Source organism: Equus przewalskii, chromosome 1 (assembly GCF_037783145.1).
Source record: "Equus przewalskii isolate Varuska chromosome 1, EquPr2, whole genome shotgun sequence".
In the NCBI taxonomy this organism is placed as follows: domain Eukaryota; kingdom Metazoa; phylum Chordata; class Mammalia; order Perissodactyla; family Equidae; genus Equus; species Equus przewalskii.
This window is the reverse complement of record NC_091831.1, coordinates 180,155,327-180,227,415: the sequence shown is the minus strand read 5'-3', so window position 1 is coordinate 180,227,415 and position 72,089 is coordinate 180,155,327. Positions and strand designations below refer to the sequence as shown.

The following is a 72,089-nucleotide window of genomic DNA, read 5'->3' as shown; positions in this document are numbered from 1 at the left end:
AATCGACGTCTACTGCCATTTATCTAATGCTCACTATGCCTTCGTTATTAAAGGGAAGCTTGCTCCAGGTGAGCAAAGAGCAGCTGATTCCATTTTGATACCACTGACAGCACTAAGAGACAGCACACACAGACCAAGCCTGGAAACTCAGCTCCACTGACATAAAAGGCAGGAGAGTTTCTAAGAGCTGGGATGGAGGTCAAGGGGTTGTAGGATCTGTCTGCTAATTGACTTTACCCAAAAGAAAAGTAAACTTTCTCCCATGTTCTGACAGGAGGTAGCTTTACAACTTGCAGCAAGATGCCCACTGAAGTCAGGCTCCTACCCGCCCGCAGAGACTGGGAGGTGGAGTGCATCTCCCTCCGTTACATTCCAAAGGGGTGGCCCCAAGGTCCTTGAGAAACACAGTCAGTTCTGGGTTATATAACTGGCAAGAAGCTTTTAAAAAGGTTTCTATCTCAAAGGGGCAGACAGGAATATACAATAACTAGGCTTCTGGAGTAAATGCTGTAAGAAAAGGGATGTCAGGAGCCAAGATTCAGAAAAAGTCTCTACAGTTTAGTCAAGCTCAGGCAGACATTAAGCCTCTCTCGGTCATAGCCAGTAGGTTAAAGGATTTTAATAGTAGTAATAAAAATAATAGTTAGCATTATTGAGAGAAAATTAAGTGCCAGGAATTGTGCTAGAGATGTTACACGTGTTGCCTCATGTAACCTTACCAACACTGTGAAGTAGGGATCGTTATTGTCCCTAATTTAGAACTGACGAAGCTGAGGTTCAAGGGGCTAAGCAATTGCCAAGAGCACTTACCCTTCACGTGGCAGAGGATTTTGTTACTGGTCCCTCTGATTCCACAGACTGTGTCCCACACGTCCTCCTCCATCCGCAACACTGCCTGAGCGTCTGAGTTGCTGTTGAATATGTTTGTTGAGGAACTCATCATTTGAATGAAATATTTTGATTTAGGGACGTTGGTGGAGAAAAAAATGAATAATGTGGTTAATTAGAAAATACATTTTCTTTAACAAAAAACATTAGTGGGCTTTTACTACTGGGAAAATTATTCCTGGATGCAAAGAGCAAATTCCTTCCATACTGTCTTCCCAAGGGAGCACTTGAGAAAGAGTTCTCGTCAGACGTTATCTCATGGCAACAATAAAAATAAATAGGGGTGAAGCACATAAAATAAACCAACACGCGAGAGCAGGAAATCCTATTCATTTTCTGGCGAATAAAAAGAAAAATTCAATTTAAGTAAATAACACTTAAAAGATACTTCCTGGTATTTTCTACTGGTATTGTCTGAGACTTCCATCCGATTCTAGTTACTGGTTTACTGGTTACAGTACCAATTCTAGGTACTGGTTTATTTTTCCTTTATGTTGGTAACATCAAATTTATGCTAAAATTTAACCCATAGATGTGAATATATACACATTATGATCATACAGTTATTTTGTTTTCTGACTAATAAAGCTTATGGCGTTTATGTTTTCTATAGTTATCTTTCCATATAGCCCCTATTTTCTCATTAGAAATATTAAATGTAGAATGCTTTTTTAAATGTCACCTTTCTTGATGCTGCCATTATTATTATTATTATTATTAACATGTTTTTCTTTCCTGAGAAAATGACATTAGAAAATGCCAGCACGTTGTGCACCACGGATCTTCAGCGCAATGAGTGAAACCCTAGAAAGTCAGAGGCACATACAAACGACACATCTTCAAGAAAGATTCTTGAAAACTTGAAAGATTCTCCAAAGAAACACAGAAAACTACATACTTGGACAGTTTTTTAATGTGAACCTTTGATTAGATAAAAGTAGTTGTGAATAAAAATCTATTAATAGGACTTGCTTAAAAGTTTGTGCATTCAGAATTTCACTGTAGTATTAATGCATAAAACCTTCTCCCATTATTGTGGTTCAACAGACTCCTTTAATCATTCCCAATAGTTGGGTCAAGCTGGGCCCAAACCTGATCATCTTTACAGGTAGCTTTCTTCTAGGTTTTTTTTTTTTTTCCTACCTATCCAACCTTGCAGCCATTCTAAGATGCTTGGTGGTCCTTAGAACATTAAAAAGAGAGTGAGCGATTCCTCTGCTAAGGCTAAATAAGGATTTCCTAAGTAGGACACCGATATCTTTCTTCACCCAAAAGATAAATAGACCACAGCAGACAGCAAGAAGCAAGCAGCATTTTAGTGCACTCAGTCCTCTGCCAGCCTGGGCTGCCTGGTATCCGGTCAGGCGTAGAACACGTGGTCATCTTTGGTTTCCTCGTCTTTCATTTCCATTCCCTTACAACTGAAGAGAAACATAGCGCACTTTTCCTGTCACGTCCTCTTCCTCCTGTAGCAGTCCTAAACCACTGAAGTCTTGACACAGTAGTTGAAGACGTACAGATTGAGTTTAATTAATCCCTCTTTGCTGAAATGGAGTAGAGTTAAAACTTTGTTCATACCTTTCGATTGCTTTTATCAAACCTTCAGGGTTTAAAGAGACTCAGGCTGCTGATAGCTTAATAGGAGGGAAACAAAAGCTACAGCAGCTCTCCAGGGAAAACAACCTCAGCGCAGCACCTTCCGTAATCACGTCTGCCACTGTTTTATAACGGAAGTCTCTTCTCCTCAAAGAATGTATGGTACTACTTGTTAATTAGCGTCTATAATTTTTCCTCATTGGAACGATAGGTATGCATTATCTCAACAACCGGTGTTTAGAAAATATTTTTTCAGCCCTATTTTTAGAAGTCATCCAGCCACCGGTTAAAAACAACCAAAAAAAAAAAAAAGTCTGGCATGACTCCATAACAATCAATTCTGGCCAGACCAGAATATATTTAGGACACTATCAAAACTGGCTCTAAAAATGATTGTGGTACAATTGAGAGTGGCAACTAAAATGTCTAGTAATTATTCCCTTCCAAAGGCTGAGGTGAGCATGTTTAGCCAAGAGTGATGTGCAAACCTGTCAGCCATTTTCTCCTCTATGAACAATAAGGACACATCCACTCAGGAGTTCATTTTGGATTTATCTGAATTGACCAAGCACTCATCCAGTGAGTCAACAAGTGTTGAGATGAATTTTGAACGCATTTATGATCTTCAGACTAGCATTTAAAGTCTGATAGAGGGAGCTTTATCCACACCCTTATAGCTTTTACTTTTATTAATAAATTTCTCACACACAAAAAAGAGATTCAAAAATACGTAACTAAGGAATTAGAAATTTCACATATAAATGTAAGTGATATCAATGACCCACCGCTAAGTTAATTGATCTAAAATAATATTGAAAACAGCTTTTACTCATTAACTCCTGATGCAGAGGAGAAACAAAACACTCAGACCTAGAAAGTATTAGACCAAGAATAAATTCAAGATGTTAAAATGTTCAAGTCTTAGCTAATATTAGCAATGAGAATCACTAATCTAAGGCTTTTGTGCCTTAACTATCGCTATTACTTTTTTCATGATTTTATATACTTAACCAACAAACGGCATTTTTCAGTCTCAAAACAATATGTGACAGGGTCCGGCCCCGTGATCGAGTGGTTAGGTTCACACACTCTGCTTCCGCAGCCCAGGGTTTCGCTGGTTCGGATCCTGGGTGCAGACATGGCACTGCTCAGCAAGCCACACTGAGGTGGCATCCCACATGCCACAAGTAGAAGGACCCACAACTAAAAATACACAGCTATGTACTGGGGCACTTTGGGGAGAAAAAGGAAAAATGAAATCTTAAAAAAAAATATATGTGACAACATTAATCCCATTAAATTTAATCCCTTCTGTGATGGAATAGTAATGGCAGATGTGGCTCTCTAGCTCTGATCACTCTCAGAAGTGCCATGTGTACCAAGGAGTGGTACTCAGCACAGGCTACATCAGAATTGCCTGAGAATACGCAGAGACACAGATGATAGATACAGACAGATGAAGATGTATATAAGCTCTAGATATGTATAAGATCTAGATCTATCTATTTCTACCTCCAGATATCTAGATACATAGAATTTCTAGAAATCTAAAGATACAAAAGAAATATAAATTTCCCCATTTGCGGCAAAATCTGCAATTATAAGGAAAATTTATATTAGAAAGGGCACCTGTACCAGAGAGAGCTAGGCAGTTAAGGGGCAGTAAAGAGCTTTTCCTGAGTCTGCAGGGTCTTGATAGCCTTTTAACAACATTTAAAAAATTTCGACATCTTGAATTTATTCTTGGTCTAATAATTTCTAGGTCTGGGTGTTTGGGTTCTCCTCTGCCTCAAAATAATCCTCATGCTAAAGTGGCATATTTGGGGAGACTTACTCTGAACCACGTCACCACTGATTAATAAGACTTTCCATGTAAACCCTATTTATGATTTAAGTGCAATTATTCTTACCATACCGATAAGATTTGCAAATATCACCAACATGAGGCTGAAATTGCCTCTGAATTTCCAGAGCAAGGTAGGTGTTTATGTTGAAACGCCTCAAACTTAAAATTCAATATTAAACTTCCTTGCTGGAGAAAAGTCTTTTGGGCACCCCACCACTGTTGGGTACCCGACTAGGGGCATTTTCTCCCTGGCCACCTGTATCCTCTGGCCCCAGTTTGGGGCCACGTTCTGTTCTCTCTCCCTTGATTGCTTGCTCCCATCTGAGACCTCCAGCCTCCTTTCTTCTCTTTTTACAAGCACTAAACATTTCTTGCTAACCTTTTATGTAGACCCAATTACCTATCTTTAGATTTACTGTCTCTTTTTATATCAAGTTATTGGGACACACAGTCTTCACTGAAAGTGGCCCATGAAGATAATTCCTAAATAAAAATAATTCTTACCCTGAGTGGAGCTCTCCATGCCAGTTATAAAAGTTACATTTTATCCCTTTGTAAATTCCCATGGTACATACTATGCTACTTATTGCACTAAATCAATAAGACCAGTAGACGTAGTGTAACAGGTATTATGATATGAGAAATAAAGCCTTTACATTTTCATGTTACGGATATTGTTTTCTAACATCTTAAACTCAGGTTCACGGAATTGAATTGATTTTACTCTATTTGATGAAATGCAATTTTTTGGTCTCTGCAAGTCGCTTTATTTGTTCTCTTTTTATTATTATTTTCACTTTGTTTCCTATCCTCACTCCTATATTTTTCTTACTCTTATAAATTTAATCTATATTTATCAAACTTTCTTTTCATATGTTGACATACATATAATTACAGAACTGAAAAAAATATGCACTATTCCATGTGTGTATTTAAAAGGAATAAAAGTGGCTTTATCCTAAATCTTATCCTCTTTCTAACTGTTCTCAAATATCCATTTATTTTGAAATGTATGCTTGTTGCTATACGTAGATCTAATACTAAGCGGTGTATTATTTTGTAGCATCTTTTTTTCCTGTGTCAGTGAGAAATTATAGTAAATCAGTGTGTAAACAGCTCCCTAAAAAATTATTTAAAAAACAAGTTAGAATTCTATTCCTGATCCATGAGCATATTTTAGAGGTCGTTTTGCTCTTTGTTATTTCAGTAATAAAATTCTGTAAATAGAGTCTGAATGGTTCTGCTTCTACAGTGGGTTCTGCAAAAGTCCCAGGGCAGACCCAGCAGGCACTGACTTTGCACAACACGAACACAAAATACTCCCCAGAGGCTACACCTGAATAAATACGTAGTACAGCAAGGACTCTTTCCGTGTTTTAAATCTATATTGATAGGTAAAATTAGATAAAAGACTGCCAAGTATTTGTCAAATCCATAGCAGACATCAAATTAATTAAATCTAAGATTGACTAAATTAACAGGTCAATTTGATCAAAATAGTGACTTAGTTGTATAGATAGAGACAATCTCAGTGATGGTTAATTTTATCAAGTCCTATTGTATGCCAAAGACCTTACTACCTACGTCCATCAAGAGCCTCTGAGGGACAGAACATTTCCTTAACAGAACCTGCAGACCTTTGGCGGGGAGACAGAATAGAAGCCTGCCATCTAGTGGCCGGTGCTTCAATAGCAGCTGCGAGACCTAACAGGTTATTCAGAAATTTGCTTTGTTTTTCACGTAGCTGTATACAGCTGGGTTTGAGCTGCTTATTTACAATTTCTTTTTTTAAATCATTACTGCAATTATAGATTCATGACTTATGAGAGTTATATCGTCTTTTTATACATCTTTGGTCATATGGTTCGGCCCCATATCTCAAAAGAATGCGCAGTGTTGTTTCCTCAAACACACTTTCCTTTTGATTATTTTCTTTAAATACATCCCTTCTAAATACACAGCACAGAATCACCATATTTCTCATGTAAGAAAGTCAATTTTTTTCACATTTGAATGTGTTGAAAATTATTTCAAAGGTATCATATTAAAATTGAAATCTTGAATTTCATTTTAGGGGCAAGCTATTCTATTTAAACAAATAAAAAAAGAGTCACACCCTCATTATTTATAGCTCTTATTTTCAAGATAACCAACACATTTGTGAAAAATGCAAATGCATGAAGAGGCTTAGTGGAGGAGCATTGTGGTGAACATATTAATAATAATAACAACAACAGCTAATATTGTGAGCACACCATCTGCCAGGTAAGTGTGACAGTGATTTTCCCATCTCGCTTCAATTAATGCTCAGGAGAACTCTTTGCCATAAGGTACTGTCTTTATCCGCGTTTTCAGATGAGAACACTGAAGGTTAGGTACCTTGTCTACAGCCAAACAGCTAGGAAGCACTAAGGAATTGTCTGACTCTCAGGCCCAATTTGTGACCACAGGTTACAGCGAACATGTAGTTTCAAATGCAGTTTCACTCACTCTTCCATTCTTTCCTTAATTTATTCAACAGTATTTATGAAGCGCTTAGTACGTGCCAAGAGCCCTTCTATATGCAGGGGACACATTAGTAAAATGATATTTAAGCAGATGGAAATTAGGAACAAGCGCTCCTAGTGTCCTAGTGTCTAGGAACCCAAAGTGAGGAGCAATATTAATAATAAACAGTAACAACAGCAACAAGGAGCAGGAAGGCAGGAAGGAGAAAATGACAATTACAAGACTTAAGACAGGAGAGCCAAGAGGAAACCTCTCTGCATACGTTCCTTCAAATGCTCTTGTGATTTACGTACTTGGGACCAGTGACAAGACGGCATATTTTGGCCGGGCGGCCTTGATATTGTTTATTAGAAATTCTCGGAAGTATTCTAAAACTACTGCCTGAATTCCCAAAACGTCCCCTTCTCTGGCCTGGTTCCTCTATGCATAACTGTCACCAGCAGACATCACTTATTTGATGTTTGGGCACTGCGGGGGTTTTTTCTCCATGGAACTCTCTTGGGAGGGAGTTTTCTAGAAGGGAAAGGGTGATGCTAATTCAAGTCAATGCAAATACGGGTGTTTGAACTGATAAGGATTAAGACAATGAGCAGTCAGAGAAGACAGACCTTTTAAGCAAACTGATAACATCTTTCTCTTTCTTTGACTGTTTACTTTATTACCTATTGATTAAAAAAATTGGGTTACAAGATTAGCATATGGAAGAAAAAGACATATTGAAATTACTTTTTATGGGCATTTATTCAACAACTAATTAGATCTTGGATGAAAGTTATTTCTTCCAACTTGCTAAATACATTTCCCTACTGGGGTGAAGAGTTCCAGTTAACAAGTCTATTTATAGCTGGGAGAGCGTGTTCCAAGGGCTGCCTCAGCTTGCCCCACAGTCTCTGTGATTCTGTGGATAAATCACCCCTAGTAAAGCCGGGCAATCTTAAAATGATCTATCCTGACTGAAAATCAATATATCAAGCACATAAAATAGTGGAGGATAATGCACTTGCCAAGTAATAAATTACACATGCATATCAATGCCACAAGTAATGCAATGCCTCATAAAAAATAAGCTTAAAATTCTTAAAATATATGATTAATGAAACTAGCACAGCCTGAAAAAATATATATTATACTGCTTACACTAACCAATATATTATACTCAGAGTTTTTATGCTTCTGAGAAATGGCATTTACATATACAGTATCAAAGGTGCAGATAAATCAGAATTTCTTGCACTGAAGTCCAATTCTTTGGGTAGTGATTCATGTTTCACTTTTAAAAATAGTGATTTACACTAATGTATTTCTCATAAAATATTTAACGCTGTCTACAATTATTGCCAAAACTATGTTCTAACCCTCTCTATCAGGATGCCCACAGAAACGCCTCCCAGAGTAATAATAAATTTGTGAACTTTGATATTTTACAACAAAGTGACCATATTTCAAACACACAAAATTCTCGTGCTGCAAACATGTGCCTGTTCCTCGGCCTACCCATCTGCTGCAGAGATCCACCGCCAAGGGCGCACGCGGCGCAGAGCGCTCACTGGTTTAATGTGATCTCGGATCTGTTCCGCTTGACCGGCTGCCCAGACCACAGTTCTCGCCGCTGTAACCAAGAACACCTTGCGTGGAATTCTCATCAGAGGGTGCTGACACGGTGCAGTTCGCCTGAGGCCCATCCTCCTGAAAAAAGGGCGGTGCTTCAGAAATGCCCCCATCTTCTTGCGTCCCAGGAAACAGTTTACTCAAAGAGTGGCTCTGCCCGTATGGCTTAGCTGAGACTCCTCGGCCCGTTTCCCTGTGGCAGGGCCAGACGCAGCCCCTCCAAATTCCCATTCTTTGTCTCATAAATGAATAGCCGAACTGGTTGTCCCCAATGACCAATATGGACAAAACGCTCATTACTTTGAATTGATCACACTTTAGGCAGGCTGCTCCGCTTTCCCCAGGTCCCTAAGCTTGGGCCCCTCCCGGAGCGTAAGCTAGCGTTGGGAAGCTGAACAACTCCCGCTCAACCGCCCCTCCGGGTCCCTCGGACCACAAGGAAAGACATCCGTGCTCACTGTCCGGTCGTGGGTCGCGCCGCCTCCGCATCCCGCTCCCAGCGCCGGCCCCTTCCAGCCTGGTCCCGTCCTCCGCGTGAAAGAAAAGCCTTTGCTGCCTGACCTTTGGGACACTCACAGCTGGGGTGGGGGGGGGGGGGGCTGCGGGGGCGAGGCGCGTTCTCCCTCCCGCAATAGTCTTTCAGAATAAAGTCCATACCTAAGTCAGAATTTGCTTTTTTACTTGATGGCATCAAAACTATAGAAAATAAACTATTGCCACTGAGGGCTGAATATCTTTCTCTTTAGGCTCTAATTGCTACATTAGGACATTGCTTTTTCTTTTTTTAATAACAGCTTTATTGAGATAAACTTCACATACCATAAACTTTTCCCTTTTAAAGTGTACAATTCGGTGGTTTTTAGTACATTCTGAGAGTTGTACAACTCTCACCACTAGGATATTGCATTTCAACGATGTTGATAAAGTAGGAAGCTAGTGTTTCATTTGTCTTTAAAAATCTTGCGTAAAAATGTTTATGTAACTGTAATTTCTACACTCTTTACCACTTTTCTTTCTTTCTTTTTTTTTTCTTTTGAGGAAGATTAGCCCTGAGCTAATTACTGCCAGTCCTCCTCTTTTTGCTGAGGAAGCCTGACCCTGAGCTAACATTGTGCCCATCTTCCCCTACTTTTTTTATATGTGGGACGCCTACCACAGCATGGTGTGCCAAGCAGTGCCATGTCCACACCCGGGATCCCAACCGGCGAACCCCGGGCCGCAGAGAAGCAGAACGTGCGAACTTAAACGCTGTGCCACCGGGCCAGCCCCTCCACTTTTCTTGAGATTGAAACTTTTACCACAAGTATTTATGAATATAGTGTCAACCCCTCTTCTTTTATTGTTGTTTTCCAACGTATCTTTAAAAGATTTTAGTTCCATCCATCCATGCACCATTCTACAAATCCTAATTAACACATATTATACTTTGGACACTTTACTAAACTTTGCTCACTTATTTAAGGGAAAAACGTAAGGTGCTGTGAGATTCCATCAACAGGGCAACCTGATCTAGTGGGGGAAGGTGGGGATTGTCAGAGAAGGTTCCTGAAGAAAACATTCCACGTGACCTTCAGTTAAGGTGGTGAGGGTGAGAAGAGAGCTGGTGAGTGGTCTGGAGGGACTTCCATGGCGAGGAAACAGCAGGTGTCCATGGGCCAGGATGAGCTTGGCTAGTCTGGGTCGGAGAGAGCTGCAGGCCAGTGGGGCCTGTGCGCAGCCTGCAGAGGCAGTCACACCACGCAGGACTGCAACGGGGCAAGTATTCCTGGTTTTATCCCAAGAACAAACAGAAGCCATTGAAGACTTTTATGCAGAGCAGTGACACGATGAGATCTGCATTTTAAACAGGTCACTGACTTTACTGCTGAGAAGAGATTTGCAGGGGCGAGAGCACTATACGCTGAAGCTTCAGTCCAGTGATTTGGATCACAAACAGTTCTTTATCATAACTATGTAGCACTCTTGTTATTTATGATGTTCATCAGAGGTTAGCAGTATCACAATGTGACAGCCCCAGACTTCGGCTTTGGTGAGCCAAATTTCAAAGGCACTATATTTGCCTGTTGGCAGAAAAGCCTTTCCCAGGGCTCCTGTGCACTGGGCGAATTTGGCAAGTTCCACGGCAGACCATCTGTGCAAAAATTGTCTGCTTTTTCTAGCACATTGAGCTCTGTGGTTCTGTACAGAATAGCCTCAAAGTGCTGCCTCATTATTTCATTTCGGTTTCAAGGAAAGGAAAAAGATTCAAGAGCTTCTTTCAATGGTTTGTGCTGAGTTTATTTTTGCTTTTATTTTTATCCGTATAATTCCTGAAATAGGTGGTGCTATTCACCAACTGATATCTGTTAAGCATACAATTTGTAAACGTCAACTTCTAAGGTTCCCGCATTAGCAAATAAATTTCTAATTCTATGCTAGGCCTTCTCTATTTTGTTCTGTCTCTTTCTACATGTATGAAATATAGCGGATCAGGTATATTTCATAGTTACTTAAAAATAAGGAGCCATTGCAGACTCAGATCCTCAGTGCAGTTTCCTAAAAAACAATGTGGTAAAGATACCGTGAATAAGAACATGGAGCTACAACATTATTCGCAAGATATGTTTCTGAGTCCAAAGAAATAAAAGATAGGAATTTCTGAAAAGGAAGCCAGATTTAAGTACACGATTTTGCTTTGCAAAAAGCAGCATAAGTTGTGAACTCATACTTTTCTAAAACAAAAGTAGAAAATATATTGCATGTGCTCTTTTCAAATCTGAAATTCATAATTTAGCATTTAACCCATAAATACAATTTAGTCTTAGAATTTAGGGTATAACTATATTTCTAGTTATTTCTAGAATAAAACAACTTTATTTAGGGTATAACTCCATATTTCTAGTTATTCTTAGAAAAAAGATATTTGTAAGCAGTCAAAAATGTTCAGACAGTAAGTTTAATGGCTACTTTGTATATATTGTCTAAAATTTCGATGACAGAAATTTGAAATATTAGAAATATTAAATATTACATTACTTCTTTCACCCAGGGCAGGTTAGATCTTGAGGAAAATCAGTTTTTTGGCCAGGCCCTTTGGTAGCCAGACTGTAAGCGGGAAAGTATAGAAGAAAGGAAAGATAGAACTTTCTAGAAAGCTCTGATTGTGGGAGGAGAAAGCTTGGGCTGTCACAGCTGTAACTAAGAAGGGGAGGAGAGAGAGGGGCTGGAAACTTGGTTTTAGAAGGGAGGCTGGTGCACAAGAAAGACTGCTGCAAAGCTGTGGTGTGAAGAGCACTCTGGTGGAAGTCTGGCATCTAGAGAGGATTTTTACGAGGCCCTGCAATGGGAAAGGCAGTAGAACCCTCTTCTCCTTGCTTCGTGAAAGCCTCGCTGAGACCATACAGAATCCGCTCAGACTGGAGCAGTCAGGTGCACGCTTGTTTGGATGTATTGGTGTGTTTCCGTTTGACTGCGTGCTGGGCAAAGGGGATTAAGTCAAGACTGTTAAGATTGACCCCGGGGGAAGCCCAGTTGCTCTTGGGCTAAATCCGGGAAATATGAAAATTAGTGAAGGTAGGTTAAAAAAAAAAAAATAAGCCCCTGGGATTTGATTTGCAAAACATAAATAAATCACTATCAGGTTAAAGTTAGAGAGTGGTTTGGGCAAGACTTGGAGCTCCAACAGACCCTGTGAGAGACCTTGCTCTCCCATTCAGGGTGCAGCCATCTTGACCAGATGATCTAGCCAGTCAGTTTGGGCATCTGCAAAATGGGAATGAGAAAATGATAAAACCAGGTAGGTAAGGATTACTGTGGATAACAGATATGAAATCCTCAGTGCAGTATTTGGAACTTAGTAATTGCTCAATAAATGGTGGCTCTTATTATTTTAAGTAACTTTGCAAAAGAGAATCAAAATTCTTCTCATGCATATGCTGCTTTAAGACTTTGTCTTTTCTAAGAAATATCATTTTCTCAAAAACAAATAGTAGTTTAAAATAGTAGAGTACCTATTCGAGTATTCACACCAGGACATAGGTATCTGTCCATGCCTAGCTACTCTTTTAAGACCCAAGATACTTCATGCTATAAAATATATGTATGTGTGTATATATATATATATACTCATTGTTATGAAGCTACCTGTAAAATGTATTTTGTAATTTATGTTCATATAAAGATCAAAGACTACATACACACACTCACACACAGTTTGAGAAAATAGGCATTTTGGCGTGTCGAAACAGCCATGCTACGTAAATCACTCCTCTCCTCAGGTCCCCTAAACCACCCCATACATCCGTTTCCTCTCTCTCAATAATGCCATCATCTCCTTCTTCACAATGTGCCATGAAGATCCTTAAATTCTTCCCTGTCTTTACAAGTCATTTCTAGTCAGAACACATCCTTCCTTCACTCTCTGAGAACGTTCCATCCAACATCAATCCTCTGTTTTGAAGTAGCTCCCTCCATCTCCTCATCCTGCCCCAGACCCCACCTCCACCACCACTTTTCCTTTCAGTGGAATTTGTTCTGTTTATTATCCCTCTCTGCAGATATTTCATCTCATTGGTAGTGGGAAGACAAATACTTTTGCATCTCTTTCCTAAAATAATTTAAATTAAAAACAATTTCTAGTTTAAAAAATTGTTCTTCTTTCCCTGGTTCACAGGGAAAACTATCCAACAAGTGCTAACTAATCTATGAAGACTGTAATTCCATTAGAGGAATTTAAAAACTATGTTCTCTGTGTTCCCAAAGCATTGTGTGCACATTTTCATTATCCTCTGATTTCTCTCTGCACCCAAAATGCAAGCATTTTTTTTGACAGCCTGTGCTCTGAAATGTTTCTTATCTTCCACCCTCCTCCTTTACTTCGTGTCTAATGTTCCCAGTGTTGTGCTCCATCCCCAGTGCGTGGGGCCTCAAACTTCCTTTCATTTAAGATTAAATGATATTTTTGCAGAAATGGTTCCACATTTCCTAGTTGGAATTGCTCCTGGATGTCTGTGTGTTTTCTTCCATCCCACTGACCAGAACTCCCGGCCAACACCAATCATCTGTTTTGTTCTGGACTTCATAGAAGGAAATTAGACTATTATGGCCATTAACAATGTGGATTTTAATAGTTTTTGGTTTGTGTGTGTGTATGTATATGTGTATTTCTTCTTACTTCCTTTCTAGAATAGAAAGAATCTAGAATTCTTCAAGGCCATTAAAATTTGGAGTAAATATAGACTTCCAAATCCTGTTCTTTTTCTGCTCATTCTATTCTCTCTTCTGAGGTAATATCCATGTCTTTGGTTTCAATTACCTTCAATATGAAGATGTTTTAGTCCATTCGGGCTGCTATAACAAAACACCAGAGACTGGATAGCTTATAAACAGTAGAAACTTATTTCTCATAGTTCTGGAGTCTGGGAAGTCCTAGATCAAGGCACCAGCATGGTCGAGTTCTGATGGGGGCCTCCTCCTGGTTCATAGCTGGCAACTTCTCGCTGTGTCCTCACATGCTGGAAGGGGCTGGGGATCTCTCTGGAGCCTCTTTTATAAGGCAGTAATCCCATTCATGAGGGCTCTGCCCTCATGACTTAAGCATCTCCCAAAGGGCCCACCTCCTAATACCATCATCTTTGGGGGTTAGGATTTCAATATATGAGTTTGGGGGGGACATAAACAGTCAGACCATAGCAACAGATCTGTCTTACCAATTCAGACTTCCCTTATGAACTCTAGACCAGTTAAGAAGTAGACTTCTCTTCTGGGATATTTCTTGATATTTCCCTGGGATATATCTTGAAACTAACTTCTCCAAAACTGAACTCATTTACAGCCTCCAAACCCTTTCCCATACCTGATCTTCTCTCAGTGTTTACTGTCTTAATTAATGGCAGACAATTCTGCAGTGAAGTATACCAGACACTTTGGGGTCATCCTTTGACCCCAGATGCATCCATCACAAGTTCTATTGATTTTACTTCCTAAAAATATCCTGAATATGTCCATTCCTTTCTACCTCCTGTACCAGGATCCTAAAATAAGGGACTCATTCTCTTTCCCTGGGGCTTCTTTCCTAAATTTTGTACCCACTTCCAGTCTGGACTCCTGTTAATAAGTTCTCCAGAATTATCTTGCAGCCAGGATTATCTTTCCAAAGTACAAATCTAACGAATTTACCTCTTTGCTTTAAATCAAAACTCCATAATTTGTCCTAAAAATTTCAGAAACGTCTGGCTGATTCCTCCCTAGGCACGTGATTCTCCCTCTGCCTGGAATGCTCTCGCTCATCCCTAACACAACTGTTTTCGCCTAGTTAATTACTAGGCATCCTTTTTACTTTCACTCTTGTGCCATACACTCTGGAAAGACCTTCCTGACGTCTTTGATGAGGTCCCTCAGATCTCTCTTACACATTCTCTTACTGCCCCATATAGCTCTACTTTATAGCACTTGTTCCAATTGCATTTTTATATTTATTGGAGTGATTTTTTCCCTCATTATTTATTTCTCACTGCCAAGCATACTTCTAGACAAATAGTAGATATTTAAATTGTATTTTTTCAACGAATGAATGAGGAAGGAATCAAGATATCAAATTCCTGTTTCAGGGCTAATGCTTTCTAGAGTGCTGTGTACCTAGTAGGTTCAAACACTGCCTTCAACTAAGTTACAAAAGAAAGAGGGATAAAAATGAAAAGTAAGGAGCATTTCATAATATGATTAACATCTCTCACAAAAGTGCTCACTTTACAAAGTTTAATTACTATGTATTTTGACTGATGGGCATGACTTCAAGAGCTTTTCTAATTAATTGACTCTAATTAAATTAATAAGATAGACATTAAAAATAGTTTTAACTTTTCCTGAAATAGTTAATAGAATTTAAGAGCTCAGGATAGCAAGATTTTGTGTTTCTTACCCAATATGTATATATATATATGTATATATATATATATTTTTTTTAATGTGAAAGTTAACCTTTTAAGATCTAGTCAAACTATCTTCAAGTGTCACCTCATTTACAAAGCCTCCTTATTCCTTCAGGGAAAGTTGGATGCTATTAACTCCATTCTTTTGTCTATGTCATTAAATCGCCTACCTTCAACATCTTAAAGCCGCATGTAATAGTTGCAGCAAGACAGGCTGAATCAGGAAGCGTACTAACTAATCTTTATTAACCAATAAAACTGAAGCATAAAAGTTAGATGTCATTAGAAGCCAAAGAACATAAACATAGTTTCAGCTATTCAGCTGTGGGTTCATTTATTCAATTGATGCTCAAAGGATGTTATCCTCATCTGTTACACAGGCTCTGTTAATATCTGTTAATATCACTGAGCTCCCAATTTTACTCAATCATTCATCGTTGTTTTGTAAATCAGGGGAAGTAGGGTCAGAAGAAATAGAATGGTGTGTATTAATTCATTTTTACATGGAGTTTTGTGGCTTGGACAATTTAATGCATTATGATATTCTATATGGAGAATACACTCAAAGTTCTCAGCCAAGTAGCTGATAAACCTTAACAATCCTGTGAAAAAATATGCACTTATATTCAAACATTCTTTGTTGTTAAAGAGATAGGACTGAATTAAGTTTTATTAATTGACTGCTGGGCATGATTTCAAGATCTTTTCTCAGGTTTATTTAAAACTAATTTTATTACTTTAAACATTCCTGTATCTTGTGGTCATGGATTGTGTTGACTTTGATTGGTGAACTTTGTTTAAAGCAAGACATCACTGGCATTTGCTTTGCCTCACCTAGAATTTGCCTTAAGGCACAGCCTGCTGGTTTTCAATGAAACAGAAGTAACTGCCTCTAAATGAGCTTCAGAGCCACGCTTACACCTTGAATAAATGCTCCTTCTGTTTTTCCCTTTTTTGACACTGCTCACTAACTAATATGGTTCTTGATAAAGAATTTCGTATTAGGAACAATGCAGTTTTACTTGTTTTAATGCAAACATCTCAAGTTTTATTCAATGATTTACTCTAAGTATCAAGTTAAATTATTTACAGACTAGAACCATAAGCACATTTTTCATGTTTTCTAGATAGTTTCTAAAATTCTCTAGAAGAAACTGTGATATTGTCAATGTATTTCCTAATACAAGTTTTACTTTGAGAACAGAAGGGGGTTTCAAAAGCACGGTGTGGAGGAAGACTCTTCCAGAGTTGGCACCCAGCGCGGCCTGGCGCCAGACTCCCCGGGGTCTGAGTGATGAGTTATCAGAGAGCTTTCCTGTCTGAAGCCTTTCCCTGTCTCAAGTGAGTGATTAAGACCCAGAGCTGCGTTCTGCTCTCTAGGATAACCAAAAGAACAATAGAACTATCGTTTGGCTGTCATAGATTCAAAGCAAAGGTATAAAAATAACCACTGAGACTCAGTAAAATTCATAGCAAAATAATCAACATTAGGCGTCAACTGGCAGATTTCTCCCACTGTGTAAGTACTGCTGTGTGGTTTTATCAGGAATATTTAAAGTATTCTTTCTTCTAATATGTGATGGCATTCTATTCTAGAGTAGAATTATTTTTGCATATATAAAACTTGATGCAGGGTCGGTGAGCTGAGCAGTCGAAAGAAAGATTTCTTGGACTCTCAAGATCTGGCAGTAGTGCTCTTTTATTTAGAGAATAGTGTGGAATAGCATGGGGATAGGACCCATGGGCAGTCAGAGCTCCTGCTGCTGTTGCATGGGGACAGGACCTATGGGCAGTCAGAGCTTCTGCTGCTGCTGCATGGGGACAGGACCCATGGGCAGGCAGAGCTCCTGCTGCTGCCCTGAGTTGAGGGTTAGGGCTGATTTTATAAGGCATGGGTACGTGACTTATTTTTACTGGAAAAAGAAAAGATGATGTAAAAAGTCATTAAATGATTTCAGTGCAGATAGGGTTTGGTTATTGTACGGTCATATAACTTTAGATACGAATCTGGCCATATAGATCGGCATGTAGGTGAGGATGCCCTGGGCTTCTCTCCCCGGGGCAGCCCTAATTCATACCATAAAAAAATCCACTGGGTCATATAGTTTGGCATGTAGGCCAGGTCACCTTGGGCTTCTCTAGCTGGGGCAGCCTTAATCCACATCAAAACTCACTTCCTAAAATTCCTGAAAATGGTTTTCAAGCAGGTTTTTTTTTTTTTTTTGCATTGGCATTTGCATAAAATTAGGCATGTTTTCAGAGAAAGAGTTCACCAATCTTGGAATTGGGACATTTTGGGTAAAATGAGAGGGGGAGCCCGCCTCTCTGCCGGCTGGCCGTTGCCGCACCCCAGCAGGGCTGTGGCTGGCTGTAGCTGTCACCCTATCTCCTCGGAGGCTTGTTTTTCCACTGCAATTTTGCAAATCTTTCTTCAGACTTTAGCTGCTGTTATTTAGTTCTTTAGGCTGAAAAATCAGATATTTTCACCTTTTTTTCAAATTCCTGCAATATACTCAATATTTCTTATGTTCTCTACATGTCTCTTTTGTCAAGGATTATAATGTCAAAGACAGCTGAGCTGGGATTTTATACGTTACTGTTAGAAGTTCCACCTAACAAAAATCCATACCAGATTCTATGTAACCTAAAATAAGGAAGAGACTTGCATTTGAATGGTCTTTCCCACATATAAGCTAAAAAGGACTTCGTTTAGTGCGATCGTCCAATGGTAAGTGGTATCTTTTAGTTCTATAACAACTAATTTGTCTATCTGTAAAATACAGTTATATTTAAAGCACATGGAATGCAGTATACTAATATAAAATAAAATAATAGTTTGATTAGAATTAGATTATCTGGTTCTTTTAAATATTCATCAGTTGAGTGGCCTTCAAAACGAACATTTGTGAGTATGTAAAATACATGATTAATTTACAGGACAGTATAAAAGGTGTTTAAAAACCTGTCCCCTGGAGATAATCAGTCCTGTGAGCACAAACGCACCTTAGAGCTATGACTCATAACGCCACAGAATCAGAATAACAAAAGCAAGCTGCTTTTCCAGACACTTTCCTTTGTGATTTAGGAGATTTGTACTTTAACTGCTCTTTGGGAGTGTCTGTCTAGCTCAGCTTTGCTCAGTGGCATTCGGCTCCACTTTTAAATAAGAACAGATGACCACTGGGTTTTAGCATTACAGCAGGCGCTCTATTAAGGCTTGCTAACTGAACAAGTGAGTAAATTAATGGGTGAATAATCATACTTGAATGGTCTTTAGAGTTTTCTTGCTTCCAGGCTGTTTTCCCCTCTAAGCCATGATGTGAACATGCCCAGACCCATCCCTCTGGTGTGTTATCACGGTTTCCAGGTTTATGGAACTTTCTGAGTTCCATAAAGCCATACAGCAGGGACTCTACTATGACAGTCATGGTTCTCCACAAAACGAACCCAGGCTTGTTCTTCCACTAGCCCCCTACACTGATCCTCGCTCCACACAAACTGATCTGCTTACTGCCTCTCAAACTTTCTCAAGTTGTTTCCTTCTCTACCTTCATGCTTTTGTACCCAACTTTCCAAACCCTAATCATCTTTTAAAGAATAGTTGGGATCCTTGATCTAGAGTGAAGTTTTTCCTGACAAGCACAGCCAAAGCTGTGCTCCGATGGAGTGAGTAAGAATCGTTGCCTGAGCCCTGTGCTTTCACCTCCCCAGGGAAGCAGTGGAAGGACCTAAACCTACACATGCCGCCCAACCATCAAGCCCCATCACAAGGGACAGAGCTGGCCTGTTCACACATTCAACTAATCCCGTCCCCACCCAACACTCAATCCCTCAGCAAGTACTGCCTGCTGTACCTCCAAAACGTGTTCTTTCCACCCCCTTCTCCAACTTAACCACCACTCCTGGGATGATTTGCCATCATCTCTTGCATGGACGCCTGCAATGCTTCCACTCTGGTGCTCCTACAGTCCCCGTTCCTTACCACTACCACCTTCCAAATCCATTTTCCATATGTCTGTCAAGTTTTTTTTTAAAAAGTGTAAATCTGATAGGTTTCAATAAAAACTTTCCACCCTCTAGAATCTTTAATATGCCAAAGATTTCCCACCGTATTTAGAATAAAAACTAAACTTCTCACCACGGCCTTTAAGGCTCTACATGAACTGGTTCTAGACTATCCTCTGATGTCAGTTCCCATCCTTCTCTCCTTGCTCTGTGTGTGGTTACATGAGCCTTTCACTGTTGATAGACTAATGGGAACTCAGAGGCTCCCTGGGGAATCTGCACTTTCAGTTCCATTTGACCTGTAATTTTCCACCCTCAGATCTTCACACGGCTGGCTCATTGTTGTCCTTCAGACTCAGCTCTGATGTTAGTTTCTCAGAGATGACCTCCTTAGGCAACTTCCTAACACACACATCACAGCCACTTTCTCGCATATCCTTTACTTTGGAATATTTACTACTACTGAAATAATACTATGTTGTTTACTCCTTTTTTTCCTATCTCCCTTGACTAGAATGTGAACTCAAAGAGAATGAAGACAGGGTTGTTTTTGTTCATGTCTACGTCTCCATTATCTAGAATGGTGTTTGTCATAAGACTATGGACAGTCAAAAAATATCTTCTGAGAACGTAAATGGGAAAAAAACAATAAATGAAAGGATCAGACAGTTACTGATGTAAAAGCACTCTATACTTTTCAATTATGTTAATATTACAACCATCTACATGACACTCAGATAAATACTGCCTTATCCTAGCTACTGTAATATTTTATTTTAAATCCCTTCATTTAGTCATCCAGTTAAAATGATGAAGTGAGCACTGCGTGCCCTGGGAGATAGAGCAGTAAATCCTGTAGGTTCATGACGAACATCATGGAGGTGGGGTGCAGTGGAGTGCAACCTGGGTTGGGTTGGAGGAAGCAGATAGAAACAGCTTCCCAGGGGACATAACATTCAAATGGAGACCTGACCGATGACAGGAAGCAGCAAATCAGATATCAAGGATGAGGAAATAGAAGAATAATATGCTTATTAACTGCTTTTCCCTCATACTAGCCAGCAATGTTCTTTAAGCCAGAACTAGAATATAAAAAATATAGGAGCACCACACAGGCAGTAGAGAGTGGCTATTATATTCGGTCCTCTCTCCTCTCAAGGGCCAAGGTGCAGAGAGGTGAGGCAGGAGAGAAGAGGAAAATAATATTTATTAATGCCTATTACGTGCCAAATACTGTGCCACCAGCTTTCACATGAATAATTTTATTTTATTCTCTCAACAGCTCTGTTCCTGAGGCTCATTAGGTTTTATTGACCCTCATAAATCATACTTATGGCTGAGGTTCTAACTGGGTCTATTCTCACTGTCCAAAATCCATGTTCCTTTTTAATATGCTACCTGACTAGGTCGGTGTTCTCAATCTGGCTGTGTGCATTAGAATCAGCAAGCTGAGGCTACGCTCGAGACCAATAAAGTCAGAATGTCTGGGCGTGGAACCCAGGCTTCAATAGTAGTTAAAGCTCCTCAGGTGAATTTGATATGCAGCCAAGTGTGAGAAGCTCTGGTCTAGGCCAAGGACAGAATGCCAGGTAGTTTAATTAATTCATTTTGGTTATTTCATCCATATTTCTGTATTCAAGCAAGATCCCACTTAAACCGCAATGAGCGAAAAAAAGATGATTCTCTTCTTTGGCATGCCTCTTCAATGCATTAGTCTGGAAAAGTCAGCTGTGAAGGATGAAACAACATAACTAAATAATTAAGCTACTTTTGTCTCTCAACACACCACATCCTATGTCTGTTTGAATAATTCCTGGCTCCACCAGCATATGCTATCAGATTTAATTCTCTCTGGTCTGGCACTACATATTTTTAGTAACTTTAGCTTCAGAAAGAAGAGCAGAAGAAAGTAACACCGTTTACATAACTATAGGAATATAATTTATTTAAGCTTGTAAAAGAATACCACAGGGGAATTCATGAAACTTAAAAATTCATTTCCTTTCTACTTCTTACAACAAAAGATCAGTTGGCACTTAACAAAAATGCTCTTGTATATATTATTATTAGATAAGGCATCTGCAGCTTAATATAAAAGGAGTTAACACTGCTGGTAGCTATTGTTCTCAAATGAAACAACATCCTTCTATTGCCCTAGGCTAAAAAGCATGTTTCTGTCTTAAAGATAGTATGCGACCTTTGTCTTAAACTGTCATTATGAAATTTTGTACCACAAGCAGCAGACTTTGTAAATAAATGGCTAATTTGAATGTCCTCTAGACCTTTGCAGTAAAGCAATGAGTCATATCTCAGAAAAGTATTTCATACTAATCAGTAGATATCTTAATCTTTGGTTCATCCTGTTAGTTCATATGACTAATAACTACTTAGCACAAAGATCACTGAAAATTAAAACTCCATGATGTCATTATGTGACCCTCTAACCCAATGACTCCTCTTTCTTCTGCGTTATATCCATACTTATTAATCATGAACCTGATTCATTATTAGGAATAATTAGGCTGGAGATAGAATAGTTTACTTTTATCTTTAAAAAAATGGTTTGCTGGGGCTGGCCCCGTGGTCGAGTGGTTAAGTTCGTGCACTCCGCTGCAGGCGGCCCAGTGTTTCGTTGGTTCGAATCCTGGGGACGCGGACATGGCACAGCTCATCAAACCACGCTGAGGCAGCGTCCCACATACCACAACTAGAAGGACCCACAACGAAGAATATACAACTATGTACCGGAGGGGCTTTGGGGAGAAAAAGGAAAAAATAAAATCTTTAAAAAAAATGGTTTGCTGTATCTAAATGTGGTAGCAGCTTTATTCACAATTACCAAAACTTGGAAGTAACCAAGATGTCCTTCGGTAGACTAATAGATAAGCTGATCCAGACAACATCAAAATGAAATGAGCAACTATATGATGTTCTGGAGAAGGTAAAAGTATGGAGACAGTAAAAAGATCAATGGTTTTCAGGAGGTGGGATCGGGGCATGAATAGGCAGAGCATAAAGGACTTTTAGGGCACTGAATATACTCTGTATGATGCTATAATGAAGGATGCGTGTCATTATTCGTTTATCCAAACCCATGAAATGTACAACACCAAGAATGAACCCCAGTGTAAACTATGAACTTCCGGTTACCATGATGTGCCGTGTAGTTCGTTGGTTATAACAACTGTGCACTCTGGTGCGGATGTGATAATGGAGGAAGCTCTGCATGTGTAGGGGCAAGGAATATATGGGAAATCTCTGTACCTTCCTCTCAATTTTCCTGTGAACCTAAAACTGTCCTAAAAAAAAAAATAAAGCCTGGGGCCAGCCAGTGGCGCAGTGGTTAAGTTTGCACATTCTGCTTCGGCAGCCCAGGGTTCGCTGGTTCAGATCCCGGGTACGGACATGGCACCACTTGGCAAGCCATGCTGTAGTAGACATCCCACATATAAAGTAGAGAAAGATGGGCACAGATGTTAGCTCAGGGCCAGACTTCCTCAGCAAAAAGAGGAGGATTGGCAGCAGATGTTAGCTCGGGGCTAATCTTCCTCAAAAAAAAATAAAATAAGTAAAATAAAGCCTATTTTATATATACATATACATGTATCAAAAGAGGCAGCTGCAACTATTGCCTCAAGAGGGATGAATCTCACAAACATATTTACTGTACAATTGCATTGGTATAAAGTTCAAAAACAGGCAAATCTAAATTATGGGTTTAGAATAAACATTTATTGTCTCCCACATGTGAGGTGTTATGGCTTTAAAACTGAATAAACTATAGTGTTAAAAATTAGGGTAGTGTTTTCCTTTGGGGAGAAGAGGGGGTGGTAACTGCAGGGGGCACTAGACAAGTTTTCAAGTTGCTAATAATGTAATATATCTTGATCTGAATTGTGGCTACAGGGATGCCTTAACTTTGGGGTAACTTATTGAGTTTATTACTTGTGGACTTTTCTACACGTAGATCAACAAGTAAACACTTGTTAAGCAACTAATGTGTGTACGTACGCTTGTGTTGGACACTGCTTTCTCTCTTCTTTTCATATTTTGGTTAATGTCATCCTGACTGGAAAAATAAACTGGTTTGCTTAGGAAGTCACCATTGCTTGTCAGATTGTGCAGTCGGCAGGGTAGAGATGGGAACAAAAGAAAACTTTTAACTGCAGTTTTAAAATGTTTATAATATGATTATTTTATACTTAGGAATAAAATAACACTATGATTATAACTAATTGATTTTTAGGGCAGTCCTGACATTTACTAGAAATACTTTATTGGCTACTAGCCTAAATTATAAATAGCAAAATGTAACAAAACTGCATTTCCTTTAAAAATATTCTAACGTAGACTTTCTCCGAAATCTTAACTAACCTTTCTTCTTCACAACTTAATCTGAACCTGCAAGTTTTCAAAAATATTTATTGTATAAATTCATCAGTATGAAACAAGTGTAATAACATCTCCAAGGTTAACTTAAATCCTGTTTTTAAGATCATCAAAATTACACTGACCTAAGCCATTCAAGATCTGACCAAAAAGTGACAGGTCACATTTTCTCAGGGTATGTTGAAAATCTTCTCATGGTACGTGGAACTGCTACATTTGGTCTGCAAACTGTGACACTGACTCAGACAGGTAGCAGAGCAGAACTGATGCCATGTGTCTCAAACTACAAAGAGTCTCAGCATGTGGCCTAGAGGTTATATTATGCTGCTGATGAAAGAGTCAGCATTTACTGCGTGAATTCAGTTTCATAATATAAAAGGATTAGCTGTGCATGTCCCCTTTTACTCAGCACTGTTTGCTCATTCCTTTCTATAACATCACTGTTTTGTTGGTGTTTTCAACATTCTTACTGCTTCCCTTCCTATTCCATTGATGGGCTGCATTTTAGATATTTGTTGTATTTGTGTGTGTGTGCACACTCCTAACATAACATATTTTCTCTGAATCAGATTAGTCACTTTAGCATGGGCTTCGTTTTTTAGGTAATTTGCTATTCTCAATTTTTTTCTGGAGTTATGATATATTCTTGAATATTAATACACCAAAAAGATTGAAGTAAGAGACTTTCTGTTTTGAGACATAGCATTCTTTTGTTTCTTCTTTCACACCATGATTATACTATTCTTCACACATGTATTAAACTTGAATCACTCATGTTTTAAACAGTAGTTGCAATACCAGGCACTGGAGATAAAAATGCTATAAGGCAGAAGACATGGTTGTCAAATAGAGAAAGATCAACACAAATATTCGCACAGTAGGTTTAGCAAAGTGTAACAGGTGATGAAATAGGTACATTAATGGGCTGTAGTGGTGGCAAAAGGAAGATGAGCATATTTCTACCAGGTACAAGGATGGAGGAAGATTTCAAATAAAGGTTAAAACTTGAAAGCAGAATAGGTATTCACCAGCTGAAAGGTGGGACATGATACATGGCCATACAGAGCAGCTTGAACAAAAATCAAGATCTGAAGTAGTCTTGCTGTGTGTGGCAATTCCCAGTGGCAGGAACAGAGATTATGACCCTGAATTGGAGAAAGGGGTGTAAGGAGCAGGTGGGAGGTGTCACTCGGTAGATACAAGATTGAAGAAGTAGGAAGGACACAGATTATAAAAGATGTATGTTATATTAAGATGTTTTACCTCTTGCTATAGGGAATTACAAGGCATTGAAACATCTTAAGCAGGGTAATAATACAACCAGCTGTCTCTGGCAGCAATGCAGAGGGAACACTGGATTAGAACGGAGTTCTAATGAAACAATCCAGATGAAAAATCTGAACTTAAACAAAGCTGTGTAGATGAAAAGAAGAAGATGGAAATTAGAGATGTCAAGGAAATAGAAAATGTAGGATTTAGTGACTAATGGAGATAGGGGTAGGATTCCTGGGAGAAGAAATCTAACAAAGGACCCAAGAGTTTTTATTGTTTTTCTTTAGCTTGAGTGCTTGAATGGTATTTGCATCTTGGAGATAGAAAATGAGGAGGTTGCAGTTAGAGAGAAAGACAATGACTTTTTCAAAATATGGAACAAGAGATACCATTTGCATGGCCAGGTGAACTGCTCCAGTAGGCAACAGAAATAACTCTCCACAGTTTGGGAAATAGAGGGCTAATTTACTAAAGAAGGAAGTTGCTGAGAGTGTCAAATGTTGCAGGAAAGTCAAATAAGATGGGACACCCAAAAACATACAGAGATTTAGCACTTAGTAACTTTGATTGAGCCAGAAGCCTGACTGCACTGACTTGAGAATGAATCAAAGATGATACAACGATGATACAAAGATGATATAAGGACAGGAGATGTATTTTGAGATCTTGCCTCTAAAGGGAAGGAATCTAAAGCATATCTAGAAACAGAGAAAGGGTTGATTGAGAGTTTTGTTTTTATTTTTAAATTTGCTTTTATTTTAATAGAACAAAAGGAATATATTTTAGTCTAGAAGAAAGAAAGCAGGATGGTAGAAATATTGAAAATAAAGTAAGAATGATAAAAATTGGTCTGCTGAGACTCAGAAGATTTTGAAGGGAATCAGATCGAACATCGAGGCTGTGGGGTAACGTGTCTCTCTGAGATTGCAGGAAAGGACGTGAGGACACGTGCAGTTATTAGTACTTTAAAGAAGCACCAGGAGCTTGTACCAGCTAGCCTTAAAGTTCTTGGATTATACATGACTTTTATTCAGTTTATTTTATGCTGGTTTTATTGTATGCAACATTTTGCTTGTGAGAGGCAGTCTATACATTTTTAAAATTTGATAGTTGTCACAGAAAAATATTTGTTTTGTAATAATGCACTCTAATGTGTATTCAAGATTTTTCCACAGTTAGCATTTGAGAAAGTTAAATTTTAGGTATATTCTTCAAAGCATCTTTGATTTATGTGTCACATTTATCAAGTCACTTGCTCAAGACAAAAAGCAAGTTGTACTGGAGTAAAAGTAAAGGTACATATTTTTTTTTTCTTGTTTGTCACCAGTTTGTTCTGGAATGGCAAATTACTAAATAATTTTTGGATATATATAGATAAAGTCATAGAGAAAATCAAGTGACATCATCAATCAATCTGGAAGAATTATTAAACCCTCCATAGAATTAGCATGGAAAAGAGATTCAGGATTCAAAAAAATTCTTGGGGTATTTGGTCCTTCTAGAAGAGAGCACCCTCCTATCATAGTGTGCCCACCTCCTCCAGCCCTTCTGTGCTGGAGTCAGCCAGGCCCACTCATCCACCAGACACCAGGGGCACAGGAACGAGGACCGACGATAGTTTCAGGGCCCCACCAAAATGCTTAATGTCTTTTAAACCAGAAGAAAAAACTGAACTTTTAGGTCAAAGAAAATGTTTTATTAGATAATACTGATTTATTTGTCTTTATACCAATGCAGTTGTAAAGCATAATTTTTAACACTTCTTTATGGAGGAAAGGCCTATACAGGCAAAAGGGCTCATGGCTCTTGAAAGTCATAATGTGGCCCTGGAGTCAGAGAATAGTGTCCTATTCTTTTTGGGTTTGGGTCCCCCAAACAGGAGTTATGTGGCAACCTGCTAGAATCATAGAGAGGTTTCTACCTGAAGGACAGGTGATCGTTCCTACTCTAGCAGATGCCTCTGGTTCGCTCTGTCACTTCCCCTCAGTCCGTGTTAGCTGCAGCTCTGGTGGACAGTTTCATGCCATATCACACTTGCATTGACACGTGTTTTACCTCGGGAACATGCCACACTTCATGTCTCTCTTCTTTCTGACTCAGCTTTCTCAAGCTGTGGGCACCTGTTCAGCCCAAGTATATTCATAGCCTAGAAGTGCAGAAATATGAGGAGGTGTTGAATAATCTGTATTCTCTCACTGGTTGGAGTATTCTACAAATGTCAATTAGATTCAGTTGGTAATAGAATCGTTCAAATCTATATACTAACTGATTTGCCAATGACTTGCTCTGTCAATTGCTGAGAGGAGCATTGAAATCTTCAACTGCAGTTTTGAATTCATCCATCTCCGTTTTTAAATGCTATCAGATTTTATGCACGTATTTCACATTCTGAAGTGCCAGGGCTGGGGAAAATCCCCTTTCTTCCCTTCTTGTGTTCTTATGCCTGAACTAGTAATAAAATTGACCCAAGATGAGATTAACAAGCGAAAAATCCAGTTTAATATGTACGTATTGGAGATCATAAAGAAATGATGCTCGCTCGGAGAGTGAACAAAACAAGCAGTATATCTATCTTTTACAAAAGGAAACAATAAATTTGTGGAGAATTGACAGGAGAAGAGATTTAGGTTTGGGGTATGTAAATGGTGAGGAATTTAAGCAGAGTTTAAACTTGAGGTAGTGAATTAGCAAGCTGTGTTTATGCAGGCTTCTCAGCCAAGAATCCCCTAGCTCTGGCAATAAGGATGCAGAGAGGGCACCACTCACATGGGAGATTCCTTTCCTGCTTTTAGGGGAACAGAGATGGGAGGGTCAAAATGCTCATTTTGCTCCTCAAGTAACTTTAATTCAAATCAATCAATATAACTATTGTGGGATGCTTTGGGGTGACTGCCCTGGGCCCCAACAGAAGTCTTCTTTGACTAATATCAATATATCCACTCCTTTTTTCCTTTGAATATGTATCTTTTCCACCCTTTTACTTTTAACTTTCCTGTATCTTTGTATTTAAAATTGGCTCCTTCTAGGTGGAGCACAGTTGGGTCTTTTTTGACCTCAGAGGACATTTGGTGATACCTGAAGACATTTTTAGTTTCACAATTCAAGGGTATCACTAGCTTCTAACAGGTAGAGGCAAGCCAGAGATGCTGGTAAACATCTGTGAAAGATGATATGAGTGAAGCCACATTAAATAGAGCCAGAGCAGTCATTTCAGAGGAATTGCTTTGAATGTCTTGTTTTCTTTATCTTCCAAAGTGGACTTAGCCATTAACATTCCAAGAAGTCAGTAAGGACAAGAATATCCTATTTGTAAAGACTAATGAAATTGGACTTTGCTCATGACCGAATCACTAATTAATCAATGAAGCACAAGTCTAGCCTTTCGCCTGACGTCTGAATGTCAAGCTAATCTATGAAGCACAAACCCTGCCTCACCTCTTCTAACACCAGTGAGCTCTTCTGTAATACAAGTTACCTCATCTTCCTCCCTTTTCCCATAAATACACTGAGCCCCACTCCTGTAATCGGGACGCTATGTGGGTTTCTACCTGAATCTGTGCTCCCAGAATTGCACTCCTCTGATCCCAAATAAACACTTTGCCTCTAAACTAGTTTCTGTTTTTGTAGGTTGACACATCCTATAGTGTACAGCACAGCCTCCAACAACAAAGAATTATCTAGCCCCAAATATTAATAGTGCCAAAGTTGAAAATGCTCCTATAATGTATACAAAATACAATTCAGCTCATCACAGTCTCCCTTCATATATAGTTGAAGAACCTCGTAATATCATGCTTCCATTTCCCGCTCCCACTCTTTGTGTTATTGTCATATATTCTAATTCTATGCTTGTTATAAATGCCATCATATGTTATTATTATTCTTGCTTTAAACAGTCCATTAACTTTTAAAGTTATTTTATCTCTGCTTCTGAGGTACACTTAGTAAAAATATGTAGTTGCAGTCTAAAGATAAATTAATTGTCTCCGAAGCCAGGTTTAAAAAATTGAAGCCTGACCAGTCGTCTGATTTGCAGTGTTTTTACTCATTGGTAACCAGCAAACAACCACACTGGTGATCTGCACCAATCATTAGTTTAGCCAAATAACTAGATCTTCCATCCTGTAATCCATGTATTTCATCTTTGAAATATGACTTGACTTTGTCTACATTTCTCTCTACGAATGCAAAGTTGCTAGCTATGCATCTTTTACACTGTGGCATTTTCCTTGAAACCCTAAGTGTTCCACTAAGTTAAATATTGAGGCATTTTAGTATTTTATCTTGTGCTTCTGATTTTAAAAGATTAATTTTTTCAAAGTTAAAAATGAAATTATACTTTTATTATTTGGCATATTCATTTTTACTGCTTCAGGGCTTTTATGTTAATACTTTTGCTCATTTTAGTTTATTACTAAATACGTTTCTTTTATTGGGTTCATATTTTGAAGTATGAGAAAATTTAACATTTAGAGGAGAAAAAGTGGCCATTTGCTTGGAATTAGCAGAAAATGTGAAGTCTTAGAATTTAAAAATTTTGAAGCCTAGTCCCTTTACGAAAAGGTAAACATTCGAAATAGTAGGATAACGCTGTCAGGACTCCACAGCGTAGTCCCTTGCAAAATATAAAAAAAGACCCTATAATTTCCCTTCACATAGAAACTGAATCTTCTTGCGCCCTTTTGTCTGTCTTGGTCTCTGCATTATAATTCCAGCAAGGTGATCTTGCTAAGACTGTTGGCAATGGCTTACGTCTTTACGTCACAGCCTTCCTCCCGGATGACTGCGAGAGTGAGCAGTTAGAAACCAACGCTCGGGATGATTATCCTTAGCGTATTCAATCATCTTTGTGTTAAAAAATATACTTTCCTCGGTTCCAATTCCCTTTGCCTTTATACGTTTTCTTCCTTCTTCTAGTCTCTGACCCAAAAACCAGAAAGTAAAAATTTTCTAAAGGTCCAGAATAACTATTTGTTCGGACCAAAAACTCTTTTCCTTCAACTGACCATGAATGGTTTAAAGCTTAGAATTCCAACTTAATCTTCCTCCAACCGATTACATTTATTCACTTAAAATCTTAAATTACTTTATTAATTTTAGTAACTTAAAGTAGACTTTTACATTTTTTAGCTTTCCCTTTACAACTATTTGAACAAAATCACATTTCCATTCTTCTCCTTCTATTTCTCACTTAATTTTCTCTTGACACAATATTATAGTTCCTTCAAACATATCTGATATGCTGTAGTATGTCCGTATTTCCCACTACTAACATTATTTCAGTGAACAATTCATCTCCATCAATAAACTTAGAGACAATGATAATGTTTATAGAAGCAATAGGGTTTGTTTTCTCACTTGCTACATTAATTAGACTCATTACCAAAGATAACATAAACAAATATTAAAAATCACATAGAATCTTCTAAAGTTTTGTACAAAATGACTTATTTAACTATAGGGGAATTGAACAAGATCTTCTCACAAAGGCTACACCTGCCATCACAGTATAATCTACGTCTGGAAATGATAGTACTGCCCCACAAGGTGCCTGTTTCCAGAGTTATATTGAAGATTAAGTAGTTTTGTAAGAGTTAGGATGATTTGTTTATAAGAAACAGAAAACTGACCTCAAATTGTCTTAAAGAATAAAGAGAATCAATTGGTTTGGATAACTGGAAACCATGTAGGTTCATTATATACAGAGTAAGTTCCCCAAGAAGTTCACCAGAAGTTAAACTTTTCCTAATGTCAGAGTCTTTCTGATTCCAAACTTCCCCAATGTTTGGAAGCAAAGCACAGAACACTCTCCAATCCCACTGACGCTATCTTAACATAGCTTTTTTCTGAAAGGGTGAAGATATCTTCTGTGTTATGGCCTTCGAATGAGAAGATCCCAAGAATCCATTCCCCTGCTGGTGACAATCTCCCCTCTTCCTCCCGTCAAATGGTAATTTTTAAAAGTTAAAAGCATGACTCTCATACAAATAGATTTTATAAAACAATCATGTGTTAAAGATTTACTTTAATTAATGAAGGTAAAGCAGAAAGGTGCAGGGGAGGAAGACATTTCCTCCACCCTCTCTGGGTTTGTCTGGCCGGAGAATGAATTAAATTCACATGAGACAGAATAGCAGGAGAAAATTAAATAAAGCTTTATGAGGACCCTGACCCGGGGCCTTTCTTCCCGAAGGAAGAAAGGGCATCAAAGAAGTGGGGTGCACAGAGTGGTTATATACCCCCAAACAGGGTGTTTCACATAGGATTGAAATGTCCCTCCCACAATAGTCACAAGATTGCCGTGTTAGCACAGAGCTTGATGGACACAGCAGGTAGCGGGTCTGCTCCTCGGAGGGTGTAGCAGGAGGCAAGTCTATTGTCTCAAGCTGGGTGGTCACAGGTGAGCGCAGCAATCAGTTCCTAGCCTAAGGAAAGATGCTTAATCCTTAAGGAAATGCCAATGTTGGGAGGAGGAGGGAAGTTGCACCTTTATCTCAAGGGCCTTCGTTCTTGCTATAGTAAATGTTTTAAAGCAGATATACAATGTGTGCTCAATGGCCACAGTCAGGCCCTTTTGGAAAAAAGCAAAGTCAGGCCAAATTAGGTTTACACCAAATGGCTTCCTCACATACTCCAATATATCCTATTGCTTGCCATTTCTATTTGTCAATGTATACATGGGAGAGGTTCAGGCAAGCTGAGCAACTCACCAAAATGGCTGAAACCACCACAGCTGAAATATCATATCCAGCTGAAGACAAGGAGGATGTTGGGGGTCGGGGGAGTCAGTTACAGGAGGTCACCAGACAAGCACAATAAACAAATGCAGATTTAAGTCCCTGCCTTCCCCATTGATTAAGAGTTTCTAGAGATAAGGTCAAAGAGACATATCTTTGGATGGCTAATTCCAGGCCCCAACAAAGGTAAAGTTAATTCAAAGAAATTGAGGCCAGATATTTATAGTAAATAAAAGACACAATGTGGAGAACAATCAAAGACAGCTAAAGAAAATCTAGGTGCTTTTGGTATATATAGTGATATTGAGTACAGCTATATTCCAAGAGCTCACCAGGAAAACAGAAGCGATCTTACAAGATGTGGGTAGAGGTTTTAACAGAACACTTATTTGTCTTATCTATCCTTACAATCTTTTCTCCAACTGATCTAATTCTTCCCACAAAGTGTTCTGTTGGGTGATAGTGAGGAAAGAGAAGACTGAGGAAAGGCATTCTATAAAATCTTTGCGAAATCACTTTCCTTTAAGGTATGCATGCATACCCATAACATGAGATATGTCATTTGACCAATAAAATATCCCAAAGTATTTTTTCTAAGAATCTCAAGCTTATTTTAATGTATACACTGAACCTTAGGTCCACATCAACTATGGAAGGCTCATTCACATATTAAACAAATTATTTGTTTTGTTTTTCATTTAGGTTAATTTAAATATTGTAAAATGTACAGATCTTAAGTATATAGTTGTATGAGTTTGACAAATGTCTAAACTCATATAACCAATACTCCAATAGAGATACAGGACATTTCTATCACTTCAGAAATTTCAGTCCCCTCTCCAATCAAACTCTGCCCCTCAAGGCAACCAATAATCTGATTTCTATCACCTTAGATTAATTTTCCCTATTATTGAATTTTATATAAATGAAATCACTCTTCATTCCACATTTTGAAAATTCATCCATTTTGTCATATGTCAGCAGTTCATTAATTTTTATTGCTACATATTATTCTGTTGAATGCAACTACCACAATTTATCTATCCCTGTGTTGATGGATATTTGGGTTACTTCGAGTATTGAGCTATTATAAGTAACGCTGATGTAAGTAGTCATGTACAATTTTTCTATGTCATACGTTTTCATTATTCTTGGGTAAATACGAGGGAGTGGAATAATTAGGTTGTAGCTTAGTCATTTGGTTCATTTTATAAGAAATTACCAGGCCACTTCCAAAATGGTTGGCCTATTTTACATTCCTACCAGCAACATGTGGGAATTACATTTGCTCCACATCCTTGCCAACATTTTGTATTGTCAGTATTTTCAATTTTAGTCAACAAATGAGTGTTTAGCAATATCTCATTATACTTCCTATTTGCATTTCCCTGTTAACTTTTTCATGTGATTATTAAGCATTTGAAAATTTTATTTTAAAAAGGTCTGTTCAAATATTGTCTTTTTATGGGATTGTTTGCATTATTATTACTGATTTGTAGCATTTCTTTATATATTCTGGATGTGAGTCCCTTGTCAGATACATGCTTATAAATATTTTCTCCCAGTCTGTGATTGATCTATTCATTTTATTAATGATATGCATTGCTGAATTCTTAGGGCCATAGAATATCCTTATGAGAAAATTAGAGACACTTAGGAATTTCTTAAAGAATGAATATATCTGCATATTCCAAGCCCAGTGAAGTAGAAAAATTAGTTTAGTCATGGGCTGTCTACAAATAAAAGAATGAGAGCAGGCCTGGAAGGCAGTATGTAAAGGCTTTGGGGAAGATGTGCAGGTGGATGTGAGAAAGGAGGACCACAGATAAGAGGTGCCTCAACCTGAGCTTCAAGGTGAGGAGGGGAAGGTAATAATGTAGGGGCAGGAACAAGATGTTCCAATGTGTTTGTTGCGGGGGTTGGGGAGTAGGGGGACAGTTCCCACATAAGACCAAGCAATTCTCGGCACCAGCTGTGTGTACAAGAATTCAACTCAATTCTGACACTGCCCTCCTTGGAGATAGCATCAGATTCCACAGCTTAAGGGCTCAATCCTACAAGTCTGCGCCCCACCCCCACCTTCAGCAGCCCGCTGCAAGCCCAGGTTGTTTCCAACTAACTGGCTATAAATCAAAGGTTCCCAAGACCTCCTCCTTCAGTTGGATTAATTCGTTAGATTGCCTCACAGAACTCAGAGAAACATTTTCCTTACCAGATTACTGGTTCATTATAAAAGGATGTAGCTCAGGAGTAGCCAGATGGAAGAGATGCAAAGGGTGAGGTACGTGGGAAGGGGCATAGAGCTTCCATGTGGCTCCAGGTGCAGTGCCTTCCCTGCACCTCCATGTGTTCACCAACCCAGGAATTCCTTGAACCCATCCTTTCGCATTTTTAGGAAGGCTTCATTACATAGGCATGAGTGATGAAATCCTTGGCCATTGGCTGCTTCAACGTCCAGCCCCTCTCCCCTCCCTGGAGTTTGTGTGTGTTGTGGGAGTACTCAAAGTTCTAAGCCTCTAATCCCACGGTTTAGTCCCCTGGACACCAGCCCCCATCCTTACTAACCTGAGGGCTTTCCAAAGGTTACCTCCTTAACGTAACAAGACACCTTTACGACTCTTTTCTCAGGAAATTCCAAGGATTTTAGGAGCTCTGTGCCAGAAACAGGGTGGAAGACCAAATATATATTTCTTATGATAAATCACCATATCACAGGAACAATAACAGTTTTCAAATGGGAAGCAGTGGCTGGCTTGCACAATGCAACCATCCGCTTCTGGGACCACAGGGGATTGTTTCGACCTGTGGTTGGGCAGAGGTTGGACAGGAGGAAGTAAGGTGAAAGGAGAAAACCTGAGGGACAAAGCGTCCTCTTGGGATCCGTCCCTCATCAATAAAAGTGCTATTCTGCACGTCACTTTTCCGAGGTAGCTGTTGAGTTAAATATAAACACAAGGTAATGTTTTGCCTGTAGGAACATTCCTAAGCAATTTCTTCTTACCCAAAACTAACCTTCTTTCCGTATTTCAATAAAGAACGTTCTTTCATAATGTAAAGGTCTGTTTTGAAACCTTGGCTGTCTTCATGCTATCTGTACAGCAATATTGCTTTTCATCGTGAGAGGTGTAACTAAACCATGTGCTTAAAGCACTAACCCACTCAGTGAAATACAGTGTCTTTATATGAGATGCTTTCTTTTCAAAGTCACTGTGACCTTTTTGCTCTCGGTCCATTGAAATGCACTCTGAAAAGGATAGAAGGAGGTGGTTTATCTTTCACCACATTTAGGTTAAAGTCTGAATCTTATAACTATTATCCAAACATACGGTGTTTGTCTCTTTTTTTATAAGCTACAATTTTTTGATCACCAATTGTGTGCCAGATACTTCTGAAGGAAGGTACTTTTAATATAGTATCTCATTCACGTCTCACACCATCTTTACAAGTTAAAATCCGGAGAAGTTAGATAATTTCCTCTGTGGTACAGAGCTGCACACTAAAACTCAGAGAATTGAAGTAAAGTCTCCAAATGCAGAGTCTGACTAAACAGCTAATGACAATTAAATGCAATGCATTATCTTGGATCACATCCCAGGTCAAAGGAGATAATAATTCTGTGAAGGACATTATTAGAATGATCCAATATGTTGAAAGTTCAGTTTATACGGACAGTTACATTTCCTGAGTCTGTACTGTGGTACAGAGAGTATCATTGTTCTTGGAAAATGAATTCCAAAATTATTTACAAGTAAAGGGACTTGATGTCAAAACTTACATTCAGATGGTTCAGAAAATAATAATATTAATTATATATATACAGGCATGGATGTATATGTATATACCACACACACTCTCAAATGTTGGCAATCAGTGAATTAATGAATAGTCATGAAGAGTACATAGGAATCATTTGTATTATTCTGGTAAATCTTCTGTAATTTTGAAATTATTTCAAATTTAAAACAAAAACAATTTTTTAAAGATATCAGTAAAAAGTATTGCAATACATTTATTTTTAGTGTTTGAAAGGCTGTGTTCATCGCTGATTGTGGCCTAATGTATGAGCAAGGTTTGTAATATCACCTTTCTATTCAAAGTAATGGAAACACTTTTCACTGCAAATAATATTTCTAATCAAATCATTTACAATTTTTGCTGTTTTAAATATTTTCTGACACAATATTCAAATGTTCTGCAACTGATATCCATTTTGTAATCATCTTAATAGAGGAAGCCGCTAGATTTTAGAAGTGTTCACTAATACCTTGTATGCATATGAAATAGATTCAGTGCCTATAGCTGTACTCTTGTTCTCAAATTACCATGAAGGATATGCTACTAACTACAGATCAAGGAAATATTTCTTTTATAGTTCCTTTTCTCCCTAAGGTTATATTTTCTCACTTAAAAGGGAAATATGTAAAATTGCTGATGTTTTGAAGCAATATTCACATAAAATCACTTTTGCAAATAATGTAAGAGTTATCATAGAGCTAGTGAGGGAAAATTTTGTCCTGAAAAATATAATCACGAAGAAAACTTTCTAGAGGATGACGGTTCTCCTGTCTAACGAATGGCCTTAATTTCAACTTCCAAATGCCAACCGAAGGATAGCAATGCTTATTTTGCTTTTGCTTTAATGCCAGCAGTAATCGAACATATGCAGGAGTTCATAAATATTTAAAATATTCTGAGTTTTACTACAGCTTTTCATATGTCAGAGGATAAGTATTTTAATTCTGTTAGTTCAGAGTCCAAATTGATTACAGCATATTTTAACATTAAAAAAATCATATGAAGTCTCATATGTAAATAAGACATTAATTAAACATGATTATTTCGTGCTTTATTGTTGCTGTGACCATTCACAGATTTGTTGAGTGGCAGTGGTATTGTTTGTATGTAAAGGACTTAACAGTCATCAGCCACCTATACTAGTTAGTTTACTTTACCTACTTTAAAAATATGGGAAAATGTGTTCACAATCAATATTTTTTAAACCCAAAGGTACATACAACTAACCAGCTTACACTGCCTTTATCACTCTCCTAAGGGAATACCTCTGAGGAAAAATAGTTACACCTTTTCAACTCCCCAGCTTTACTGTTACTTTGTGGACAATAACCAGCTCTATGGGGTGAGAAGACTTATGTGTGATGTGTGTACAGCCGTATACCCTACCAATTGTGTGACTTTAGTCCAGTTACTTCATTTCTCGTATTTTCTGTTTCCTAATAAATATGATAGGAGTGTTTTCCATATTGTCTGGTGTTAATGAGGATTAAATGAGATAAAGTATAAGAAACACTGAATACAATGTCTGGCAAGTGATAAGTACTCAAAGCATGGTTCTGAGTAGTGTTCTTGTCATTTTCCTTCCTCTCAGGTGACGTGCGCAGTTGTGCACATGGTCTGAGATTAGGGACATTAACCTCCATCGTTCCTTTGGCTTTAATCTTCTCCTTCCCTGTGTTTCTTTCAACTCTTGCCCAGTTACCTGAGGAAATGACCTATCTTCATGTGTGTCCCGCTCTTTATTCCAGTTTTTACTTTTTAAAAATAACACGAATTATTGCTACTAAATACTGATGCTGTCAACATACCAGTTTATTGGAAAATAAATTCATAAGCTTTTAAACACTATGGCAGCAATATCTTACTAAACTAAGGCACTATAGACTTTTCCTGCCATAGACTTGTAGAGCTAATACGTAAGAAATAGAAATTCCAACTCAAAATGCCCTTAACAATAAAAGGAATTTTTGGTCCAAGAAAAAAAAGTAAAATAAGATAAAATAAAATCCATACTTCGGACAAGAGTGAACCCAGATTAACAAGTCCACTAAGGACCCCGTGTTTCCTATGTCTCTACTCTGCCTTCTCTATCAGCAGCTTCATTTTAAAGCTTGCTCCACTTATGGTCACAGGATGACTGGCCACATCAACCAGTTACTTGCTTCTTGGACAGCAGAGGGCAGATAAGTCTCTCCCTACCTCATGCTTCTCAAATTTAATGTGTACGTGAATCACCTGGTTGGGGATCTTGTTACACTGAAAATTCAGGTTCATTAGGTCTTCAAGTTCAAAATCCTGCATTTCTAACAAGGTCCCAGATGAGGTCAAAGCTGCTAGTGTGTGGACCACACTTTGAGTAGCAAGGCCCCAAACCAGTGGTTCTCAGAGTGTGGTCTTCCAACCAGCAGAGTAATGAAAATTCTTGGGGGGTGACCTATGACCACAGAAATTCTGAGGGTGAGGCCCAGAAATCTGTATTTTAACAAGTCTCCCAGATGATCCTGATGCACACTAAGTTTGAAAACCACTGACCTAAACCATACACAAAAGACCTGGTTTACTGTGATGGAAACCCAGGTGATTGCCAAGGGCTGATTAGCTTCAGCCTGATAGACTGAGTCACCATTCCTGAGCCAATCATTGGGGCAATGAGAAGGGAATAAATCTAATTAGTCTTTGAAAATAGGACTGTTCTTGTAGCTGGAGGTGAGATTTATCCCATCTAAACTTCAAGATGGCAACACAGTGAGACAAAGGAGGAATGGTGGCTGTGGGGAAAAATGACAGTTTCCATTGGGTTCCATTATAAACTGAGTCCCAGGGAAATTGACCTAAGAGTCAAAATAATTCAACAAGTGTTTACTAAACCCCTACCTTCCTGTATATGAAGCATTAAACTAGGTACTCTGAGGCATAAAAGGCAAGATGCAATCTAAATGAGGAAGTGTGAAGCAAGGAATGCTCATCGACCTCGTACCTATTTGTGTCAAAATAAGCGACACCAAGAAACAAAAGTACGTACTGTAGATTTCTAGAAGAGCAAAAAAATGAAAACTTACAGACCTTGAGAAAGTGGAGCCTGAGCTGGAACTGGATGCACTCATAGAAACTAGACGCCAAGGAGGGAAGAGACAGACATTCACTCCAGGTTGAGTGAACTGCAAGGACTTGAATATAAAGATTCAGAAGATAAAGGAAAAACCAACTAGTGCTGCTCAACTAGATTGTTTGGGGAATTCAAATAGGTTAGACTTAAATGGGCCAAAGTATGGAAATCCATCAATGTTAGGTTTTGAAGTCTAAATCAGCCCTGTGAGGTAGATATTAGTAAACACATTTCAAACTTGAGTAACGAAAAGATAAATTAATTTGTCAAGTTCACACGGTCAGAAAATGGCAAGTTGGAGTGTAATGTGGAGAAGCTGAAGTTAGGGGAGAACTGGGAGCTCAGGCAGGAGTGCAGACATGCATTGAGGAAGGAGGGCCTGGTCCAGGGTGGGGGCAGTGAGACTCACACAGCAATGGAGGCGGGTGGGTAACTAATGGGAACATGGTTTTAAGCTGGAAATATTACCAAGGGAGAACAGAAGCAAATTGGTGCCAAATTAGAGGGCAAGAAGTAAGTTACAGGAAGAATCTTGAACTCCAAGTAAGAGTGATTATAGGAATATTAGAAATATACATGGTAGAAAGAGGTCAGATTGGGAATTAAAAATGTGAGTTTGTATATTTTGAAGTGATGGAGGGACACTGAAGTGAAACATAAGAGAGTAGAACGTAGAGATTCTGAGTACGGGCTTTACTGTCAGATACAGGAGATGAAACTCTGGCTCTGTCCATAAGACCTAAGGGGTCTTGACCAGTCTCCATGAGGCTTGACTTTCTTATTTACAAATAAGGATAATGATAATAATACCTAACTAACGTTGTTATTTTGAGAATAGAACAAAATAATGAATGTAAAGTACTTGGAAATATTCCTTGCACATAACACAGGCTCAGTAAATATCAATCACTCTTATATTTGTTATTATTAATAAATGTCTAGATGACAGTGGCAGATTCATACCCATAACATGAAAATTAAAACCATGTAATGAATAAAGACTATAAGGAAGAAGTTTAAACATGAACAGAGCAAAAATTATGACAGGCAACAACCCACATTGTAAACATAGATAAAACCAGAATGAAAACACTCACCCCTCTGAAGCTAACTCTAATTTTAATCAAAAAAGACTACTGACATATAGGAACAGAGCCACGGCCAGCCCTGTAGGAAATGCTAACATCTATCGAGTACTTATTATGTACCGAGCATTGACATGTATTATCTCATTTATCTAACAGCCCATCCTATTATTCTCCCCATTCTATAAATGGGGACGTTGAGGTGTGGACTATTTTATAAGCTGCTCAAAGTCCCACAGCTTATATGTGATAGAGCAAACATTTGTCCACAGACAATCTGACGCTAGAACCCAGACCAGACGCTCAGACACTAGACTTACACCCTGTCATCAACACTGCACATAAAGAAATAGGAAAAAATACAGCTGAGTGAGCCTGGGCAGGTCTCTTTAACACCCTGTCAAAAGATAAAAGCAGAGCAGTCTGAATGAGGTGATTTATACAGTCTTACTCTAAGTATGTGTTACATATCTTAAAACTTTAAACTCACCCCAACTTGATTGTAAAGGGAAGGTAATTTAAAGTTTGTGTACTTTACTCAACAATTTTGAGGTGCTCTATTTTCTTCTTCAAGGAAACCATGACTTAGTAAACATTTATTATGGGGAAGCAAAGTTTTAGTCGACAGAAAACCTGAGAGACCCTACAGGCACAACCGAAATATAATTCTGTTGAAATCTGTAAATAATAACCCACAAATGAAGACTCTAGAGTTTTATAATAATATTTTATCTGTGTAAAATGCCTTTTCTTGAAATATCTCAGTGGACTTTATTATGAATCGTAATTATAATCAAGCTTCAGAACATCCCTCTGAGTTAGTCGGTAATTTTCTTTTTTTTACCATTAGAGATAGGAGCAGGAATATTAATTTGTTCAAGGTCATTCAAGGAGTTAGAGGCCGAAGTAGGAATGGAATAAGAAGTTTCTAACTCAAGTTATCTGAGAAATACCATCTTGGGTTTACAAAACCTTTCGCAAAGAACATTAAAGCGTCAGAAGAAATCATAATTGAAAACAGAAGTATACCACAGGCAGGTCAAAGTGAGCAACTTTGAAAGTTTTAATTTGGGAAGCTTAGGAATATTCCTACCTCTATGCTCTCCACATGCACCCCCGCTGCTCCCTGATTCAAAATAATAAAGAAATTAAGAGAAAACACAAATCCTAAATTGACTTTCTTCTGAATTTCATGTTTTTAACTGAAATAGTGATAGCAAGAAAAGTTTTCTGTCCATAACCAGGAGAGAAATAGTATAGGAGGTATGTATTCTACACAGAGTTCTGGAAGTAAATATATAAACTAGCAAGCATTTGTTTTCCAATTTGGAATGGTATAATCATTGAAGTTTAAAACAAAATAAAATTAAAAACTTTAGTTGCAGAAAGCAAAAGATTCCTATGGAGTGCTCACATCAATATCTAAAAAACAACTTTAATTTGGTTTCATAATTTAAGTAAAATAAAAGCCAAGAGTTTCTTGCATCCAGGAAATAGACACCCTTCTGTAAATGTAGGGTACCTTCTCCGCTGTATACTCAATCTAAACTACTTAGCCCTATCTTTCATAGGTCTTTCAGTGGACATATAAAACGGACTAGAGGGGTGAAAATTTACTGATGAGAAAAAGTTGAATTGAATAAACTTCCATTTTTCTCTAACATTATGCTTTGACTTTACTCATTATGTCTTTAAAATACACATAGGGATGTGGTGCAAATAGTTCTTTTACTAAAGCCTCACCAAATTAAAGAATGAAAACATAATTTTATCACATTTGTGCATCTAAAAACAACATAAAATTCAGAACAAAATTTTTAAGATTAATGCATTGCATCCATTTGATTGAATTTATAAAGTTATCCTTTAATATGTTTCACATAATATTACCAATACATTAGTGATATAATGGAGTATAGAGATAATTTTTTCTCCAATTTTCTCAAAAGGTCAGATTTGTCGAATTTCCTAGAGTTAGTTGGGGTAGGATTAGGACGAACTCCAAGGTTATGACTTTCTTCACTATAAATAATAAGCTGCTTCTTTTTCTTTCTGCATAGATGCTTTCAAGAAACATCAGATGTATCATCAAATCACCAGTTAGATTTTTTTTCCCAAATGATATCCCAATTTTGTGCTTTTGCCTCATTTTAACTGATGAAATGAGTGTCAGATAATGCAAGTTCGTAAGAGTGGAGGAGATTCCTGAGAATGTGTGATTGCTACCACAGTACAATGCCCTGAAAAAGATGCAAAAGAATGATTCATAAGAATTCTCTGAATAAAGCCACTTTTTTCAACATAAAATCTTTTCAATCCCAGTCAATTTGCAATCAGTTCAATTTCTCCAGATACTCTTTGAAGGACAAGAAGTCAAATCATTTTGTAGTTCTCTGCAAAGCTCATTTTCACCCACATGGTACAGCTTATACTTAATCATTCTATTAACAAAATGCTAGTCATCCAACATTCAAAACCATGCAGTGGTGCCAAAAAGAAAATGTGTTTTAATCCACCAGTAAACAGAATAATCTTAGGTAACACCCACTGAGCAATTTAGACGTGAGAGTGACCTTACCAAGTTTTCCATGTTACTTGTTGGGGGTGGGGGTTAGTGGTTAGGAACACTGAGAGTGGAGTCTGTTTCATTGTAGTAAAGTCGATCCTATCATGCTTAGATTAAAAACATTCCATGTCCAAATAAATCTTTAATTATAATCCAAATTACCTGGGAAGATTCTCTAGCTCCTCAGATATACTTGCTGTTTTTCACTTTTTCTAACTCTGTGCTTCATGATTAGTTCTTGAAACAATACTAAAGTTTGATCAGTGTGGTAGGCAGAATTCTCAGAGGGTCCCCAGGATTACAGTTACAGCCCTGTGGTATACTGTGCTGTAAGACCCAGCCCCTTGAGTGTGGGTGAGCCTGCGGATAGGACGCCACTCCTGGGGTTAGGTTACGCCATACGGCAAAGGTTAAGGGGTTTTGCAGAGGTGACTAAGGTCCTTAATCAGTTGCCTTTAATCTAATCAAAGGAGAGATTATCCTGAGTGAGACTGACTTAATCAGGTGAGACCTTTAAAGAGGCTAGAAGCAGTGAAAGGATTACACAAGCCCAAGTAATTCAGTGCAGCAAAGATGTGCTCCTTCTAGCCTTGAAGAAGCAAACAGCCAAACCAGGAACTGCCAGTAGAGATGGCCGCCGGGCAAGGCACCGATGATGGCCCCTAAAAACTGAGTGGCTTCTGGCCAATGGTAAGAAAGAAAACTGTTACCTTAGTCCTGTAATCACAGGAAACTGAATTATGCCAACCAGTAAGTTCAGAAGGGGTCTTTAAACCTCAGATGAGACTGTAGCCCAGCCAGTACCTTGATCTCAGCCTGGTGAGATCCTGAGCAGAGAAGCGAGCTATCTCATTCCCAGACTCCTGGCCCACAGAAGCTGTGAGAAAATAAATTTGTGTCATCGTAACCCACTAAGTTGTATAATTTGTTACTTGACAGTAGAAACTAATAGGACCAGTAATCTAATTTTCAACACAGTTCTAAAACATTTAGCTTGGTTTGGGACCTGGGTACACCTCCATTCTCATCTGCTGAGTAAATTCTTAGGGAAATACTAGTTTAGTTGTAGTGCAGATGACTGAGGCTGCTATATTGAGGAAATTTTATAAAATTAGGTTACGTCTCCATCTAAGACTGTACACTTAACAAGAAACAATAACGTACTAATTTTTATCCTGAAATTTAAATAGGTAATTTAAAAATTTTAATGCTATGTGTCTTGCTAGATACTCTTGTAGGGAGAAAAAGGAATAGAACCAAACCTAAATGACTTGATAATCTGACCAAGAAGAAACAATTAACTTAAAATTTAGCAAGTGGCTTTGCATACAAATATTAAATGATAACCATTCTCCACACTCATTGGCATCCCAATTTTTCTTGCTCTCCTCCACTGGGAGACCAGAGAAGGCAAGCACTTGCCTCTTAGCTCAGGGTAGCCATGTAACAGAATTCTATCCATCAAAATTCAAGCGGAAGTCAGCTGGTGCCACTCTCTCTCAACTTATTCCTTTCTGGAGTGTAGATTTCATACTTGGGAAGGTGGAAACCATCTTGCAGCCATGAGGGAAAGGCCAAGACATTTCACAAAGATGTCAAGCATCTACCTTTACCCTCATTTTAGGTGGAGAAAAACACTATTTGTTTAGGCTGATATTGGTTGAGTTTTCCATTACTTGTGGCCAAAGTTTTCAGTACTGCCAAATCACAATTTGAAAAGGCCCAAGAGTCTCACAATCTGTGCATACTTTAAGTTGTCACAAGTAGAAAGGAGGACAGAAGGGGGACACTCAGATCCATTCTCTCCCTCATCTCTGCATCTATTCATGCTAAACATTCAGGCCTCATTTACATTATTGTGTTCTCTAAGCTTAAAAAAGAATGGAAGACATCACAGGGGAAAACTCAATTAATTTGATTACATAAAATATAACACAATTTTTTTAATTAAAATGAGAAGAAGCTTCAGCAATAGCTATTGAAAGCACTTCTCTGTTTACTGAATTGAGGTTTCTGTGCGTACCCTTCATTCTTTCAAAAATAGGATTTGAGATGCCTTACAGAAATATGTACATTATTACAACAAGCAATAATTAGTAAACTTAAAAGGCCAAAATTAATTGAATAGATGATAAAAGTACCATTAGAAGAAAAATACCATAATATTCTATGTAATAACTAATGACAGTCTATACGTTCAACTCTTAGCTTCTTAAAGAAATAAGAATAAAACAAGCCTCAATATTCATATCTAATACACCAACCATTCAGAAGCTGCATAAGTTTTGTTTCTGAGATCTGGGAGAAATTTCTCTCAGTTTCAGAAGCAATACATTATGATGCTTATATATCATGGTAGACAGCACCCATTCATTAAAAGCAACAGCTTATTCTTAACAGCTAGTTCTCTCAAGGCACTTTGAAAGGACAGTTCAGCAAATGGTTTCTGCATACAAAGACCTCATTAAATCAATAAAGAAAATTTTAAAACCTTAGAAAGAGTAATGGCCAAAGAATATGAATCTTTAATTTTTATATTGAGAATAATAGATGGTATATATATAGAAAAAGCTTAACCACTCTAATAATCAAAGATATGTAAGTTAATACAAAAACCTGCTTTTGCTGTTACTACAGGTTTTAAAAATAATAATAAAAACCTGCATTGACTATTGAACAACTTAAAAAAGATCCATTGACTATCTGTTGCAGAGCAAATTGTTCATTCTTTGGAGGAATAAGTTGCCGTCTGTGCTTAGGAGCCTTAAAAGTGTTCACACCCTTTGACCCAGAAATTCACTTGAGGAAAACTATTGTAAGAATTGAAAGCCAAATTTTGAGAAGACTCTTTTTTGTAGTACTGTTTACAACAGCAAAAGCTTAGAAGTGCCTTAAAAGCCTAATATAATATTCGTTCACTCTTAAAACGTTTGTTAAAAAGTTTGAAATTACTTAGTAAATACCAGGACTCTTTAGAGAAAAACAACTCTGATATGTACTTAGAGTTGCATTATGTTTACGACTATTTTAAGATATATGCATATAAATATACATATTTTAACAAATATGCAAAATATAACTTTAAATAAAATAATATGGACATATTTAACATGGACAGGATTATAAATATATAATTATAAATAACTTTTAAATTAGTGCTATGGTTAAAAAGCGGATTTTGGAAACAAGCCATATGTATAGCATGTAATAAATCATCAACCGGTAATGTCGTCACTGTTGTTTTATGTTGCTTATTGGAAAAAAAACCAGAAAGGAAATTAAGCAAAAATGTAGGTCATTATTATATTTGGTTAATAGGCATGTAGATAGTTTTTTACCTTCTACCTACCTTCAAGTTAAAATTTTCCACAAAAAGAAAATATTAATTCGAAGGAAAAATTAAACTTCACTTAAGGTGAAATATACAATACTAAAAATTCATCATTTTTCTATCCCTTCTCCAATCAAAATCATAGTGACTTAGGTTGTTCTTTATGGTCTAGAATTTTAACAACTTGTTGTACACCGAGAAGGCCAGCTCAGTTTAACCCATGATGAAGAGTGCATGCATTAAAACTGGTTCCATTTGCAGGTTTAAAAGTCCTCGTCTCCCATCCACAAATGAACCCAACAGAGCACACTTTCTCTGGAATTAGTCACCTCACTATGTACATGGAAATAAAAACCTACTGTTATATGACTACGGAAATTTAGGGAGAACATCAAATTATCAAAGTCCTATTTAATTATAAATTTGAGCAGTGGTTATTGATTAGAAGTCCAAAGTGCCCAATCAAAGAGTTTTGATCACAAAGTAATATGACTACAGCATGAATACAAACTCAGATGTAATTCTAAGTCACAGCTGGGTGCGAGGCGAAGAAAGCTGGCAATGACGGTCACAGTAAAGCCATACTGAGCATCAAATCAAAGCTGTGGTCAAAGCAGTTATGCTAACCTAAAAAATAAAATGCCAATTAAATGTATGGTTATATCTAGAATGTGAGGTAAATGTCAGGAAAGTAGAATTCTAGGCAATCTTAACCACAAATGCGAATACAATGGATAAAAAAACAATAAAACTTAGTTTTGTTGAGGCAAAGCTTTTGAGGGTTATTCAGTTTTAACTAGGGACATGTTTGAGAAGCAATTATCTGTTTGTGATGTCGTGAGAACATTTATTGTAATTATAAAATTAATATCAATCACTGGAAATAATTTTGGCATTTATAAAATTAAATGAGATTAAGACATTCAAATAACCATCAGTCTTGTATACAATATTTTTGTCTCAAACCTGACATTCTCACCTGGCCTCCTCTCTTACTTCTGCAAGGGTCTCCAATTCCCTTGAGATTTAGTGAGAGTCATTTAAAGAGAATGTGGGTCAACACACCTAATATTCAAAACTACAAATGATGTCAATGTGGAAGTCACTGAATGTCGAATCTAGAAGTTTAACCCCATCATCTTACATGAGACCCTGAGGTTAAGGGAATGTACAATGATATAATGATTAAGATGACAGAGTGAGTTAGTAGCAGAGTGAAAGGGAGACTAGTTCCTCTGAGGTCCAGTACAGTTTGTTCTTTGCACAGAACGATACAGATAAAGGTGTACGCACGACCCAAAACAGGAGCTCATTTCAGCCTCTCCTTTATTAAAACAAGCACAGAAAAAACAAACTCCCTTGACTCCAGTTGCTCCAACTGACCCAAGCAACCGCCTATTCTCATTGATTCTGTCTCCTACTCACTATTTTCTCCTCAGCTCACTCTGAAATTGCTCTTTTCAAGGTCATTAACAACTTCTGTTTTTCCGAATCACGATCAATAAAGAATGCCCTTTTACTGCCTTTCCCAGTCGTCCAGGACACAGCGGACTCCTCTCTCCTTCAGACACTTTCTTCTGTTGGCTCTGTGGATGCACATTCTTCTGACTTTTTCTGTCTAACAGAACTTTTTCTTTTAATCTAGTGAATGAATGAATTAACAAATAAATAAACAAACTAACTTCAAGCAGAGAAAGAAAGAAATCTATTTCAGGAAAGGACTGGTTTTGAACTGTTTTGAAGCATAGGTAGAACTTTTATAGGCAGTTGGGAGATAGTAGAGAATTCCATCTGGAGAAATTTTTTTATATTCCAGATCAGAGAATAGAGAGTTTAGTAAGGATTCATTAAACTTTCGAATTCATGTTTGTTAATTAAGTTGAAATTTTTTTCAAGGAAAATATCAACAATATTCTACTTCATTTCTGAGAACAGAAAGAACTAAAATAGTTCAAAGATAGCACAAATGCGCTCTTAACCTTCTTTAATGTCAAGGAGAAATGCAAATTTAAATGCATTTCAGTCAATTTTTACTTTCCCCCAAATGAGACTCTAAATAGCTTAGAAATGCTAAATTGTTCCAAATAGTTAAAATGATAATTATCATTTCATTATCTTATAAAATGAAAAGCAAGAGATACCATACACATATCTACAATTACTAGGAGGGAGAGGTGAAGACAATGTTACCTACAAATGTCTAAATTAAAAATAAACATCATGAATTTCTGATTCTCGGTTGACTCACATGTCACTATAGCTCAATGAGTCTTGCATCTAGCAGTTGGTCAGTAAATATGTAATGAATCACTATAGTTATAGGGGACAATACTTGAAAAAGGATTCCACGATACCAGAAACCCAGTCCTCATTTTCTGACAGTAAACATTTCAACAGTGGGAGGAAAATTCTCACCATCTTTAGAATTGTTACTTTAATGGAAGAACTGATTTGGATTATTGGATTCAAACGACTGTGAGTAGTTTGACAACTAATGTTTGTCACTGTGGTAGACACTGCTGGGTACAACGATGAACATTACCCAGCCCTGTGTATTGAAAAAGGCAAAGAACTTTTATATAATAAAAATTCATGGCATAAACTATTTAGATTGTCTGAACTTACATTTTGGAAGGACCTCCTTACTTAGTATTAAATGTAGAGTAGATGTCTAGGCCTTTCAAGCATTGCAAATTGAAATAGTTTGTCCCTAATAGCCGTCTGAAATGGAAGAGCTGGTTGATATGTTTTACATCGAACAAACCAATAAGAGATTAGACATTTCACTGCAGCAGGACGAGTCAGCCTGGGGTGATCTGGGAGCCTTGAGCAAAGAGGCACCTGCAGGCACTGAGTGAGAAGAAGGACTCAGTTGAGGCGGGCAGGCCACCTCTCTCTGCCGACTCTCCATGGACATCCTGGCATAGCCAGTCGCCTTGAAGACTGGAAACAGGCATGTAGGGTTGTGTGCCTGTCCAAATAGAGTGTTTGGGTGACAGGAAGTTCAGGAACCTGTGCTCAGGCCATCCTTCTCCTTAAATCCTGCAGAAATTAGAATTTGCAAAATGACTTACAATAACTTCTGGGAGGAGATGATCTTCAAAAATGGTCATGAAATATGGAAAGACTGTAAGTGACCGAGAAATTCTTAAAATTAGGGTCTTCTAAATAAATACAAATGTAGGGAAACGATGTTACACACACACACACACACACACACACATAAATAAAGCAAAGAAAGTTACCTAATTTCTGATGGATGTGGTCAAGATTTGAAACAATAATTAGTATGATGTAATCTTTATAGCCTCTAGTCTTAGTTTCTACCATTACTAAATAGAGAAATGAGAATTTATTGTTGTTCTGGCAATAACTCAACTAATATAAGGACTGTTATTATAATAAATGTTAATATAATAAATAAGGTGATAATAAACAAAGCAGTTGTACTAAGTACCAATTTAAGATGGGGAATAACATAATCAGGAGCAATGTCTGAATGTCACCGGGAAGGGCTAGTGACTTCCGTCACATTTCACAGATTAGCACTCTGCACATTTACCATGACTTCTTGGACCCTGAAAACTTAGATACCTGACTTTATTAGCAAACCGAGAAGGGTTTCATCTCTCAAGAGGGTTCCCCAAAGCTGAAATGACTAATACATAAAGTTGTGCTGCTGTTTCATTGATTTACAATGAGAAATATGCCTCTCCTGGGGGGTGGCACAACCACACTGTCAGATCCAGACGAGAGCCGATTTATACTCAGATGAATACTTGTCAGGCGTGAGGTCAGAACAAGGGAAGCGAGATTAACTCAGGTAATTATGGCATCCAGCTGAGACTGGAATGGTCTTGCCAGTGGGGCTGCAATACTGTATACCCCTTGAAAAAGATTCCCCTCCCCTAGGTAGTGATTGGATAGGCACTGCCAATATCTTGATGAATGGCTTATTTTTTAAGCCATGAAGGAAAAATCTTCTCTCTAATTGATATTCATTCTTTAGATGTGATCTTATATTTTATCTAGTTAGAATCTAGTTTTATTTGATTATGAGTCTTTTTGTCCTGCAGGCTATGCATATGTATCCTTTCAGATGGGTGTGCATATTTATATGAGTAACTCTCATAAGGTGATCTTATTATCCTCTTTAAGAAGTTCCAAGAAAGTTCTCACTCTTGTCCTCAAGAGCCCACCATTCCAACGTCCCACTGCAGCTCAGAGGACAGACAGAAGAGCTTCACATCAGGATTGCTTGACTCCTATTGACTCCTAACATACAACCTCTTAGTCATGTTTTAAAATTGTAGAGCCATATTCCAGGGAAATTTTTGACTTTCCCATGTCCTTTTAACTCTTACTTATCGTTATGGACTGAATTCTGTCCCCCCCCCCCCAAGATTCCTATGTTAAAGTCCTAACCCCTACTGTGGTAGTATTTGGAAATGGGGTCCTTGGGAGGTAATTAGGGTTAGATGAGGTCATGAGGGTAGAGCTCCCGTGATGGGATTAGTGCCCTTACAAGCAGACACCAGAGAGCTTGCTCTCTTTCTCTTTAAACACACACAAAGAGGTCACGTGAGCAATGTGACCGATATGACAGCATCGACCTCTTTGATTCCTCCACAATACTGTGCACATGTTTGCAAATTTACTTTGAATGAAGATAGGATTATGCAGAGAAATTTATTTGGGCTCGAATTATCCACAGTAATAAAATGTTAGAGAATTTTTAATTATCACCAGCTAGAAGTAGAAAGTGAAATTATGGCCCTTGTTAAAATTAAATTTATGTTTAGACATCAGGAACAATTGTCTCACTCTGGACACTCTATCTATGAAAGATCTTAATGTAAATGTAATGACTATAATTTACGAAAGTAGATGAGCAGTGGAATTTTACAAAAAGCACGTTAAAGCACAAATGTGCCAAATTCTTCGTCTTTCTAGGTGGTGCAACAATAGATCAATCTAAGATTGACAAAAAGAGGAAGAGCAAAAGTGAAAGGAAAATTTTATGAGGAAGCAGGTGGTCTCCAGTATCAAATCTTACTGACAAATGCAGCTATAGGACACAAGAACTGATAAAAATGCCCCCTGGACTTGCTCCTTTATGTTTGAAACCCAGGAGCACCTCATGATTGCAGCATCTAATAGTTAAATTAGAAAATCCTCTCATTAAACTATAGTGACTAACAAAAATTTACTACCATGCTATACCTTAATAGCTATTAATAAGTTCACAAACTGAGTCCATAACATTTGATGTTTGTTATTGATGTCTTTCTGTTTACTCACAGGTATCCAGCAATATTCTTCCTTTGCATTACATGAAATTTATTCCCAAGATGCAAAATACATACACGTTAAGTATAAAAACTTATTGCTTCTTGGAAAGAAGTGTTTACAAAACCATAAAACAAAAATACTTTTAAAATTCTACTATATTTACAATTGTTAATCCATTGTAAAGTTTTAGGATTCTGTATATATCAGAAAACATCAGAATGCATGAGAAATATATTACTTTTTAATTAGCTTAGATATCTGGAAGAGTTTATTAGATTTACCAAGAATGTATTTGTAAAACTATGATATATGATATGATATAACTTATATATGGAATCTAAAAAACCTGAAGTCATTGAAACAGAGAGTAGAATGGTGGTTAGGAGCAGCTAGGGGGTGGAGGAATTCAGGTTAAAGGTATAAACTTGCAACTAGTAGATAAACATGTTCTGGAGATCTAAGGCACAGCATAGTGTTTACAGCCAGTGTTACTGTATTATAAACTTCAAAGTTGCCGAGAAACTAGATCTCAATTGTCTTCACCACAAAAAAGCAATAATTATGTGATGTGGTAGAGGTGTTGGCTAATCGTGTTGCAGTCTATAAATGAATCAAATCAACCCATTGTACACCTTTAAAGTATACAGTGTTAAACGTTAATTACATCTCAATAAAAAAAAGAATGTCATGATCTACTGCCAAGTGAAACAAGGTTGCAGTCACAACAACAGGTACAGTATAATCTCATTTTCTGAAGGTAAAATGCACGTGTGAGATCTCATCAAGGTGGCGGCATAGGCAGACTCTGATTTCACCTCCTCCCAGGAACACAACCAGGTTATGACTATTCTTGGAAAAATTACCCTGGAGAGAAAACTGAAAACTGCATAAAAAGAATCCCCACAACAAGGGACAGTACTGACTGAGGTGGAAGAGGGAGAAATTACTTTTGGAGAGAAAGAAAGCTACCTTCCTGAGCAGCAGAACTTCACAGCCAGCCAGGTGGGAGCCACCCTAAGGTATGCAGCCCTCCCTGGAGAAGTGGGGAACTTAGTGGGGGCTTGTTAGTGCTATAAGCATCCTTCAGACTCAGCATAACTGAGACGATGTCCTACTATCTGGCTTTGATGGCTCTTAACTACAGTGGGGAATACCCCCAGAAAAGCTCCAATCAGCCGAAAGCCAAACAGACCTGGCTCTTAAAGGGCCCATGCACAAATTCACCCATCTCACAGAGCAAACGAAAATCACCAAAAAGAAAGCCGCATGGTCCTTTGGCTAAAAGAGACTCACCTGGTAGACTCTGGGTGCATCTCAGTGAGAGGTGGGACCTCTCAAGAGACTGAGACATTGGTGGCAGCCATTGTTCAGACCTAGTCCAGGCGTGCTGATACAGACCTGGTGGATGCCACAGAGGTTCTTCCCCCGGCCTGTCAACCCAGGGGTCCGCCACACCCACTAGAGTGCAGATTTAATCCAGTTCAGCCAGGGCAGGCAGCCTTCCCCAGGGACCAACCCCACCCAACAGCAAGCCCTCAGGCTACTTGTTTGCCTGCATAAAGTGGGTGCCTTGACCCACTACAGGCAGGTGAGTGTGTCCACTTCTGTGAGAAGTGGGTGAACCGTGGTGGGTGTTGGTGGAGAAGTGGGGGCCTCTGCAGTAGGGTGACTGGATATGCTCCAGGGGGTTAGGAAGTGTGCATGGACCAGGACTGTGTTGACAGTGTGTGTGGTCCTGTGGGGGGTGAGGCTTATCAGTGGCAGAAGACCCGTGCTTCACAAATAGCCATAAAAAGGATCAGCCCCATCTTCCAAAGCCTGAAACAATTGGGTGGTCCCGTGCCTAGGGCCAGCCCCACTCAGCTGCAATCCTAAGAGAGCTGACAAAGCCTTGCAGGCCTGAGGCCTACAGCAACTGTAAGCCCCTGAGCCTAGCAACCAGCCACTCTGGGTACCTACTCAATTAACAGGATAACTGCAACAGGAATGTGCTATTATACCTTGTAGCCAAAGGTGCTGGGGCTCCCCAAACCCAATTTACAAACAGCCAGCAGGGAGGGGAAGACTAGACTCCCTGGGTACTTGCAGTAAGAGCAACCTTGCCACAGGATAAGGACACAAGTAACCCACCTAGGTGACACTCCTGGAACACTTGGACTGGTGACGAGAAGAAAGCACACTGCTGGGCCTCAAAAGGTATCTCTTACCTAAGGCCACTTCTCTAAGATCAGGAGACATAGCTGACTCACCTAATACATAGATATAAGCACAGAGAAAGAGTCATAGTGAGGAGGCAAAGGAATACATTCCAAGCAAGGGAACAGGACAAAACCCCAGAAAAAGAACTAAGTGAAACAGAAATAAGCAATCTACTTGACAAAGAGTTCAAACAAAAACTCTTAAGCATGCTCACAGATATTGGGAGAAGACTGGATAAATGCAGTGAGCTCACCAACAAAGAACTGGAAAATATAGAAAAGAACCAATCCGAAGTGAAGAATAAAATACTGGAAATGAAAAATTCACTAGAGGGACTTACTAGCAGAGAAGATGATACAGAAGAATGAATCAGTGAGCCAGATGAAAGACTAGAGGAAATCACCCAAGCTGAACAGGAAAAGGAAAAAAATAATTAGACAGAATGAGAACAGTCTAAGGGAACTCTGGGACAATATCAAGAGCACTAACATTCGGATTATAGGTGTCCCAGAAGAAGAAGAGAGAGACAAAGGGACGGAGAATCTATTTGATGAAATAATAATCTAACCTAAGGAAAGAAACAGACATCCAGGTACAAGAAGCACAGAGAACTCCAAACAACATGAACACCAAGAGGCCCACACCAAGACACATTATAATTAAAATGTCTTAAAGAGAAAATCCTAAAAGTGGCAAGAGAAAGGCAACTAGTGACATACAAAGGAAAACCCATAAGGCTATTTGCAGACTTCTCAGCCGAAACCCTACAGGCTAGAAGACAATGGCAGGACATATTTAAAGTGCTGAAAGGAAAAGACCTACAACCAAGAATACTCTATCCAGCAAGATTATCATTCAGAATGGAAGGAGAGACAAAGAGCTTCCCAGACAAGTAAAATGAATATGTCTTTATGTGTGTGTATGCTTATATAGGCATATAAACACAGACTAGAAGGAAATGCTCCAAAATGTTAGCAACTGCATCTGGATTATTACAGGTGAGATTTGCTTATTTTTGTGCATGTTTATCCTATAATTTTTCTATAATTTTTCTATAATTTTCTATAATTCATTGAATTACTTATATGATAATTAGATACAAATCTCATGGAAATACATACTTGCCAACAATAAAGACATGTGGCTCATGAACAAAAACAACAAAATGCTTCTTCACTTTGATCCTTGGGAGTTTCAAAAACTATGTTCTAATTAGCTAGTGATTGCAGCCCCTAACAGTTAAATTAGGCAGTACTTAACACAAGCACAATTTACTACTGTGCTGGACCTTGACAATTATAAACAAGCTCACAACTGAGTCCACAACGTTTGTTGGGGTCTTTCTGTTTACTTACAGGTATCCAGGAATCTTCTTCTCTTATATTACATGAAATCTATTCCCAAAAAGCAAAATATAAACACATAAGTAAAAAACTTTTTATCAACTTAGTCTAATTATTTTCACATGATATTTTCCTTATATATGATACTGCTAATCAACGATATACTAATTTTCAGCATTTTTGAAAAGTAGCTATTGTTCAATGATCCTCTGAAATGTTTTTACCAAATTATTGTACAAACAGCCATACCTTACCTTCCTATTACCAAAATTGAGCATTATCATTCTTTTTCATGTTTTCCAAACTGCTAGGTGAAAATGATGTTTAGTGATATTTAAGTTAAAATATTGTATATTTTAATATGTATGATTATATTCATACACACATTTTTAAGTATGTTTTCACTGTCTCCTTGGGGTTCTTTTTTTGTTAATTTCGCATTTATGCCCTATGTCCCAAGCTGTCTACAGTCTTCTTGCAAATTTATAATCGTTCTTTAAATAATAGAGATATTAACAGAGCATAGTTAAAATAATGACATTTTTCCTTACAGGTGGATAAGAGACAAACAATTTGTACAGGTTGATTCCTGTTTTGTAGATATATGCTGCTAAAAGAAAAATTCAAAAACAAGTAAAATCGTGACTTTCATACAGGTGCAAAATTAACATATCTCAATGATTTTATTTAACTTATTATTAATGAGAAGACTAGTAATGTTTTGCAACTGCTTTGGAAAAAAACCAACAAATTTATATGCAGTAAAGGAATGTTGAAATAAATTTGCAAAAACTGCTCTATCCATAGGGCAATAATCAACCACATTCCACAGGACACAATCAATTGGCGTTTCTATGGACAAGAACTCTTTGCAATGCGTTCCATTTCTATGAGCCAATTTCTTTCTTCTTTTTATCAAGGTAACATTGGTTTATAACATTATATAGACTCTAGATGTACATCATTATAATTCTACGAGCTAACTTCTACGTGTACAGTGTAGTGAAACAGCTGAGTCAAAGAAAACAAAACCACACACTCCTGTAGAATCAGGTAATCCCTGGATGCTACAATGTTCCAGAGAAGATACCCAGAAATTACTTTTGCCCATCTCAAAGCCTTAATTCTTTTCCTTGGAATCCATATATCATTTCTGAGTAATAAAAATATGTAAGGATATACACCAACATATTAATAGTTACTATATTTCGATTTGGGGATTTGAGATGCTTTTTGTTTGCCTTAGAACCTGATTTCCTTGACAACACACAGAAAATAATAAAGCAAAAAATAAACACATTAGACTTCCTTGAAATTAAATCTTCTACTCATTGGAAGACTCTATGATGCAAATAAAAAGGCAGGCCTAAGTGGCTTACAAATATTTGTAATATATTTTTCTGGCAAAGGATTCATATCCAGAATGTATAAAGAATTGTCATAGATGAATAATAAAAAGAAAAACAATAAAAAGTGGATGAAAGAATGGAAATAGGCAGTTTGCAGAAGAAGTTCTATAAATGGCCAATAATCACATAAACATGTTCAACATCATTAGTCATCAAGAAAATGCAAATTAGCAGCAAAATTAAAGGTCACTTCACTCTAATAAAAGAGAGAGAAAAAAGGTTGGAAATACCATGTGTTGAGATGTGAGTAACAAAATCTCATACACTGCTCATGGGAGTGAAAAATACTATAATCACTTTGGAAAATAGTTTGCTAGTTCCTCACAAAGTTAAAGATACACTTACTTTATCACCCAATAATTCCCTTCTGGGATATTTACCCAAGAGAAGTAAAACATATATCCACAAAATGACTTGTGCAAGAATATCTATAACAGTTTTATTCAAAATAGCAAAAACTGGAAACAACCTAAATATCTATCACTAGGGGAATGGTGTATTCTTACAATGAATATACACTCAGCAATAAGGCAAAGAAACGACTAATACAACATTATAGATGAATGTCAGAAACATGTGGAAAAGTGGGTAAAATGAAACTTTTTGGGTGATGGCAATGTTCTGTATCCTGGCAGGAGTGAATACTTGTGTCAAAACTCTTCAAATTGTATTTACATCAAATTTTAAAAAATTTGCTGGAGTGTAAGAAGGGAGACACTGAAGAGTGAACACTAAATAAATGCATTTTATGAACTTCTAAAGAAGGTAAAATTAAGTTATTGGTGATTGAAATCAGACCAGGTCTTGGCTCAGGGTAGGAGGATTAACCTCAGAGGAAACTAGGGAACTTTCTGGAATTAGGCTACTGCTCTATATCTTCACTGGGGCGGAGGTTACATAGGAGTTCACATTTTTCAAAAATACTTGAATTGCACATTAATACCTGTCGATTTTTATTATGCATATAAATAAGAACAGAAAAAACAGATTGTTTTCCATATGGGTATCCAAACTAACCCAGTACTATTTATTGAAAGGATCACTGTTTCTCATTACACACCAAGTAATTTTACATTTGGATCTGTATTTAGACTATTTTGTTCCATTGCTCTATTTCTCTATTTTTGAGCTAATATTACTCTGTCTAAATTATTGATGCTTTACAACAAGCCAGGACATCTGATAGTATATGATGTCAAAATTATTTTTTTTCCTTCCAAATTTATCTTGGCTACTTTTGTGCTTTTCTATTTCCATATGCATTTTAGAATCAGCTTGTCAATTCACACACACACACACACACACACACACACACATATTTTGACTGGTATTGCATGAAATCTATGGATCTATTTGGGTAGAATTATAATCTTTATAATATAGTCTTACAATTCATAACCATTTATTTAGACCTTCTTTAACTGCTTTCAGTCTTGTTTTGCGGTCTTACTGTGTGGAAATCTTGTATACTTTTTTAGATTCATACCTAGGTATTTTATGTTTCTTATACCTATTGTAAATACTATCATCTTCTTAAAAAGACATTTTACACTTGGCGCATATAAAAGAATATAGGTGAATTTTTGCATATTGACCATAATCTAGCAAACTTACTAAATTTTATATCAATTTTGTATCAATTCTCATATTTTCTACGTACTTTTTCTGATTTCTATATGCACAATCATGTCATCAGCAAATAATAAGTTTTGTATCTCACATGTATCTTGTTATATGATAGTAATAATAATTGTGAATTTCTAGATTAGATGTTAAGTGAAAAGAAGTATTTCGTATAGCACCTGCTCCCCTCAATTTTACCTGTTACATTTTCCTGCCGTTGTGAAGTGGCATGGATTTGAGGGAGAGATGATGCCAAGAATAATAGTCTTAAATATTTAGGACTCTCTATAGAGAGAACTTTTAGTGTATGTAATAACCCAAAAACAAAGAGTTAACAGTAAACTGTCTCCATACCCACTTATTTTCACTGTCACTGTTGATAAATATTGGCTTACTTTCTGTCTTAGTTTTTTATTGCTGTCACAACAAATTACTGCAAATTTAGTGGCTTAAGACAACACAAATTTATGATCTCACCGTTCTGTAAATCGGAAGTCTGAGCTGGCTCTGCTGGTTTTTCTGCTGTGGGTTCCATAAAGCTGTGCCTGAGGTGCTGGTGGCTGGGCTCTGATCAGGAGGCTCCTTCGGGTTGTTGGCAGAGTCCAGTTCCTTGTGACTGCAGGACTGAGGTCCCTCTTTCCTTTCTGGCTGTCAGCTGGTAGCCATCAGTGACTCCTGAAGGCCTCTCTGATCCTTTCACGTGAGCTCCCACATATCAAAGGCAGCAAGGGCACATTAAATTCTCCAGTTTGGGATCTCTCTGGCTTTCCCTTCTGTTTCATTGCAACTCCCTTCTGTCTACAGCCTGTGAAAGTTCCCTGCATTTAAAAGCACAGGGGAGTAGATTGGGCCCACCTGCATAATCCAGGATGATCTCTCTATTTTAAGGCCAATAACTTTGCTCACATCTTCACAGTCCTCTTTGCCAGGTAATGTAACACATTTCAGACGTTAAGGTGTGGCCATCTTTGGGGTTGGAGGGACGTTGTTATAAGTGTGGAGCCTACCACACTTTCTCAGTCTCTTGCAGAAACTCAAGGGACTGGCGTTTCCCCCATCAGATGAAGAGCTTTGATGATTTTTTCCAGGAGGGATTACTTTTTCCTCCACAGCAATGTCATCCCCTACACCTCTCTGTGACACGATCCATGGCTCTCTCTCTGTTATTGTCTCCCTACTGTATTAAGGCTGTGCCCTCTTGATATTATTGCCCTTTTATGTTTTTCCCGTGGAATAGTCTGTCTTTTACTTCTCTTTACCCTTTGGTCTTTAAAGTAGACCCAGTCAAAATTATGTATCTACGATTCCAGATGTTTTTCTATAGTTAGACGTTTCCACCAAACATAAATGATTACAACAAACACCATGTAAAGGAATTACCACCGTCATCACACAGCAAAAAGATGAGCTACTTCTCAGCAAACGAAGTTGTTCAAACAGTATATTGAGAATTACATGTTTATAATTTTGCCTTTTCTTTCTCAGTTCAGCTCTTCATAACATTGTTTTTGTGGATTTGCTTAATATGATTTACTTAAACACGGGATTATGTAGGGAATACAATTGCTTAGCACTTTCTGGAATGTTTTATGTGGGATCACCATTCTTGCAAAGATCACGAGGAGAGCGAGGCTGCAGATGTGTGCACCTGCCGCTTCTGCTGCCTATTGACTCTCCGACATCCAAAGGGCCACTGGCTCTTCTCTGTCTACTGACTTATTTAGTGCAGGAGTCCTACTTTTTCCAGATTATAAATGTGCCTTTTCTTTTCTTACAGTGTCTTTTCTAAAAGATGTACACTTACAGGTTACAATTTATGTCTTTCAGTTTTTAAAATGGAATGGGTATTGTTTTCTATAATTAAGCTTCAGAGCTCCTCTGCTCCTTTTACTGAGGATTGACAAAGCATCAACAACAGTAATTTTAGAACTGAGGAATGCTGTGGTTGCATATGGTGTCATAACAAAGGATTGACTGGGAAAATCTTGTGAAACAGTCAAGAATTCAGTTGGGTATCAAAAATGATTAATCCTATTATTTAGGAGTTCTATACTGTCAGCCCTGACTTAGCCATTTTCTGTTCGACTGAGTAGGTATGTTCTATGTTTCAAATTGAAAGTTCAAAGAGGAAGTTCTCTCAAAGTCTATCTTTTAGAATTATGGTAGGTTGTGAAATTCAAGGAGAAATATAATATTAAAGGCTGGTGGAGAAGAGATTCCAGAGATTCTGTTTCAGGAACATAAATCAGGAGGATGTAGGTAGCTAGACCCTTCATCCCCACCCCCACACTCCAGCACCGCTTGTTCACTTGAATCTTTCATTCACGTGTCTGTATCTCAAGGTCGTATTTGTAAGATGGGCATTAATAATAATGTCCTGTCTGCCTGAAGACAGAGCGTTGACTCAAAGTTGTCCAAACATGGAATTTTGTGAATAGAAAAGAAGGCAAAAAGTCACATAGTTGACTTCTTTAAGTGACACAACCTTTTTTCAAAACATCAAATTAAATTCTACAAAACTAAGTGAAAAAATAAGTATACAAAAGAGTCTATGAATTTACATAAGTAATGTGTAATACTTATGTAGTATATACAAGATAAATTCTATGCAATGGAAATTATAAATATATATTTTATACAAATATTTAACATAGTCCACCTATCTGTCCATCTATCTGTTGGGAAAGAAACAATGGAAGAAAAATTGGTTCTAACAGAGTGATAGGATTCTGTACAATTTTCATTTTCTTGTGCTTTTCTGTATTTTCCAAATTTTCTGTAATGAGTAAATATTCTTTTCACTAATATTTCTTTATTCATCTTGGTATATACCCACATCTGAAATTATGCGTAATGATAATAAATAGTTAAAAGATAGGCCTTTGAGAATTTAACCATCTAAGCCATGGGTCTCTTGATGATTCTTAATAATGGGAGAGTTGTTAAATAAATTATTCCCTTTCCCATAAGAGGATAATTTAAAGTAAACACATCAATAAGTATGAAATAAAATTAAATTGAATTAGCAATATAATATTAAGTAAAATATTATATAGTATGTGTATTATATTATATATAATGCTTACATGAGAAAAGTAGTGTAGGATATTTCTTTTCCAAATATTTATTTTTGTAATCTCATAGTTATAAGTTTCTATAGGGAAACAAAAGTCATCATAACATGAAAGTTCCTAATTCATCTCTTTGTAATATCAAAAATATGAATAAAAATAGAAATGCAAATTAAGAATTACCTGATATTTTTAATTTTTCATGGGTTTGTTTTAATGAGCAGGAAAACATTGTCCTAAATTATTTGAGGGTATATATGTATTTTAGACTCTTTCAAAGAAGTTAAACAAAAAAGTTTATACATATTTATGATATTTCACAGGTCTTATACAAAGGACATATAGCCCTTATAGAGATTTTCATCTTCAAGTAAATAATATCACCCTGAATCAACAGCTTATTCTCTAGGCTAACACTCTTGTCCATTGGGCCAGAAAATTTCAGTTGTCATTGGAAGACAGGTGGGTGGAGACATACATGTTCATTTAGCTATTGAGACTTTGTAATCATTTGGTTTTATGAATAAAGATTCTTATTTCCTGTAAAAGGAATCAGTGTCACCCGCAGCAGAGGTATATACTAGATTTGTAAGAACTGGAGATACACACTGTTCACAGCAAGCGTAAGGCTTCATTCAAAGGGGTACAAATAATCCTAAAGAACAATAACTTACAAACCTTGAAAAATGTCAACAGAATAGAATCCTTTAGAAGAAAAAGAAGAAAAACACAGGAAAAACTGTATAACCTGAAAGAGGGCAGGGCCTTTGTTCTTTAGGTAAAGATATGAGAAAAATTCTACCGCAGTAGTCTAACATCATAATATTGAAACAAAATAATAATAGATGAATTCCTGAGGTAAGTTAAATTGAACCTAGATCAAATTGTTTGGCAATTTCTATAGCAGAAAATATTTGAACTAGTTAAATTAATTTATAATTTTTACTTCTAAATGTGTGTTTGTATGATATGATAGCACTGGGTCTCTTAAAATACTCTTGGAAAATTGGTAGAATTTATCTTATTATTATTGGAATTTATCCATCCTGTTCCTTTTCTTGCTGTTTCGAGATTATTAACTTGTTCAAATGGAAAAATTCAAGATCTAAATATAATAAGAGAAGTGCCTAATTAAAGTGGGATAAAAGGTAAAGGAAAGCCTGTGGCCGCCAGATCCCAATCCAGAGGGTGTGTGAATTGAGGCGTGTCTCTGTGAGCACAGTGGTCCCGCTGACATATGATGAGCAGCAGTACAAAAGTCATAGCGCTGGATGAAAGGGTGTTCCAGATAGACTCTAATTAGAACTACTCATGCTTCCATTGACCAGATTCTGCCACCCTTCCCCCTCCCTACCTCCCAAACAGATGTACCATTATTGGAAGAAGAATAATAACCAAGAATAACTTAAATAAGACCTACGCATAGACATTGAAGCAAAAACATGAGGGGTGAGGAGGAAGGAAATGGCAACAAATGGAAAGATTATATTACATATTAAACACTTTGTTTTAAATTATTTGAAATAAAGCTAAACAAATGCATGAATAATGATTGCAAACAACAGGCAAATATTATAACCCTCAGCAATGTTAAAAGAGTAATTAAGTAGTGGAAAAAGATTGGAAGGGTAGGGCACAAAAAACACGTAGGTGAATATGTATTCGATTCCTTTTATTTCATACCAGAAGACAATAGACATCTGCTCCAAATGGGAAAATGTACTTAAAGAAAACTTAATTACCCCAATCTGCTAATATTTCTCATATATTTTCACCATTGGAGAGATATTTTAGAAATTAATGTCTTATTACAAGGAAAATGTTATCTAAAAACAGCAATTTATTAAGCTTAATTTCACTTGCTTTTTCTTCTTTGAAAAGCCATTAAATAAAACTTTTATCTTTGGTAAAACAATTATAGTATTTAGCCAAATTACTTTACCTATTTATTTCCGTCTGTGTATATGCACAGAAAGGAGTCGAGAATTATGGTCAGCAAATGTTAATATTTATTTCTAGGTGATGGAGTTTGGGGATGATATATCTACTTATAATTTTCCTGTTGCCTGCATTTTATATAATTATAAAATATAACATTTTAAAACTATTTGAATAGGGTAAAAATGTCTAGTTTTAAACATTTTAGTTGAGTAAATCTATTCACAAACTTTCAAAATCATACACAACATTCTTGACTTAAGTACCATCAACTCTAATGCCTGATCTAAAATTTCCGTGACCTACCATATCCTATATCTGAAAACCTGTCCTCTAAGCCCCGGATTTGCTGCTTCAAAGGTGATATGAACCACTGACAGCTGCTGAGTGTCCTCAGAATTTTGTAAAAATACCTTGTGTTATAATTACAATTAACAACCAATTCAATGAATTACCATTCAGAAAAGAAATCAGCTTGATTTATCTTCAACTTCTAAAGTAGTTCTGTGTAAAAACTAAATCAATACAGAAATATTCATTTTGCCGTTTGAATTGTAGTGAAAAGGAGTAAAGATCCACGGTAGACAGACAGGAGCCCAGCGAAGAAGCGGCAGTGTCCACACGTCACGTTTCACATGTTCCTAGACGCCTGCCAGAAACTGGCAATGAATTTCACGTGCAGTGAGGAGTGACTGAATTTCAGGAAAATCTGTAAATTTGTCCTTATGTTTTCACTGAGCTTCTCTCAACTGCAGTTTTGAACTTTCTAATCACTTGATAAAGCATTTTAAAATACCAAAAGGTAAGTATAAAATGGTAAAAGAGCTTGATTATCTCTTTTATTGGTCATAGCTGAGAGTTATACATGTTTTAGGGAATATAGCAAATTTATATAAGCAATGGAGTGTGTTATAGCATGTATGGTAGGAATTTACACAGCCTGCTTGTACATGGGACCTTTGCAGTTAATTCGGAAGACTGGGTGAGAAAGAGCATACCAGTTGAGTGACACCCTAGGCCGACTGTTGAGACAGCTGGGAAACCTGGAACCCAGGGAACCCAAAGGCAGTGGAGAATGCTGGGTTCAGCGCTTCAGTTCTGCTGAGCACGGAAGCCTGTCAACGTTAATTTCAGGAAGTTGCATGTTGTCAAGCAGTTTCCTTTTATCATGTATAAGCCACCTCACCAAGACCCATTTAAAAAAAAAAAAGGAGGCACTTTCAAATTCGGACAGAAAGAATAATTCATCTTTCAGGCCCTGAATCATGCTGGTGCGTCCCCCGGCTCGTGTAAAGAGCTCCTTTAGTCAGTGTGATCGTCAGCTCACAGGTCCTGTTAGACGGAAGCAACAGGCAAAGCTAAACAAAACACACAAGTTTCTCTGCATAAAACCACCATTAGTCAACGGAATCGAGGATACATGTTAGGAATTTGTTCCAAACTTAAACATTATTGTAATCTTGGTTACGTTTGACTATCTGTTAACTCCTGAAATATATCCAGCAATGTTAAAGTCATATGGAACATTACTTTATGAACCAAAAAATAGAAAATTCAAACACTACATCTCTACTAAACCTACTGCTATGCTTATTCACAGGAAGATGTTCTTAAAATAATGAACAAATCGGAATCATCTAACCACAAAGTGCCTCTATTCAGCTTAATCAGAATGGAAATAAATGAATATTTGAATTTTAAAAGCAAATGCAAAAGATATAGATCTATTTAAACAAATCAAATCAACCCAGCATTCAAATTGCACAGGATTTTCGCTGTTCTTTAAAAATGACCTTCTTCTCATCTTGTTCTGTTTTCCATCTTCCACGGCAAAGCAGTGCAAGGTGACTTTCTTCCATCTGCACCTCTCTTCCTATAAAAGTCCCCTGTCTACAGCCTGGGACACTCAGAATGTTTGTTGAATGAATTAACACTATTTGTACAAGACCTATTCTTGGCAAACACAGCACCACATGTGTTTAGAGACTCTGTCCTGTTTACTTTCAAGACAAGTCAAAGCAGGCAGTGACATCACAAGCATGACAGAGTCATCTGGTGTGTCTTCCTTAGATGACACACGTGCACTGAAAACAGAACAGAGAGCAGACTTCCACGGTTTAAATATGCAGGACTGAACGAGACTCTCTTAATATTCTAATTATTGTCATGATTTTTTGTAACATATATTTAAATCTGTTCTACTTTGACTGAGCCTTTACAAGAGAGCAGCATTCCGAAAATTGATTTATTTTTTATCGTTACCTGTCTTAAATGTTGAATTTGTTACATATATAAACGCAACCATAGAACAAGACATTACAGCAATCAAGAAATTTATTTATAAAACATGTTTAGGAATGTCTGATTTCCCTGGAACCAAAAGTATTAGAAATTGCAAGACAAAAGATCTAACCCATAATTTATAATGTATATAATGGTAAAATGGCCTGTGTGAAGACTAAGAATTGTCTCACTATTTTATATTTTATCTACCCAGGAAAGCTGCATAAATATTATTTAAATCATAATTATCTGCCAGATGTAAAAGTCTAATTGTGCCATATTTTATGTATGACAGAAGAAATGATAATAGGGAAGAAAATTAAAATATTTTCAATTCCTAAAATATATAGATTTACTTGCTATAATACATTCATAGACAGCACTTTTTCTTGTAATTAATTAACATTTGATTGAATTTCCTAATATTACAGTTCTGTTAACATACACAACTTGAATAATTTGTGCAGTCTTTTTCCCATCAGGCATGAATGTAATTATCCCTTATCTTTCAACACAGCCCACCCTGTAAATACAATTACAAATTTCATGTTTACTCAAGCATAAAAAACTCATAAAATTAATATTGCCTTTGTTCTCTTACCTTTGTCAGTTATTAAAATGCACCAGAGATTTCTTGAATTTACCCTCCATGACTACAATTTCCAGCTAGAATTAATTTTTACCTTGATTTTCAAACTTTAACAAAGGCTTTTACATGTATTCCGACTTTGGGCCGTTGTTAGAAGTTTGCGTTTCTCACATTCTACTCAACTTGGAGTAGAAATCTTAAAGACTAGAAAATTGGAAGTATTAAAATTAATTTGGCAGGCCACGTGTAGTCAATGCCCCAAAGCATGCCACTCAGGGCAATACGCCCTGGAACGGTGTCCAGAACCGTCCTGGGGATTCTCAAGGTCTTCACTTCCTAATATCTCAATAAGAAAATAGAAGGCCTATTAAATGATAATATCAGTGATCATGAAAGGCCTTTTCACGGAAGGAGGGATAACCAACGATTTTTAACATGTTTTTTAAAACTTCAAGTGTTCAAAAAGTGAGCACCATCCTAACAGCAACAAGAACCCTATGATCAGAAATCCTGAAACCTGTGGAATTTTGATGAAAACTGAATGGCGGTCTCTTTCTATCTGGGAGACGACATGCTAATCTATCCATGTGATTTGCAGAAAACTAAGTGCCAGCCTTGATGTTTGCTACACTGCTTGTTTTCTGGTTTTATTGATCAGTCTTCATTCTGCATTTAACACAGGGAAAACTGCTATATTTGATGTTTGCCTGCCCTAATTTGCAAAGTAATCTATAAAGCTTAAAGAATGACCAACTCATGGGACAGAACTTGCTCAAGGGGAGCTATTATTATTTCTAAGATCTAACTTACTTCCAAGGATAATTTGTTAATTTATATTACTGTATAGTATTTTCTATGGAGTTTAAACCACACATTCTACGGGATCATATATTAATTGGATACTGTAACTAAAGTCTGGAGTTTTTATTTATATTTCAAAAAGTTTAGTAAAAATCTATAGGGGTTTATTTTGTGCCAGGTTCATTTCAAAGTACTTTACAAATAATACTTGTTTAGTCTTCCTAATACTTGTTTAGTCTTCATAACAGTATTACCTCCATTTTACATATAAGAAAACTGAGGCACAGAGAGTTTATATAAATTGCTTAAGGTCACACAGCTGTCAAGTGAGAAAGTGGGTTTCAAACAGAGGCAGTCTAGTATCTAGAGTCCATGAAATCTATTCTGCTTCTTTGAGTCACAAGTTGAGAAAAAACTTGTTGTCTTTTATGTTGTCACGAAGGTACCAATAATGCCATTTCTTTCTAGCTTGTTGCTCACTAGTTGTTCAAGTTCTACTAATCTTTTACGCCTTTATTACTTTTACTCCCTTGGGAAGTGGTGAATAGAGTATGGAAGCGTCTGTATTGCAGCATCTGCCAACCACTCACAGATTTATTTTGACCAAAATCGTTGTGGAGATAAAGCCAACAGAATGGAATTAGTCTAAGGGTTAAATTTGCACCATGGTAGAGAAGACACCACAGTGTGCGTCAAATCCAACTGCCCAGGTGGTTTCCTGTTAGATCTGTGAAGCCCAGGAGACGGAGGGACCCTGCCTGCAGGAACACCCTCGCCAGGCGCCCCTGAAACCAACACATCAAGCCTTGCATTTCTCAGGCTTTGCCTTCTTTCTCCTTTTCTGTCCTCTGAGTGACCTACAAGGGCTGTCGCTGTTAAGTATTCCCGTGAAAGAAAATGCTCCCTAAGGTTTGAAATCAACACAGAAAGCAATCCACTATTGGGGTATTTATATATATAAGCTGTGGAATTAAAATTAGCCACCTACTGTAGGGTTATCATTTTCTTCACAACTTTAAGATGTTGCTTAGGTCAAATAAATGCACAATTTTTAATTGTGATGAAGTCCAGTTTGTCAATCCCTTTTCTTGTTCCTGCTTTTGGTGTTCTATCTAAGAAACCTGTGCCTACCGCAAAGTCACAAAGGTGTTCTCTCTTCTTTTCTGCTAAGAATTGTATGGTTTTAGCTGTTACATAACATTTATAACCACTTTGAGTAATTTTGTATGTTTTGTGAATTCAGGGTTAATGTCCGTTTTGTAAATTATGAACATCTAATTATTCAATCATCATTTGCTGAAAAGACTTTACTTTCTCCCATTGAATTGCATTGGTCTCTTTGTTGAAATCCAATTGACCACATATGTGTGCACCTATTTCTGTGTTATCTATTCTGTTTCATTGATCTAAATCTCCCCTTTCACAAAAAACACACTCTCTTGATTATGCTAGCTTTACAGTGTCTTAAAATTAGAGATAACATGCCTTCAAACTGTGTCTTGTTTTTTAGTTTCTTTTGTTATTCTAGGTCCTTTGCATGTCCATGCAGATTTAGGAATCAGCTCATGAATATAAAAAAAAATGTTTATTAGGATTTTTATTGTGATTGCATTAATCAATTTGGAAAGAATTGGCGTTTTAAAAAAACTGAGTTTTACAATCCATGAATAGGATTTATCTCTCCGTTTATTCAGATCTTTTATTTCCCTCGTAATGTCTTGTAGTTTTCACTGTGATGAACTTGGATGATTTCTCTTAGGTTTATTTCTAAGTAATCTATGACTTGGAGGAGATATTTTAAATGTAATTGTTTGTGTTTATTTTATTTTCCAAGTGTTTGCTGAAGTTTTATAAAATAAAGTTGATTTTTGTATCCTAATTTTGTGTCCTGTGAGCTTGCTAAATTCACCTGTTAGATTTAGTAGTTGTAGATTCCTTGAAATAGGTTAACAGCCATATAATTATAAAGCAGGGAGAGTTTTACTTATTTCTTTCAATTTTTTTTATGATTTATTTTTCTTACGTTTTGGCAAAAGTTAAGACTTCCAGTGAAAAATTGAATAGAAATATAAGAAGTGGTAAAAGGGGTCATGCTTGATTAATTTTTCCCAATTTGGGGAGGAAAGCACTCAATCTTTCACCATTAAGTATAGCTATATTTTTCCACATATTTTTTCTTTTTTCTATACCCTTTATCAGCTTGAGGAAATTCTCTTTTATTTCTGGTGTGCTAAGTGTTTTTATCATGAATGGAGGTTGAGTTTTGTCAAATGCTTTTCTGCATCCTGAAATTATTGTGTGTGTTTCTCCTTTATTCTCTTACTCTGGTGAATTATATGGATAGATTTTCAAAAATTAAACCAATCTTGCATTCCTGAGATAAGTCCTATTTGGTCATAGCATGTTATTTTTTGTCTATTTTTGAACTTGATTTGCTAGAATTTCTTAGGGATTTCTGTATCCATCTTCCTGAGGAGCATCAGTTTATAACTTTCTTTTTCTGTAATGTCTTATCAGGTTTTGTTATTAGAGTTAAGAATTACGTTATTAGGGATATATTATTAGAGTTAGGCCTCATAAATTAAGTTGTTCAATAGTCCCTCCTCCTCCTTTTTTGGAAAAGTTTGTTTAAGATTGGCATTATTTTCTCCTTGACTGTAGAATTCACGGTGAAACCATCTCGGACTGAAGTTTTCTCTATAGAGATTATTTAAATACTGAATTTAATTTCTTTAATAGATAAAGACATTATCATATTTTTTGCTTTTTCTTGTGTCAATTTTAAATCTTGTATTTTTTTAGGAATTTGTCCATTTCATCTAAGTTTCTGAATTTATTGGCATAAACCTGCTCATAATATTCCTGTTATCCTTTTAATGTGTAGGATCTGTAGTTAAAACTTCTATTTCTGATTTAGTGATTTGTTTACTGTCTCTTTTGTATCTTGACCAATCTAGATAGAAGTTTGTCAATATGGTTTATCTTTATAAAGAACTAATACTAATTTTGGCATTGTTAATTTTCTCCACGTGTGTCTTTTTTCTTGATTGTTCTCCTTACATTCATAATTTTGTTCCTTCTACTTACTTTGGTTTCACTTTGCTCTTCTGTTTCTACCTTCTTGAGGAAGAAACCTTAGGTCATTAATTTAGAGCCTTTCTTCTTTTTAATTTAATCATGTAAAGCTAGAAATTTTCCCCTAAGCGCTGCTTTAGTAGCAACCATATTTTGATATGTTGTATGTTCTTGTCATCCAGTTCAAAATATTTTGTAATATTTTTATTATTTGTTTATTGACCCATGAATTACTTAGATGTGTTGCATCTAATGTTTTCCCAGATAATTTATTGTTAGTCATTTCCAAATAAGTTCCATTATGGTCACAGCACGTACTGTATACACACATTTTATGCCTTTTTCTTTTTAATCTACATTATAAAGGTCAGTGTTTGCCAGAGAGTATTTGATTTTGTAAAAGGCAAAAGATTTATGTGCTCTGATAAGAAACATGAGCAGAGGGTATCCGATTTTGAATGTAAAATGAAAACTACTTTACTTATGCAGTCAACTCTCACATATTAATATTTGATATTACAGGAGTGAAAATAGGCCACAATTAAATGTTGGTTGAATGAGTAGCCAACTAACTTTTGCTCCCATATAAGTGGGCTGCGATTAAGTATAAGGAGCGTAGTTTCATAATTTGTTTTCATATTTTGAGTGATGCTCATTTCTCAGGCCTAGAGAACAAGATGGAATTGTTGTTGACTTTTATACTCTCCAAAATATTCAATACTCTAGGAGGGACTGCCTGCGTTTGGTGTTTTTCAGGGATGGCTCGAAGCCCATAACACTTCTAAGCCATTAATATGTTTGACCACAAGAGACTTATTACATATGTAGAAATCCTTCATTGTAAAGAAAAGTGCTTTTTCCATACAGAAATAGTTCTTTGAAGATCTTGTCATAAGGAGAGTTGGCCTGGTTGGCCTCCCCAGAGTTACTAATAAGAGCATGACTTGTCTTTAGATAAATAAAGTCCTGCTGTTGAATCACCTTGGAGCACTGCCACAGAGGCTCCCCCTGCCCAAGCAGGAAACAACTCCATCATGGATCAACCTCGACACTGCTCAGCAGACTGCCTGCTCAGCCCCCCAAGGTCTCTGTCCTCAGGGTTCCCAATGGGAATATTGTATGCAACATCACAGCCACAGCTCAAGTCAGACAACCGCAAGCTTTCTCTCTAAATTTGGTGAAAATCCCTCCAGCTTCATCATTCTCTGATGTGGTAAGTGACACATAGAAGGACTTTTTGCTAGATAAGAAAAGGAATATGTTTTAATAAAAAGACTATGATAATTTATTATAAAAGCAGACATTCTGCTATAAAGAATAGCTCAATCTCTTTAAGGTTTTGTCTACATCTCTTTAAAGTGCCAGAACACCTATCTCACAAATATGTTGTAAAAATTAAATGAAATAATAGGCCTGAGAACAATTCATAGATCACATTAGAAATGTTGGTTTATCTTAACCTTCCAGCTGCAGTAAAGGGAGAGCAATCGCTGAAGACATACACTAAACCACATCTCAAATGTCAGTGAAGGAGAAATTTCAGAAAACAAGTTATTAGAAAATGAATTTATTATTTTAATGAAGATTGATTTTTGATTTACAAAATATGCCATATGATATTGAATCAAATCCTAGAAGGATAGTCTAATAAAGAGAATTGAATACATTTCTAGACAATCTCAATCATATTAAAACAATTTTGGAACAAAATAAATTTTTTAAAAATGAAACATATATTTACACCAAGCTATGTATAATCTCATTTACACAAGGCTATTTTTTAAAAATCCTAAAAGGAATAAATAAATGTATGAGAAAATGAATCAAATGTAAAAAATGGAATCTTCCTTTTTAATGGGTATGTTTTATACATTAAAATAAATTGTTTATTATTATCATTAGTTTTAGAAAAATTAGCATTTCATAACACGTAGTAATCTACTTCTTAGGAAACAAAAACATAGTTTTAAACTGAGGCAATTTAGTAAGTGGCTATTTTTTCAAATGCTTCATGTGACTTAAATTTAACCCAAGATGTTAGTAACAGATCCTTCTAATCCTTGACCCATGTTTATAAGGTGATCAGTGTTGAGCTGTCGGCGCACAAGTCCAGCCGATAAGAAGTGATGGATCTAAGTTGTTTCTCTTTGATGGACTTGTTAGTTTAAGGTGCGTTAGAGCTGATGTGAAGGGCAGGTGTTTGCTTGCTTTTCTACTTCAAGAACAGCTCAAGCAATGGAGATACTAAGGGGAGGCAGTTGCATTATTCAGTCATGGGCATAATATTAAAACCATAAAAAGTTACTCAACAGTTCAGCTTTCACCCAGAATATAGTTTATCTACCTAGTGCTTTAAAATAATCCTTGAAAGTCTACCTTCTTCATCTTTTTCCTCAATTGATGAAGTCATCTGAACTACTTCTCTTTTATGGCTATATGTCACAGTCAGTGAATCTGTTAACCCGTGTTGCATCTTGCAAGACCTTGACTACGTGGAGTCATTCATTCTAGACAACAAGCTTCTTAAAGACAGGCACAGATTTTAATTTCTGCATCATGACACATCATATTAATTTGATGATCATTCCTGGGCATTCCGTAATGCTTACCTTCTCCTTGGGGCACTCATTCTCAGCAGAGATAGTTATATTCTTTGAGAAAAATGACAGCTTTATATTTGATATACATATAATGAGTATTTTCATATCTAAAGGAGTATCTTAAGCAGGATATTTTTCCTAGAAAAAATATATTTATGAAGAATCTGGAATTAGTCAGATATGTCTCTAATGTGAAAGGAGATTTCATTTTTATGACTATTCCGAA

At 37.1% G+C, this 72,089-nt stretch overlaps 1 long non-coding RNA gene across 1 annotated transcript; it reads left to right on the top strand.

Annotated features, from left to right (window-relative positions):
• Positions 1 to 16,822: 16,822 nt before the first annotated feature.
• LOC139084857 (uncharacterized) lies at positions 16,823 to 68,067 on the top strand. Its single transcript, XR_011542692.1, has 4 exons — positions 16,823 to 16,873; positions 17,908 to 18,082; positions 30,874 to 30,970; positions 63,074 to 68,067. It is a non-coding gene; the product is annotated as an uncharacterized lncRNA (long non-coding RNA).
• Positions 68,068 to 72,089: the final 4,022 nt, after the last annotated feature.